This window comes from Lagenorhynchus albirostris, chromosome 11, assembly GCF_949774975.1.
Source record: "Lagenorhynchus albirostris chromosome 11, mLagAlb1.1, whole genome shotgun sequence".
NCBI classification, from domain to species: domain Eukaryota; kingdom Metazoa; phylum Chordata; class Mammalia; order Artiodactyla; family Delphinidae; genus Lagenorhynchus; species Lagenorhynchus albirostris.
In genome coordinates, this window is record NC_083105.1 from 94,147,074 (window position 1) to 94,218,826 (window position 71,753).

At 45.8% G+C, this 71,753-nt stretch overlaps 1 protein-coding gene across 2 annotated transcripts; it reads right to left on the minus strand.

Annotated features, from left to right (window-relative positions):
- Positions 1–23,955: 23,955 nt before the first annotated feature.
- EMP1 (epithelial membrane protein 1) lies at positions 23,956–44,118 on the minus strand. 2 transcript variants are annotated; one of them, XM_060166843.1, is made up of 6 exons: positions 43,974–44,103; positions 37,646–37,729; positions 29,208–29,320; positions 27,155–27,254; positions 26,900–27,040; positions 23,956–26,214 (listed from the first exon to the last, which is right to left on the minus strand). In XM_060166843.1, the coding sequence occupies exons 3-6, from the start codon at positions 29,283–29,285 to the stop codon at positions 26,048–26,050; spliced, it is 486 nt and encodes a 161-aa protein (XP_060022826.1). In that variant the 5' UTR covers positions 29,286–29,320; positions 37,646–37,729; positions 43,974–44,103; the 3' UTR covers positions 23,956–26,047. The 2 variants fall into 2 exon arrangements, with proteins under 2 accessions (XP_060022826.1, XP_060022825.1); XM_060166842.1 differs by lacking the exon at positions 37,646–37,729 and having other exon boundaries at positions 43,974–44,118.
- Positions 44,119–71,753: the final 27,635 nt, after the last annotated feature.

Genomic DNA, 71,753 nt, shown 5'->3' on the forward strand with positions numbered 1-71,753 from the left:
CTCTCTTTAAAGGTATCTGAATGTGTACTTGTGCCATGAATGAGATTCAAGAAGCTCATGAAACCCTTGAAAATGTTTATAAAATTATGAATGTAGGTACAAATATCTGGGGAAAGGGTCTACAGCTTTCATCACATCTTCAGAACTCAACCCCATCCAAAGAAAATAAATAAATAAGATTAAGAAGCTTTAACCAGCAAAAGATCATTGGGATATAAAAGGACAGACCAGAACTACAGCTCTATGACCCAGGTAACTTGACATACATGGTTCAATGACTTTCCATAAATTATAACTGTGAAAATTGATTCCTAGATTCCTATAGCTTCATTCTTCTTTGTCAAATTGTGTCTCTTCTCAAGTATTTGGCCAAGTGAACACGGTTCTTTTCTCCTGCCATGGCAACATCAGGATCAAGGACTGAGCGTTAGAAGACTTGGGCTCAACCTGGTCTTGGCTCTGAGATTCACCCGCCCTGTGGTTTTGACAACTCCTTCCACCGCCTTGAGCTTTGTTATGTTGCAAGTGTTGGGTTGGATGATCTCTCTGAGGTCCCGCCTGACTCTCATGGTGTTGTCACCAGCGACTCTGAGTTACTGTCGTCTGTTTGTTGCTGACACTGCTTCAGGCTGCTCTTCAAGTCTCTGGCCAGGTGACATCTTAGGCCTTCCTTCTACCTGCTCCTCTAATAAAGCTAGACAGCCATGCAGATTAGCAAAAGCCAAGCAAATTATTTTGACTGGGAGAGAAATGCTACTCTGCAAAAGGAAGAATTTTAACTTCATAACTTCAGAGTTATGAACCACAGAACTTACCCCAGGATTCCTGAGGCTATAGATACGCACTGCTGTTGAGGAGGCATCAGTGAGTGATGAAGACTGAGACAGACCAGTGCCAATTTTGCTGGTAGTTTGAAAGTGTTCTGATTATTATTTTTATCTCCTATGACGCATTAAGTCTGTTCAAAAGAGTCCTCCACAAGAGGTGAACTGCAATCATTTTTATTAGCTATTCCACATCTCTTACATTAGCTATATTTCACAATCAGGAAATCAGTTGCTACAATGAAAGCGATAGTTTGATACAATGAAAAAATAGTATATTAGGAGTTCTGAGACCTGAATCATGACCCCCAGTTCATCCATTAGCTAGCTACATACACAACTCCAGGTATGATTGCCAGTGTGAATTCACTATCTTTCTCTCCTACTTAATTGGCAATTCCTCAGGGTCAGAGGCCTTATCTTATCTACACTCATCTCTTTATCCTGGCTTCTGGCGCAATATCTGTTACGTTGTAGGCATTTAATAAATATGCTGGCTGAATGGACAGAGAGACGGACGGATGAGGGAATAAAGTTATATTCTCCTTAGGACTCAATTTTCTTATCTGTATAATAAGATCTGTCACATAAGGTAGTCTGGACAAACCAATGAAACACTATATGTAAAGCTTCCTCCTGCTCTAGTATCAGAAGAGACAAGATAACCTGAGAAAACCAATCCTTGCTAATGGACTCATGGTTGATAACCAACCACGTGTTGAGGCGTTAATCCTCCCAGAGGATGTTGGAATCTTTGAACTTTGATCCAAAAGAGTCGTGAAGCTTGGATTTTCACACTCTCAGATTGAAGGAGATATCTGGGGACACAGGTCTCCCACCCCACAGATGACTCTGCAGTGCCCACCACCCTCGACCATCTTATTACTTCCGGATCCTGCATTGTACTTTTATTCAAGTTGATTCTGATTAAGATGACCATCAAAGGTAAAAATTAAGTAAAAGGGAGGCAGTGGCATAAGAGGGTGGGTCAGTGTACAAGGGGACTTTTGCTGGCAGAAGGACATCCTGACCAATCTGACTTGGACAGAAAAGAAGCCGAGGTTTTCTGTAACGCAGGCTCCCTGGCTGCCTCTCACTGCCCCACCCAGTGTCCGAATCCCCGAGCCCTCCTAGCAGGGCTGGATGAGGTCTCTGCAGAGCCCGGGATGCTCACTGAGTTTGCCCTTCCCCGGCTGGTCCTGCTAAGGGACCACAGAACAGTTCGGATCATTGTGTCAGAATGTGCACTAACGTCATCCCCACTAGAGCTGCCCACTCTTCACTGACTGATGGACTTCTTGTGAGCTTCGAGGGAGCCTGAAACTGGCCACCACAGTTGGCCCCATCTCCCCAAGAGTGGCTCCAGGCTGTGAGAAAAGGGATGAGGGCAATGTCCCTCTTTTAAATATGGGAAGACACAGTGGGTACTGAAGGTCTAGCATGTGATGATGATCTCAGAGGATGTGAATCCACAGTCCCTTCCTGTCTCGGGGGGCTTCTACAGAAAATGATCCTGGCCTGCTGGAGAACATATATACGTTACAGAAGTGACCTCCTCTGGGGTACGTTCTTTGCAACTGCAACCTAAGCAATTCAGCCCTGCTTTAGAAGTCCCTGAATGCCCCTCCCCCTCTCTCCCCAAGGGTGTCTTTGAATATAGATGAAAGTGTTCTACATCATTCTCATTTTTATTGGTGCATAGTTTGTTCACATTTTAAACTATTGATTCATTCTTTCGGCGTTTTCATTCCTTTCAAAGCAACTGTGTGACAGTGCATCATTTTTATGTATTTTGGAGAACGACGAGCGGTATATTTTAGACCAAAGGATTTAGCTGGAAGGAGAAGGGAAGGGCAGGGTGGGGGGACGCGTCATTTCACTGACTTTGTAGAGTGGCCAGCTTAGCACATGCAAGTGGCAGTGCAAAGTCGATTTTGAAAGAAACTGCTTCTCATAGGTCTCCTCTGAATTCTTGCAGTGGGCATTTTGGTTGCCTCTCAACAGTATCCATTCCAACCCCTCCCCCCATTCCTACTGTGAAACGCTCAGGGGTTTTGGTTGAATGCACCCAACTCCTGGCTATAAGGGTGGGCCTTGATTGGAGTCATTCGCAGTGAATGACTCAGTGCCGGACGATGAATTCAGGCATTAAGTCAATCAGCACATGTCAATCCCTTGGTCATGTCAATTCCAGCACATATGACCGTGGGCAGAAGATCCAAGGTAGTTTAAAAAATAATAATAATAAAATTAACAAAAAGAGGTTGCAGGAGCCTCCTTCTCTCCATCCCTGGAGGAAGCTTTGGTCCCTGTTGCTGCTAGGAGTCATCCTTTCATTCATTCTTCCCTTAGGTCTTGTTTTATTGGTGGTCTGTGTCCCAAGCACAGCTCAGTTCTAAGTGTTGGGGATACCGGATCTTCAACCTCACAATCCAGTGAAAAAGGTGGAAAACAAAGAAACATATAAATACATTGTATATTGTCAAGTGAGAAGGGCTAGGAAGAAAGAAACAAAGCAAGATAAGAAAACAGAAAGTCATGGGGTGTGATACTTAAGTAACTTGAGAGAGATGCAAACAAAGAAACAGAGCTGCTTGGCCGTGGTGGTGGGGGGGGGATTACCCTGAGTGGAGGAACCCAGGACGGCTGTCTCAGGAGAGGACATTTGGAAAAGTCAGAGAAAATAGGGAAAAGAGACTGAGTATGCAAGACATTTTGAAAATAAATGTTACTTTGACTGATTAGATTTGGGAGTTTAAAAAGGAAGATCAGGGGGCTTCCCTAGTGGCGCAGTGCTTGAGAGTCCGCCTGCCGATGCAGGGGACACAGGTTCGTGCCCCGGTCCGGGAGGATCCCGCATGCCGCGGAGCGGCTGGGCCCGTGAGCCATGGCCGCTGAGCCTGCGCGTCCGGAGCCTGTGCTCCGCGACGGGAGAGGCCACAACAGTGAGAGGCCCGCGTACCGCAAAAAAAACCTAAGGTAGAGTGTGACCCCAGCAGGACAGTGCAGGCTGAGGACTAAGAAGAAAAACAACCCGTCAGAGTCTGTGGATCCAGAGAGTGGCTAATGAGGAACCTAGAGATCATCATACTAGTGAAGTAAGCCAGAAAGAGAAAGACAAATACCGTATGACTTCACTTACATGTGGAATCTAAAATATGACACAGATGAACTTATCTATGAAACAGAAGCAGACACACAGGCATAGAGAACAGACTCGTGGCTGCCAAGGGCTGTGGGGAAGGATGGAGTCAGAGTTTGGGTTTAACAGGTGCAAACTATTCTATATAGAACAGATAAACAGCAAGGTCCTACTCTGTAACACAGGGAACTGTATTCAGTATCCTGTAATAAACCATAATGGAAAAGAATATGAAAAAGAATATACATATGTATGACTGAATCACTTTGCCGTACAGCAGAAATTAACACAACACTGTAAGTCAACTATATTTCAATAAGATTTTTTAAAAGAGAGAGAGAGAGTGGCCAATAGATTCTAGCAGCAGTGGTATCTCATACAGTTTCACACTGTTCTTCCCAAAGCTGTAATTTTCCTATAACCTAAAGTCTTCAGTAAAGTTTCTTCATGGTTACAACCTGTCACTAATAATAACGAACATTTATTGAGGCCTTACAGTGTGTCAGCTGCTCTTCTAAGGGTTCCACAAATTATCAACTCATCCTCAAGGCAACTCTGGAAGGAACTATTATTATCGCCCTCATTTCACAGAGAAAGAAACCGAGGTACAGAAAGGTTATGTCACTAGTTTAAGACCATGCAACCAGCAAGGGTCAGAGCCGGAATTTGAACGCACGAAGTCTGACTGCAGAGCTCATCATCTTAACCATTGTTACTCCCTACATCGTCATTTAGGTTCATGTTAGCCTGGGAAATAAATAAAGGGAGGATCTGCGATGACATTTTGGGGAGGAGCGGACCAGAAATGTTGGCACACCACAGAAAGGTGGAAATGAGCCCAGCGGGAGAAATCTGGGAGAATCCCAAAGCAAAAGCTAGGCAATGACGTCAGGAGGATATAAGCAATTTCCGGGAACCTCAGAAGCCTTCGGGAAGGACCCGGCGTTCCTGCAGTACCGTGGAACAGGGACTCTCCCTGGAGAAATTTGCACATGGAAAGGATGAGTTCCACCCCTGTGAACTGTGATGACACAGGCATCGTGCTTTTCACAAGGCTCCCACGCTCAGTAATTGGTTGCTTTGTATTGTTAAGTCTTCCTGCCATTTTCTGATCCTTTTTCTAACATCCCTTGAAGGACAATCCAGCTTTTCACTCAGTTACCACGATTCAGTGCCTATTCATTGTCGATCATTTGCAGGTCAGCAAGATGACTCTGTAATGTATGTATTTATTTATTTGTTTGTTTGTTTGTTTATTTATGGCTGCGTTGGGTCTCCTTTGCTGCGTGCGGGCTTTCTCTAGTTGCGGTGAGCAGGGGCTACTCTTCATTGCGGTGCACAGCCTTCTCATTGCAGTGGCTTCTCTTGTTGTGGAGCACGGGCTCTAGGCACATGGGCTTCAGTAGTTGCGGCACGTGGGCTCAGTAGTTGTGGCACATGGGCTTAGTTGCTCCGCGGCATGTGGGATCTTCCTGGACGCGGGCTCGAACCCATGTCCCCTGCACTGGCAGGAGGATTCTTAACCACTGCGCCACCAGGGAAGTCCCACGATGGCTCCTTTTCTATCAGTGTCACTTCTCAGGCATCTTCTCAGCCTCCTACAATGCTTTACATACTGGAAAAGGGTTCTATTTCTCCACAGATAAATCGACTAGGATAAACCAATTTTTTCCCATTAAGAAAAAAGATTCAAGTGAAATATGATTTTTTTAACTTTTTATTTTCTATTGGAGTATAGCTGACTAACAATATTGTGTTCGTTTCAGGAGTACAGCAAAATGATTCAGTTATACATATATGTGTATCTAAGATTCATGTGAAAATGATTTTTCATCAAGGTAACTGAAAGCAGATAGAGGAATAGGAAGTTTGTAGGAGCAGTGAGTGGTCAGTTCAGCAGAGGTGAAAGTGTAGTAGACCCAAACAAATCTGAGGTGGAACAATATGTGGTCGCTTTGTGTCTTTGGAGGAAAAATGCCAAGGAGAAACGTAGGTGTGGAAAGTGAAGATAACTGCCTTCCCCCCAACCCAAAAGGAAAATAAGCTGCTGATCAGGCAGGGTGAGTCTACGGTGTGTGGTCAGCTTTATTAGCATATCTTAATTGGGAAGTAGACTGTCATCGCAGGACACATTATAAGTTAAAAACTTGGGAGACAGCATAATTCATTTAAATTCCAAATGCACATCTCCTTTCCTACCTATTTGTTGAACTGTTTCCCTTTTGCTTTTCCTTTTTCTTCCCCTGTTATTTGTCTTTCTCCTTCCATCTACAGCTATACTCTCAATGTCCCTGTTCGCTGTCTTAATCCCTTCTTTTCCACAATTGTATTTGTGATATATTTCCGCAATTACCAGAATCCACTGCTTCATTTCTCTCCCTTCTCTGTTTTAGATTGCTTTTCGTTTATCTCTACCTCCCGTTACCCGTCCTCATTCATCTTTCTCATTCTCTTCCCCTCTTTCATCATTCTCTCTCCCTCTTTTCCTCTCTACCTGTCTATCACTCATTCACACAACCTCAAGCTGACATAGAACTTAACTTATAATTAAAAAAATTCTCCACTGCTGACAAATTCTACTCACGGAGCTTACGCCTGGGGATTGAGGATTGCATAAGACTGGATGCATCCCACAGCCTGTTGCTCTAAGCTTCAAATGCCTTCTTGACCCTCTCCCACTTCACACAACTGGTGGAGTAGCATCATCCGTTATCTCCTTAGAGCAGGACTGAGAGGAACGGACCACTGAATATATTTGGCCGAGATGGCATCTCTCTAAGGAAGACAGTGCTCGTCCCCAGAACAGAGGACACGGGCTCCAGATTTGCAGCCTCATCTGTAACTGTGTTTGCATGACTCTGCAGTTGGTTAGCTCATAGCAGCAAGGGCCTGGTGGGCCTCCCTGCCCCCTGAACACGGGGGAGAGTCATGAAAGCTATTGAACATGGCTCATATCCAGCCTAGGAGTGGGTATCACCAGTCACTCCAGGACTCAGTAGTACCGCTGGGTGGCGTGTTTGAAAGAGACTTTCAAATAAAGCAGTATAACCACACACCTTGCAACGGGCTGTTTATCTCACAGACCCGATCTGGCTATGAGAAGAATGTAATGAGACGTGAAACGTTTGCCAGGAGACACAGAAATGCTGTTGACGGGGGCTTTGGCTTGGTCCTCGTGGGTGGTGGTCTCAATTCCAGAGCCGTGCTCGGGAGCTTGGGTTTGCAGGGAACATGATCTTAATTGTACACTTGTCTTCTGTGTCATGGATGGAACTGTTGGGATAACTCTTCTATAAGTTTGCACAAGCATGAAAGATCTGACCCAGGGTGGGTCTCCAGGAGCACTTTCTCCTTGTGGTGGGTCTGAGAATGCCAACTTCCTGCTAATGCCCTTAAGGAACCTCTGAACCTTGGCCCAAGGATGACTTTCAGGGTCTCCAACAGATCGGTGCTAAATGAAACATTCTGAACAGTCAAGGAGAATCTCCACTTAACTGGCCTTCAAAGTACATAAGATCCAAGGTTGGCCTAGGATTATTTTTTTTAAAAAACAGAAACAGGGAGTGTGGAAACCTGCTCCAAACCCACCACACTCCAATTACTCTAAAAAGTACACTTGAGTATTTAGTTGACATGGTTATAAGTCACATAGCTAACTGTTTACAGCATGTCTTGCTTATTAGACCACATGGGGCAAGTGGTGTATAGTATGGTTGGTCCCTTTTCTCATTGGTAGGACATGCCCGTGAGAAAGTGTATTTCTCCACCTAGAAATAGAGACAGAACCCCAAATACTGGCTCAGTGGATCCCAGCAGTCTCTCCAGCTGGTTTGGGTCTCCCATTGAGGTTATGTTGTGTGGACCTGGCCTGATGTCATCTCCGTACAGAACCTGACAGTGGGTTTTCCACACCTAGCCCCTTGCTACTCCCTTCTGAACAAGAAGGGGATCTTGTGTGTAGAAATTATGTATCTCATCAATCAAAGAATGTAGGAAGGCTGTTCTCTGTCCTCTCCAAGACCCAAGAAAAGCAATAGAAGACAATGCACTAGGGGCTTCCCTGGTGGTGCAGTGGTTAAGAATCCGCCTGCCAATGCAGGGGACACGAGTTTGATTCCTGGCCCGGGAAGATCCCACATGCCGTGAAGCAACTAAGCCTGTGCGCCACAACTACTGAGCCTGCGCTCTAGAGCCCGTGAGCCACAATTACCGAAGCCCATGCGCCTAGAGCCCGGGTTCTGCAACAAGAGAAGCCATGACGATGAGAAGCCCGTACACCGAAATGAAGAGTAGCCCCCACTCGCTACAACTAGAGAAAGCCAGCACACAGCAATGAAGACCCAACACAGCCAAAAATTAAAACTAATAAATTAATTAATTAAAAGAAAAAAAAGACAATGCACTATATGATGCTGGTCTCAGGGTGTAGGTATGTGATCTAGAAAAAAAGTTCCAAGTACGTAACTTCACATTTGATTTTTTTCTAAGATAATTGGCGCTTTTCTAGAAAATGTTCAGTTTCATTGGTGTGACTCAGTTGGTGTTCATTGGATGCCTAATTTGTTAGTAATGTTGGAAATCGTATATTTCCAAATTTCGCATGAGAAAACTAAGACAAAAGACCATTAAGAGACACACAAAGTGACTCAGGGAAAAGATAAACTTATGTATCTGGTTACTGACTCTCCAGGACTGTGTTGTGTTAATTAGATGTTCCTGAGTCCTTTGTCTCAAAATTAGTTGAGAGATTATACCATAACGTCAATCTTGTCCATCTCAACTTCTTGTAATATAAAGCTACCTTGGGATCCAAAGCAAAGAAATGTAAAACTCAGTTAAATTTTGGGAAAGATAGAATGTTGCAGGAATACAATTTCCCATACACGTGTGATCGATATTCTAATAATATCAACTTTTACATTTGCCTTTTATCTTGGCACATCAGATTCCAGAAGACATTATCCCCAGATCTTCACCTTCATCCTCTCAATAGAGAGAAGGAGATTCAGAAATGATTTTGTGTATCATCTCCCTAAGGAGGCTAGGGCTCACAGGAGCCTAGAGGGGACTGTACTTCCAGTGCTGGGAAGTACTCTAAATCCCAGATTGCCCAAGGCACTTCCGACTTCAAACATCCTGTCCCAATATCACCATATGTGCCCTCTTACTTCTTAGAGCAGCCTGGCTGGGCTCCAGATGACACGGATTCCAATCTGAGTGTTGTTATTCATCTACCCATTCGGCAAGTATGATTGACCCACCACGCACGTGACGCTGTGATACGCAAAGCAAACACCATCTCTGCACTAGAGGAACTTAGAAAAGTGGCAAAGACAAGTCTGTAAAAAAATCATACCAATTTTAAGACATAATATAATTGTGGTGGTGGAAATATGAGCAGTGGACTACGGGCACCGTGGATTTCAAGAGAGGGGAGTCAGCTCACGGGAGTCAGCATGTGAGCTGGCTTTGAGGAGTGTGGGATTAACCTGGCAGGTACACGTGAGGGGAGAGCGTTTCCAACAGAGATAACAGCGTGGCAGTTAATGAAGTAGAGGCATGTTTGGGGGAAAGGTCAAGGTGCCGTACACATAAGCATGTAAAAGGGAGAAAGGGGATGAGTAGAAGAGACCGTCACTGGAAAGGAAGGTTGAACCCAGACCTCGAAGTGTCTGGGAAATCAGGCTAAGGAGATGGGACTCTGTTCTTCATGCATTAGAGAGTCATTGAGTATCTTTTGAGCAGAGTAATGGCGGGTGACAATCTGAACTTCAAGAAAATAACTGTCTTCTTGAAGGAGGACAATGTGGAAGGGAAATCAATGAGGGTGATTTCTGAAATGGCCACCAGGGGGCACACTTACACTGACAACTTTCCTGGTCCAGAAAAGAAGCAGGCCCAGGAGGGGTGTAAACGCCAAAAACTGGAGCAGAACACAGGTGGGAAGGGGTGAAGGCGAGTAGGGTAATCTGGGGGAAACTCAGAACTAGAGGCATGGAATGCTTATCATGTTAGGAAACTTGAGATGAATTTGTAATATGGGCAAGAGATAATGGAAAATCACATTTACTGAGCTCCTAATACATACCAGGGACTGTTGCTAATGCTTTTCTGCTCTTTCTAATCTATACCTGACTGCTACATGATGACTATGCATAGTCTCATTTTATAGCCAACAAAACCGTCTGAAAATTTCATTCACTGAGATACTAATTGAGTGTCTACTCTATGCCAAGCACTCTTCAAAGCACTTGGGATTTACTGAGTGAACAAGACAACCCCTGCTCTCATGAAGCATATGGGACATGACAGGGAGGAGGTGTCAGAAAGCAAGTGAACAAACAAATGAATGAAGAGATTCAGATAGTGAGACGTGCTATCAAGATCATAGCCTGGTGGGATGATTGAGTATAACAGGAAGGACTTCTGTAAATGGGTTGATAAATGAAAGCCTCTCTGAGCAGTTGAGTTGAAATCTAAATGATGGGAATGAAACATTCAAGTGAAGACCTTCCAGGAAAAGAGGATTCCAGGCAGGGAGAAGAGCCAGGGCAAAAGTCCCCATGGAGGGAATAACCTTGACGTTCTCCTGGGACAGAAATGCCTGAGTAGGCTGGGTGCGATGAAGAAGGGTGGATTGGTAAGAGCTGAACTGGAGATGTGGGTGGTGGCCCAGTTCCAAAAGGCCCTGTAGCTATTACAAGGAATTTGAATTTTATTTAACCTTATAGGAAGGGTCCAGGCCGATACTTAACATTTGCAGGGCTTGGGACAAGAGTTTAAAGGGAAGCCCCAGGCTTCCCAAATTTCTCTTCCATTCTGCTCCATCCTGCACCACAAGTGCCTTCCCACACGTGTGTGTGGACACCCTACCCCTCACGTGTAAGCTCTGCCCTCCCTCCACCCCCAAACAGCCATCCCGTGCTCACCTCTCAAGCAAGGAGTCCAGGTGTCCACCCTTGGGAAGGTAAACCTGGTGGTGGGGCCCCAGAAGGATGCTGAGGTCTCTTTGGGCAGGAAATCCTAGGTCCCTCATATCCAAAGTGTGGTCTAGGAGGGGCCTGAGCTCTAGGCAAGAATGTCCCCTTGGTCCCTTGGACTCCCCCCAGAACAGAGCCCTCTAGACTTTCAGGACCCAGGACAGGGGCCCTGGTTGTCCAGGTCTAAAGGGATATTACCCAGGTCTGCGTGACTTCAATTACTGGCCTCTTTTCACTAAGCATGTTTGCTATGTTGGTGGGATCTCCTTGGGGACTCAGGTCCAGCAAATCTAACATGTCCAGTTGTCCCATAAGCACAGGCAGTTAAACGGTGGTAAGCTGGACATTCTGGGCCAACACCTAGGTCTTTACTAGCTTCAAACTCCAAGCTGGCAAAAAAAAAAAAAAAAGTCTATGTAGGAACATAGACAGTACTCACCCCAGAATTGTTGGCAGCTTTCAGTTTTATAGGGTTTTCAAACCTCCAGGCAATTCCTTTTTATACCCCACACTATGTACACATAGACATCCTTACTAATTAACAGTATCAGGAATCATCTCCCTAAAAGTGACTTAGTAGGGGTCTTGGTAGGGGTCTCCCTCAAACTATCACTTGCCTCCACCCTGACACAGATACTCACCACACCGTAAAGGCTTTTCCTCATCCGTATCCACTACTAGAGTACTAATACCTGCAAAGAGACACGTGAGAGCTCACATCCACTAACGCCTAGTGCGCAGCTGAATGCCAGTGAAGACTGGCTGACCACATGAAGAAGCCAAGACACTTCCACCTGTCAGGGTGCGTTGCTCTATCACAATGGTCCACAAGAGGCTGGTTCTCAGGGCAAACTTCCTCCACTAAACTTACATCGGGAGTAGAATGTTCTGTGAGAAGAGTCCCGTTGGACCTACTGGAGAAAGAATAGGTGAGGGAAAGTGTATTCGTTGCCTACGGCTGTGTAACAAACTATCCCAAAACTAGTGGCCTAAAACAGCAATAAATACTAATGATTTCATAGCTTCTGAGGGTCAGGAATCTGGAAGTGGCCTGGCTGGGTGGTGCTGCCTCAAGGTCTTTCATGAGGTTGTGATCCAGACCTTAGCCAGGGCTGCTATCAGGTGAGACTGGGGCTGGGAATCCACTTCTAGAACAGCTCACTCACACGGCTGGCAAGTTGACCCAGGCTGTTTGTGGGAGGACTCGTCACTCTGTGGAGTCTCCACTGGGCTCTTGGAGGGCCCTCGTGACCTGGCATCTGGCCATTAAACTACATAAAGCTCCATTTCTGAGTGGAAGAAAAAAAGCACAGCTGGTCCAATGGGACCTCAGGTTGAGTAGAAGAAAAGGTAAATGAAAGTCCTCCCTCCCCACCCCACCAGGACCGCAGCCCTACCTGCCAATACTTGGGCAAGTTACTTAACCTCTCTGCCTCCGTTGACTTATCTGAAACACGAAACTCATAGCGGTACCTACTTAGTAGGGTTGTTCTAATGTTGAAATGGATTGACATTGATGCCTGGCATATAGTATGTGCTATAGGAGTGTCTGTTATAAATAAATCAATAAATCAGTCAACACATCCGTCAATAAATCAGTAATACTGAGAGCCCTCCGTATTTTTAATCCTGTCTGAGTAATCCTCTAATCTGAGTTACACTGCGAAACTGCCCCTATTTTTTGTCCCCATCAATTTTTTATCTGAAAGTTCCAAGTGGACGGGGTTGTTGAGATTGCTATACAGGAATATCCAGCATCCAGCTAACAAATAAATGAATAGTGTGATAGTAATAATGCTATTTTTGATGATGATATAATGACTTCCAGAATCACCAAGAGGACTGACTCCTAGAACGTCGTTCTGAAGGCGGGGTTGCTACACCACATCTGGGTGGACCCTCCTCCAGCTGTGGGAGTGCTATTTTTAACCTTGGGCGGGTAGATGACTAGTTATTTCCAAATGGTGGTTGAGAACACGGTGGCCGTGACCCTTTGGAATTGGGAGGGGGGAGGGGAAACGTACATAGTGAGGAAAACCATGTCCCCTTTTCTGGCTTTATCCTTTATCACTGTCCTGCTTGACTCCAGTTTGCTCACACACATTGCCTTCTTTCAGGTCAAAAAAAACGGAAGAAAAAAAGAAAATAATTTTTTGAATGTGGCATCCATAGTAATGAAAAAGCACATTTTTTTTTTTTTTTACATCAGGAAGCCTTGCTAAGGGGCTGAGGGCCTTGGGAATCTTGCAATATAACTAGAGCAGGCCAAGATTTAGTTATTCTGCAGTAAAACCACATTTTTACTTAATGTCTTTTAAAACCAAATGCCAGTTTTACAAAATGAAAGGAACTACCACAGAGTATTGGAATGATCTTATGAGACTTTCATGTAATTTTTAATTGGTTTGACTGTTTCCTAACTCACGAATAAAAAGGATTATAGGAACATGACCCTGTTATATCTACTGCCTTTTTTTCCTAAGTAAAATTGAATATCTTTTATAATAAAGTTGAAAGATTAAATTGATGATTCTCTTCCCCCCCCCAAAAAAATCTATTTCTCTGAAATGACCTTGATCTAACCCTTTCTATAAACTAGATTCAGCTGTATCTAGAGTATGTCTAATAGAGCATTAGCAGGGTAGTGATGTTTTGACATAAGAACCCTGGTGTCCTCAGCGGCTCACAGTTGGAAGTTTTCACAGTTCGCCAGTTTTCAACACCTGGTTTCTCTCTGCAGGCAGCCTTCCCTTCACTGAAGCGGTGCGAGACCTGCAAATTACAATGTTAAGTCTTTCCCTGACACCTAGTGTCAAAGTGTGAAATAACAGACAGGGAACCAGCCACTCGTTAGGAGAAGGATATTCTCGTCATGCAGCATTCCTTAAGGGTTGGCTCGTGGTCCCAGGGTCCATCAGGAAGCAGCTGGCAACTTCATACCTCACAGCTCACAGGTAGCCCCAAGACGGAAGAAGCGAAGAAGGACCAAGAAAATGGAAATGCATTCTTTTCCTTACTGTAAAATGTTCCTGATTGACCCAAGACTGATACAGCATCCTTTGGGCTTATTTACCTTCTGGCCGAAAAATAAAATCAGAAATCATGGCTTCTATCTTTACAAACGGTCTTCTTATTCCAGGTCCTTTTATTCCACGTCTTCTCCAACTCCTTCTCTGCCTTCACATGACCTTTTTATTCTTGATTTCTCTGCTATATGGAATTTTTACAGAATGCACAATATAGGTCAACAGATGCTAATGCAAAACAAGATGGGTGGGAGTAGCTTCTGACTTCTGTTTCTTAACACTTGCTAGCTAGCACCAGTAATGATGCACTATATTTTTTAGCAGAGGAATCATTAGCCCCTTACGTTTTACTCCTTCAGCCGTCTTGGCCCATGACACCTCTGATGTAATTGAGAAGGTATCATCTTTGCTCTGAAAAAGACTGCCAAGACCATATTGTCAAAAATGCTGCAGGACCCATGGCTCCTGTACTGCAGTGATTATAAGGAAATTCGAATCATCTGGGAAATAGACACAGGGGAGCAGAGAAGAGGGAAAGCTTCCTGAGAATCAGAACCATCAACAGGAAGAGAAGGATGAGAGGCTCTGAGTAGCTACTCTGTGCCCTCCTCCAGGCAGTCCACTGAAATCATTCCAGTACTGTTGACGTGTGATCATGCATCCCCTTAGATTACGTGAAACTTAATAACCCATGACAGACTTCAACAATATTCCTTGCCAAGAAATTCCCTGCAAGTATATCCTACATCCCTGATGCTTCAATGAAAATCTATTCCTCCTCCATTTTAAGTTAAAATTCTTTCATTCCTCCCCTTATTTAATCTGTTCGATAAATGTTTATTCAGCGTCTACTACAGGAGCCAGGCAGTGTGGTGGGCTCCAGGCAAACAATGGAAGAAAAGTTATAGAACATACGCTCCACGTACGTACAGTCAAGGGAGGCATACTTGATGTTAATTAGATCATGTCTCAGTTTTTATGATCTGGCCCTGAGTCAGAGCCCCTCAAAACATCATTTCTCTGCCTCGCAGCCCTGAGGTCTGTCAGGTCCTCCTGGTTGCTTTTTAAAATCCTTTTCTCTCTTTCTCTTTCTAAATAATCATTATCAAGTGGCAGGAGGCTACCCACCCTTCTGGGCTCTGTCTTTAGATCAGTCAGGTGAGCCTGCAGTTCCTAGGCAGACAGGATAGGGGAGGCAAGAGGAACCAACCCCCCCTCTGTAGTTGCAGTGTCCCTGCATGACAGGAGCACAGGGCTGGGTATATTCTCTCCGCAGTCTTGACTCTGACTGTTCTAGGAGGTACGTGGTGGCTACTTCAGGTAAGCAGCAATGAAAGCATCACCATACACCTGTGTGACGGGTGGCGAGAAGTCTCCTCCAATGACGTCTCGTACATTTCTCCTGGTGACTGGCCTGATCAGGATCTATAAAACAGCAAATTTCCTAATAGCTGCCTTGTTAGCTCAAATTTCAAGAAGCTACTCCATTCTTTAAAAGGGGGGTGGGCGGTGCAAGGAATATAAATTAGGAAAATCAATAAACACTAAAGGACAACAACTGCCCAGAAAACAGCAAAAATATCTTTGAAGAATTTTTTTCTTTATTATTTTTCAGAGGTGAAACTTCAAGTTAGTATATGTATGTATCTGACTCAGACGAACATGGAGAATTTGTCTAAAATATGGTGAAAATTGTGCTGACCTCACTGGAAGAAATGGCTTTTTAAAAAATCCCTCTTATTTTTGTATTTCAAATTTAGTGACTGCAGAATGTATGGTTCTGAGCCAAATGGCACTAAGGAAGACGCCCTTAAACTCAGCATAGGAAATTCTTAAGGTTTTGTTTTTTTAAAAAGCACAATTAGTTCTTTTTATTTTAGTTTAATCCATTTTGTGATCCAAAGGCTTTCCTTCAACAAAATAAATGATGCTAGTCACCATTAGAAGAGCTAGAGAAAGTAGATGAGAGAGAAGAAAATTCAGATATTAACAAGTTGAATTACCTGCCACTTTTTTAATTGTCCTGATGTATAGCCCCATATGTTTAGGGTATATATGGCAAAGATAGAAACTCGGACCCGCAGGGAGAGAGGAAATGTGTAAACAACTAAAGTTCAAACAGTGTGATTTGAAAAACAACATCTGTCCCAATCATCCAGAGCTTCTCATAATTTACTACAGAGTAACAGCAAGTATTGATTTCTGCCCTTCAGCTTCCTGATCTGCCATTTATCACTGTTTACCTCCCAGAGACTCTATGTCGGAAAACCACTGTTCATCAGGGTTTTTTCATAACAACACATAAAGAGCGCAGAAAAAGCAGAGATTTCAATTAGCTTTATTAGCGCATCATGATGCCTTCCCCAGCCAATCAGCATTCAGGGTCAACCTAGAGCCAATTTTCTTCTCCTGGACATTTTTTTTTTTTTTTTTTTTTTTTTTTTTTTTTTTTTTTTTTTTTGCGGTACGCGGGCCTCTCACTGCTGTGGCCTCTCCCGTTGCGGAGCACAGGCTCCGGACGCGCAGGCTCAGAGGCCATGGCTCACGGGCCCAGCCGCTCCGCGGCATGTGGGATCTTCCCGGACCGGGGCATGAACCCATGTCGCCTGCATCGGCAGGCGGACTCTCAACCACTGCGCCACCAGGGAAGCCCTCCTGGACCATTTTTAAAGAGAAGGTCCTAGAGACGCTCTTCCCTTGTAACTGGCTCCATCTGTATATTTCTTTTTGCTCGAGCTTGTCAGCATTATGAGACTTTCTAGGCTGACTCTGAAGAGCTTTTTTTGAGAGGACAACTAAACTCTATATGCTAAAATAGTAGCAAACCCCACAATTCCTTAACTAAAAGTGTTCCAAAGATGTCCCAGTTTGCTGAAAGGGCCATGATCCATTCTTATCTATAAATGAAGTCCAATCCTCATGAAATTCATTTAACCAAAAGACTTGGCAGAATCATGGTTCTGGAAAGAGCTTGGAGAAATCATTGGGTAAAACCTCAAGCCTTCAGAAAGTTAAATGTCTAAACTTAGAGTTGCAAATGTGTTTCTTCTTAAGTAAAAATTCCAAAGGACTGATAGAGGCTCCCTGGAATTCCAAATGAAAGACTTTTGAGGACTGGCCCAATCTCTGTAGAAAAGGGTGTTGTGATTAATTGGTAATGTCTACCAAGAGTACAGGACAGGGCAAAATGTTGACTCTGGCCTAAATTAAACAGGATAGAGCATTTTTTTCTTCTCTTAAGTTTGCTCCCAACCTTCCTCCATCATACATTCTAGTTCTATCTTTCCATGAACCTATCCCTTATAAAGACCTTTCAGAATCAGATCCCGCCTCAGTCTTCTCGTCCAGAGACATCAAAAAACCTTTTCATCTTTCATCCTGGGACCTATTTTCCAACACTTTAATCATTTTTGTTGCACGTTCCTACAGTCACCCCAAGCTCTTCACATCCCTTTGAACAGTGGTGACAAGTGCTTTAATTCAGACTATAATTCAAGTCCCCAATTCAGACTATAATCCAACTATTTCAGAATATAAAGAAACTATTGCCCTCATCTGCATATTTCTTCATACTTCCTAGTATCACATGGGCTTGTTCATAACATCATCTGACTCATGTCCTTGCCAGGTCCCTGTTACCTGTGTCCAGGCATCATTCTCTCATTGGTGAGATCGATGTTCAGAGGCTTAGCATCAAAATAGTTTGCCCCAAAGAAGTCTCCATTTTAAGGGTAACAGAGTTTGGACCAAAATAAAAGATGTCTTAAAAAGGAAAAAAGACAAACATTTTTAAAACAAAAGGAGATGTTAAACATGTTCCAAAGGGAAAGTTTGTAAAAGGCAAAATTTTTGAAAAGCAAATTTAAGCAAATAAGATATTTTTAACAAGAATTTTCGTGGGGGGACTTCCCTGGTGGTCCAGTGGTTAAAACTTTGCCTTTCAATGCAGGGGGTGCAGGTTCGATCCCTAGTCAGGGAGCTAAGATCCCACATGCCTCACGGCCAAAAAACCAAAACAGAAACAATATTGTAACAAATTCAATAAAGACTCTAAAAATCGTCCACATCAAAAAAAAAATCTTAAAAAAAAAAAAAAGAATTTTCGTGGGATACCAAATTAAAACTCCAAGTGTGCCCTGGATCTATGCCCTGTCCTCTTGTCAGCCCTCCATGGCCACCCCTCCAATTGCCTTGTTCTCCATGGGGCTACAAGATCCTGGTTGGAATTAACATAAACAGAAAATATGATGCTAATTTGAGGAAGCTAAATTTGGCCATAAAAACCATTTAAAAGTAAAATTTAAAACAAGTGACAGCTGAATTAAAACAGATATAAGAAGGGTCGGTCCCAAGAGAGTCGACCCAGAATGATGGATGTGCCCAGAAAAACTTAACTATCTAGAGTTTAAACATGGGAAATATGCAGCCTCCTCGGGATTTAGATTCTGGGGTGCTTCAGAGACCTCCAGGACCACTCTAGAATGGAACCCTTTAGACTTGAAGGGGAGAGCTTCCTCAATGTCCAGCTGGTTCCTCATACTTTGCGAGTCCAGATCTGAGCTTATCATCTTCCCCCTCATATTAATTCTTCCTCCTCACATTAATTCTTCCTCCAGCTTTCCTGTTTCATTAACAGCATGGCCAGTTTCCCAACGTCCAGTCTCGTAACACCAAAATAATCTTTATCGGCTTCTCCTTGAATTCCTGGTAAGTCATGGGGCATCTAAGTCATGTCTCTTGCCTTAATCTCTTCCATCCCCATCCACTTTGTCCAGTTTCTTCAATTATACTTCTTTCCTCAACCACTGCGTCAGCTTCCCACATTCTCCAATCTTCTTTCTCTTCCCTTAGAACCCACTCAATAATCTACCAAAGTCATCCTCTCAGAGCATGCTCCAATTATGTCATGCCCCCCCAAGAAAACCATTGAAGGACTTCCCATGATCCCACCAAATCAGTTTAAAATTCCTAACTCTGGGGCTTCCCTGGTGGCGCAGTGGTTGAGAGTCCGCCTGCCGATGCAGGGGACACGGGTTCGTGCCCCGGTCCGGGAAGATCCCACATGCCGTGGAGCGGCTGGGCCCGTGAGCCGTGGCCGCTGAGCCTGCGCGTCCGGAGCCTGTGCTCCGCAGCGGGAGAGGCCACAACAGTGAGAGAGAGGCCCGCGTACCGCAAAAAAAAAAAAAAAAAAATTCCTAACTCTGAGAGTCAGCACCTTCTGCAGCAGAGAACCTACTCTACATTTCCAAAGAGCTCGCTCGCTCCAGCTAGCTTTCCCCGCTCCATGCTTTATCCGCCCATCCTTCTGAACTACCTTCCCTCTTCCTCCTATGGGTACAGCTTCCAAACTTTTACCCACCCTTGAAGTTCATCTCAGATGCTCCTCAAAGGCATGAGCCCACGGAGCACAGCTGGCTGAGGGCCAGAGCAGATTCCTCTAAGACAGGGGTCACTCTAATCCAGGTCCAAGGGATGCGTTACTTAGGAAATCCATGGATGGCTCCAGGGCAATTTGTGAGTGTCCAAAATTTTATGGGGAAAAAACATATGTATGTTTTTGCAGAGATAGCTTTTATCAAATTTAAGGACCCCAAAAAGGTCTTTAAACACCCACCTAAGGGCATCTTTCCCCTCTTCCTTCTCAGCATCAGTCATGCTTGTACCTGCATTGGAACCACCTGTCCAGTTCTCCTTAAACCACCATGGCAGACAGGGTCTGTCACTCATCATGCTATCTCCCAGCACCTTCCCTGACACCACACAATTATATTAAACATCTGCTAATTGCCAGGCAGCATGCTAAATGCGGACGTAATAAATGAACAATGGGTTCCCTGCCCTCACGGTGCTCTAGTGAGGAAGCCATGCAGTTAAACCCACAATTAAAATAGTTTGTAAAGAACATTCTGATGACTATGCACAAGGTGTTATGTAAACCCTGACAAAGCGCATCCCAGTAGGGCCTGGGGTGGTCTGGCCACCCTTCCAAAGATGAGAAATGGCTGAGTCTTGAGGTATCAGAAAGGGAGAGCCAAATACCAAAGAAAGGAGGGGAAAAGGAATAGCATGGGGGAACGCTTCCCAAAGCACGGAATAAGTAGTACATTTTAGCTCGAGGATAGAATGGTATGGGGAGGAAAGGTGGAGATGGACAGGTTTAGCACTCTGAATTTTATCATGAACAACATGAAGGCGCCAATGAAGGATTAACAGCAGAGGAAGAAAAAAAAAGGCAGAGGAAGGACATGATAGTATTTGCATTTTAAGCCATCATCTTTGCAACAGAGTGGAGAATGAGCTATAGCTGTGAATTCTTAAGAGACTTTTCAGCTACTTTAAATAAATGCTATTAAAGATCTAAACTAATATCATAGCAAAGGAGTTAGAAAGAAAGGGAAAGGGTCTAGAAATATTTAGGATTTAAAATCAAGAAGATACAGTTACTAATTAGATATAAAGAATTAAGGAGAAGGTGGAATTGTGAATGACACTTGGGTTTCTAGCGTCTAACTGCATCTAAGTGATGGGTGGTTATTTCCTGAGACCAGGGATACAAAAGGGGGAGGAAAGTACTGGGTTCTGTGGAATTTGTGGTTCTTATGAGACTGGATCCAGAAAATTGGTCTGAGCCAAGATGCAGATTTTGGAATCATTATAAGATCGGTGGTGATTAATTGTATGAATTTTAATGAAGTCTCTCAGGCAGAATACAGAGATAAAATGAACAGAGGGGTCAAGGAAAACCAACCAACCAACCAAACAAACAAACAAACAAAAAAGAATATTCACTGGACTAGGGAATCTGAAGTGACCGTTGACCCTTAGGAAAGCGATCGTTTTGGAATGGTGAGGGCAGAAGCAAATCTGCTTGAGAAAACCAGTAAGGAGTCAGGCTGTAAAACCGTGCCCTGGGCTTCCCTGGTGGTGCAGTGGTTGAGAGTCTGCCTGCCGAGGCAGGGGACACGGGTTCGTGCCCCGGTCCGGGAAGATCCCACAGGCCACAGAGCAGCTGGGCCCGTGAGCCATGGCCGCTGAGCCTGCACGTCCAGAGCCCGTGCTCTGCAACGGGAGAGGCCACAGCAGTGAGAGGCCCGCGTACCGCAAAAAAAGAAAAATTGCCCTAAGACCAGGTGAGAGGGCCTTTCCCAGGCCTGCGCTTTATGGCTCTGCTCTGTTTGTCCTCCAGCCACACCCCTACACGGACAAGAAGTCCTTGGGCTTGGAGCCAAAGGAGCATACCCACTGGAGCCCACATGCTCCTTCCAGATTATATTCTGATTATCCAGGACCCCAAATTCCCTGCCCAAACACCCCCAAGCTCCTTTCTAGGCCTCCTTCCCCTGGGCTTTCTCTCAAGTCTAGTCCATACAGAGGTCAGACCATGTCATAGGTGTGCACACTCTTGGACCAAGAAATGGCTGAGGGGTGGCCATTTGCAGGATGCGGAAGGGGTGAGGATTGGTTTTGCATGTGTGGGGCTGGGATCTCCACAGTCGTGCACTCAAGGTCCCTGAGGATGGAGCCTGGAGTGAAGGGTGAGGGAAGCAGGCTGTGAGCCAGAAACCTGGTACCAACCCTCCCCTGCAAAACCATGTTCTACCCCAGAACCCCAAGGACTCTGAGAATTCTAAATTTGATCCTGGCCTTCTAGGTCTATTTATCAAGGTAGAACAGTAGAACACACTTTATTTAGCAGCTCATTAACTTGATATGTAAGTTTTAAATATTCAGACGCAGTGTGCAGACCTCCATTTGTGCTCTTACTTGGGGCCCACAGGTGTCAAGGTGAGGCCTGGTGGAGACATAGATAACAAGACACACCTTCAATAAACATGAGAGTGAAGAGACAGCAAGAGGTAAAGTATTAGGGTAGAAGGGAGTGTTTTGTTTTGTTTTGCTTAAGACGGGATAAACTTAAACATAAGTTACCCACAAGAGAACACTTCCGGTAGAGGGAGAGAGAGGTTGGAGATACAGGGAAAAGGGGTGTACCAAAAAGTATCCTTAAGGAACTAACAGCATGGAATTCAAAAAATGTGGGTGGGAATGGGAACGTCCAAGGAAAGGCCATGGGAATGAGTGGCTGAAATGAAGTTAAACTGAACAATTAAGAGTTGTCTGCATCGATCTTCTACCTGTCCTTCCAGGAGCTCTGACAAGCATTAAACACAATGAGAGGTAAAGAATTTGAATTACTCTGGAGCAAGAAATTAGTAGAGTCAGTTCAATTATGCCATGTTGAAGTGAGTGTGGTAACTTGGTTTATGGAAACAAATCTGGGTTTAAATATTACGGCCAGGATGATTTTAACGTCTTTAAAATAAGGTGACCAAGTGTCAGATTCATGAGTGTAATCTATGTCACTCATAAATCCAGTACTATAATGCTCAAAACCTGATTCTGCAATGCCTAGTTACCTCAAGAGCTATGGCAAAATTGTACCCAAATACTCAAAACAGCTTTACTTTTTTTTTCTATTTCAATCAACTTGTATCATGTCAGGCATCAGAATCACCAATTGAAAAGTATACCTTTTTAATACCATTTTTTAAAAATGCAATTTATTTAAGCTAAAGAAAAAAACCCAAAGAGTTCACTCATTTCTCCCAGCCCCCAGCCCCACCCCTGTCGACCACTTGATTCACCTTAAAAATTATAGATATATGCGCCCTTTGTCATTATTTTACAAGAGGGAGGAAAAGTTGTGAAATCAAACCAAAATAGTAAGGTTTCATCATTTTCAAAAGCTTGTCAATTATTATACTAAGGAGTTAGAATCATTCTAAAGTTCCTAGGTAAACTGGGTTTAAGCTATTGATATGCTAATAAAAGTGGGAAAATTAAGATTGATTCTAAACCATGAGATCAGAGAATGGAACAAGCAGTCCTAGCTTAAGAACACCCAGTTTACAAAATTATATATGTATATTTATAGCCAGAGTCATGCTAAAGGCCATGTTCTCCTATATTCAATGGCAAACTCTGACATGACCGGGGAAGAGTGATTCCCAGGCAGCCATATGTCCATCTCCCCCTGCATCAGATATACTCCTCTTACCATGAAGGGTCTGGAGGGGCAACAGAGGGCTCCAGGCTCCAGAATTTAACTAACTCATTTCCCATTGAAAACAACAACAATAATCAAATCATTATGAAACTTCTTTTCCAGGCTAGACTTACAAAAGTCTTTTTAGCCCATATGATCAGTAAGATCGTTGTAAATTGTCTCTATGGAAAATATGCTCTGAGTCCCAAACAATCAGCTTAAGAAGATAACTTTTGGAAGTGACTCATATAGGTCTCTAAGAGGCTATCAATAACCGATGCCATTTGAGATTAATTTAATTTAAAATATGTTGAAGTCTTATTTTCGGGTTCCATTGTGTCTTTTTTTTGTACATTACTCTGTGTGCAGTTATTTCATCCAAGACCACAGGGGAGTGAAAGATGGCCTACTCCACATTAAAACCACTCTTATCGTATTGGCGTTGACATGATGCTGGGGTCCACAGCACCAACCCTACTTTCCACGCTTCATTCTGGTCCTTACTGCACCCAGAAAGGCGCAAATCTTTCCTTCTCTCATAGAGTCCGTACAGATTACGCCCCAGGTAATGCAATGCATGGGTTCCTGCAAATGTAGGTGACGCATAACGTTGTGAATTGCTTTATATGTTGAAGACACGTTACAGGAGTTCGCTACTTCAAAGAAAATCTACAAGCATCTCATTTGTGAATGTCATAACCCATTCTGATTCAAGATAATAACCTCTCTCTAATGTATTAGCTTATAAGTTTCCATTTTTTGCTTAAGAGGTTTAATTAAAGCAAGATAAAACTATACTTTCAGTTCCTGAAAGTAGCTTAACGTCTCTGATAACTGCCAACTTGTCCAAATCAAACTGATTGACAACTTAATTAGGAATAAATGTCATTATCATCCATATTTTTCCTACATTTTTTGAAAGAAAACATTCACACGGTAAAGGGAATCAGAATCTGTTTTTATATGCCTAGAGTTATAAACATTTGTATCAAAATATTTACAATTATAGTATATGAAATACCAATCTATTAAAGAAGAAGCCAAATACAGTACTAGAACAACCCACCAACGTAATGCAAATTACATGAGACATAAATGGCACAGAAACAAAGTAAAAGACAAGGGAATACATGGTTCACTCCAGTCACAGTTTGACTTTTTAACACAATGCTAGTATCTCTTTTGGCTGTATCTGATATGTAAATCTGCTTCTGCACTCAAGACAGCCTTCTAAAATCATGTGATCATTATATCATAATTTAAAAGTTCACTATCCCACAGTTTTTGCTTGCCAACCAATTTACCCAACAGACCAGATAATTTGGTGGCCAGCTCTCAACATTCCCCTAACCAGAATGAACACAGAGAAATATGCTTAGTAATAGTCCTTTTACATAAATACCAGCAACTGTGGCATAATAGCTCCCCAAAAGGAAACGCATATAAGAAACTGGATGAAGAGGGAGCTAGAAGATGAAAAGTAGGCAAGATGTCTCAGATTCTCCCTAGGGTAGATATTCTCAGATTGGTAAAGGAAATGTCTTCCACCAAAAAAATACCCTTTAGCCAGAATCTGAGATGGCTTAAAATAGCTGCGCCAGGCCAGAGCGATGCCTGCTTAACCAGGAACACCACACTAATACCATACTTCTAAGTCCTATATAGAAACACTCTTGTGGCAGCAGACAAGCTCAATTACCACCGGACTGGGTACCACAAGAGTTTTTAGGGTTTTTTTTTCCTTAAAGAAAATATCTGCCCATCACCTATATTTTTATTTCTCTCACGGAAATTTTCTTATTTTCCTGGAAGCACAGACACTCTGTTCTTATTGTGACTGAAATCTAGTATGCTTAATACTTGACAATAATATAGCACCTTTCATCCAAGGATTTGTTGTTTGGTTTTGGTTTGTGTGTATTTTAAGAAGCTTCCAGAATTGCCTTGCCTCACCTGTGTTGTGGGATAGGCAGGACCTCTGAAAGGCAACCCCACCAGCTCATGTCAAAGCTAGAGCTGTCTCTGAGCCTAGGAGCCCTGATCCCCAATGTGGCTAATTAGATAAAACTTCCTCAAAAGTGTATAATTTAGAGGGAGAGTAACAGATTGTGTTGCACGGGTCTTTGTCCTTCTCTCTCACGTTACGTACTTAAAACAGACATTGATTGCATGGAGAGAGGTTCCTAATAACATAACTCTAACATAACCCTGCTATAAGATTGTCCCTTTTTCCCCTAATTTGTGTGGTGCTTCCACCACTGAATTGGTCGTTAGTGGCTTTGCAGAAACTCCAGAGAGCTGCCTTGGCTTTAAAGGAGAGGCCAAGCAAAGTCTGTAGCAAGAGGTCTCCTCGAGGGAAAGCTGTGTGAGGTCTAGTCTGGGTTCTGACCACGCCCCAGGCCTTCCATTGTGAAAAGTTCTCTTTCTCAGTTTAGCTAACACACCAACTTAGCCTTAATCACTATCTCTCTTCCTCCCATTTTGTCACAAATACCACAGAGCTAAATCTCTGTTCCAACGAGGGATAATGGCTCACTGGCCAAAGTCCTCCCTCAGGGCCCTTCAGATGGTACTCTTTTGCTTTGGGTCAGAAGGGCAGGATGGCTTCCAAGCCTGGCGTATTCCGCACAAGAACAGTATCTGCCCTTGCCGGAACTTGTACCGCTATATTAACTAGGTGCAGTAGGTCTGAAGACTGAGTTCACCCTCGGAAGTAGAGTCAGCAATGTGGCAGTTGCTGGGGCCCCAGGCAGTGTATGTAACTGATAACAGCTGGAGGCTGGAGGGAGGCCCTCTGGCCTTCATCCAGGGAGCATGCATCCCAGCCCACGGCTTTCTCCCAGGGCAGGGGCTGGACAGTACGGGACCCTCTCAGTCATGTTTGGGTTTCAGCCCCTCCCCCCCGCCTTCCCCTCCCCCCAATTCCCTCTCTTGGTTTTTCCTGCTTAGCAACGTCCACTCCTCTCCCAGATTCAAGGACTCCCTCCTCCCCACCCCCACCCCCCAGATCCCCAATAACGTGTTCAGCCTTATTTCTTTCTCAGGACCAGATAGAGAATACCGATGATGAAGCTGAAGCAGAAGCAGATCCAGGTCAGGATGAAGGAGTAGCCGTGGTGACTCTCCGGGTACCAGTCTTTCGAGTTATTGGCATAGTGATGCGTGTAGGTGGAGGCCCCCACCAAGATGCACAGCCCTGCAGGCAAAAAACAACGATTAGCTGTTGGTTTGATTTCTTAACATGAAAACCAAGAAAAAGATTTTATAATTTTAGGAAGAGCCTATTTCCCTCATGGGCGATAGGAAAATGAAATCTGAAATTGGACCCCCAACGGTAGTTCTGTCAATTTGCCCCAAACCAAGCTTGATGGCTGTGTTGGCAAATCAGATGTGCTCAAGTTCTCACATCCGCACTGGTTTGTGTGGATGAAACACAGCATCTCGGGTCCACCCCTCAGCCTTCCCATCTGGACCCCAGCACACAAGGGCAGGCTGCCTGAGGCATGCAGAAGAACACGCCTTCCACCAAACTGCGTGTGTGGGGGAAGAACGACAGGAGAGTGGGAATGACGATCATTGCAGGCATTCTGGCAGCGGCTCCATCTCTCTAAGGAATCCCACGTCCCTGCCCCCTTCAAGGGTCCTGTATACAAGTGCTACTGATGGACGGACTCCAGCCACTTAGTAGCTGCCCGGGAGCCCAGGTTTAAACAGTGAAGCCTACGAGGGTTCTTATTCCAAGCAGCTATCAGGGGTTCTCCCAGAAAGCACAAATCGTACAAGGCGGTTTCACTGCCCCACGTACTCAGCTGTTCAAGCTGCCGGGAGCACCCATGGTAAGATCTACGGGAAAAGCTTTTTCTGGGTAAGCTGATACTCACAGCACACCAGCATGGTGGCCCCTGAGAGGAAGAAGCGGTTGCCTTTCTCCATGGTGAACAGCTGGAACACGAAGACCACGAGGGAGATGACGGAGAAGATGATGGACAGAATCATGAAGGCCTGCACTGCCTTGAGGGCATCTGTGGACACAGGGTGGGGGGAGTGAGGGTGTTAGGCTACCCAGTCCCCGAGGGACTGGCCATTTCCCTGAGCGCACCAACTGTCAGCACTGAGTACAATATCTTTGTACGCACCTTCACTGCCGTATAACAGGTTGCGGCTGCAGTCATTAGCGGAAGTACAGTTTTTCCAAAGACCTACTGATATTTTTCCAACATCTGAAACCATCCAGGCCTGAAATCAAAAAGAAATAAAGGAACTCTCCTCAGTACTCTGTAATGACCTATACGGAAAAGGAATCTAAAAAAGAGTGGATATGTGTATATGTATAACTGATTCACTTTGCTGTACACCTGAAACTAACACAACATTGTAAATCAACTATACTCCAGTAAAATTTTTTTGAAATAAATTTTAAAAAGAAATAAAAAGTTGTTTAAAAACTAACCCCCTGCTTTGAAAGAAAAGGAAACAACAGATCACCTTGTGTCAGGACCAAATCTTAACCAAGACTCCATATTTAGCCAAAAACATGGTTTATTTCCATCTCTTGGTGGCAATAAGGTCTCACTAAAACTGAAGTCACAAAGGTCCCAAGAAAAAAGAGAGAGAAGAACGTGTGACCAAGGAAAAGTCACCTCATTCTCTGGGCCTCACATCCCTCATCACTTAAAAAAAGAAAAGAAAAGAAGTAATTCAACCATCGCGATTTAAAATTCTAAGGCTCTAAGAAATGGAAACCCTGTGTGAGGAAATTGGTTTTAAGGAGGCACACTTCATACACCAAGATCGTTTCATGGAAGGGCCTGGCTAGAGGGGAAAAAAAGTTCAGGAAAAATGTTCAACTGGAAAAAAGTAAGAAACATAAAGGGCAACGGAGAAAATAGCTGAGTGATCAATAAGCCACGTTCATCTAAACAGAAAGATAAACCTTGATCGTCACAACATGCAAAGTAATTCCATAATAACATAGTCTAGCCACAGCCTTCCTGTGGCGGCAGCTGAAAGTAGAAGAATGACCAAAATGTGTTCCCCGAGGCTCACCACGTTGCCAGCAAAACACTTATCCTTCTGGGATGGAAAACAAACACCCAGCCCTGTCTACACAGAGCGCCTGTTAAAATGAGAGTTATTGGAAAAGCAGGGCCAGGATGCCAAATCGCCTGCCTGCTCTTGATTTAATAAACAACTCTGTGTCCAGCCCCGTATCAGAAGCTGATAATTCAGATATTCAGCACTCAGCATCCACTAATACAGTTTGAAGTTGTTTATCGGACCTGTTATCCTGAGAGACTTGAAGGGCAGCATACAGAACGGCTAAATTAGAGTCTGGGGGAGGCCACGTGGGTGAGCGTTCTAGCTTATCACAGTGGTGCTTCAATTAGCCTTGCCTCTAATTATACCCACCGATGTTGGCAAAACTCTGAACTTGAAAACCCATTTATCCTTCAGCTGTAGCAGGGACCTGAACAGGTTCTGGAACCCTTTTTGTCTGTCTAGTGATGGATGGCCTTGGTTTTGGGGTCCGAGGAGCTGTCTTGTTTTTTTCTGAGAAAAGCACAATGGACCCTGCAAACTACCACTAGAGGTCAGAGTAGCCCAAGGTTCAGAGAGAAGAGCCTGTTGCTACCTCCATATTTTTAGGTTGTTTTGTTTGAGTTAGTTCAGGGGAATCGGGTTAATCTTGCAAAATTCCACTCTCACATGCTACTCTCTGCCCAGATCTTGAATCTGGCGGTCGGGCCACCGAAGTGTCTTATGATCTCACTCCCTTCTAATCAAGGTCCCCAGAAGGAAGGGAAGTTCTGCCCTGCCACGCAGGTGTCCTCATTATGCCCTGAACAAAGCCTGTCCCTCCCTGCTGGGCTCCTTGACCCGCACACCTAGAAGGCGTCCCATGCTCCTTTCTCTCTGCATCTTTAGCAGAGAGAAACCCCATCCATTTACCCGTCCTCCAAGCTCCACCTGCACTGAGAAGCCTCGCTGTGTTCTCCAGACTGGCGGGATCACTCATGTAGACACTTGTTACTTAGCTGTCTGAAGTGCAAGTATGTGTTTATTTTTTTCCATGACTAAACTGTAAATTCACAAAGGGCAGGAATTATGGCTTAAACGTCCTTTGTAGCACTTTATGTAAATATGCAAATAACTTCCAAATGAATGAATGAACAGAAGAACACAACTCACATTGGCAATGGTGGAAACAAATAACATGATGACGGTGGCGATGTGGACCACAAAGATACTGGCCAGTAACACCAACATCTTGGCTTTTTGATGGCTTGGGAGTGAAGAGAGTTCTGAAAAGAAAGGAGAACAAGAAAGGGAAAGGGCAGGTTACTGTCAGATTCAACACAGTAATTCAGCTTTCCCACCTGGGTGGGCTAGCTGCTAAAATCAGGAAGAGCTGCAGTAAAAACCGTCAAGATTTCATCATAAATTCCTGCAAACAACTAGTTAGCCCAGTTCCCACAAGTACCTATTCGTCTATTTAAATAGACCTAAACAGAAACAGAATTCTGCCTCTCAGGTATTTATATACTCATCCTTCTGATACAGCCTGTTTCAAAACAAGAAAATTTTATGGTAACTGTTATCATTTTATTTTGTTTGTGTTTTAGAGGCCAAAAGTAGGACTTTGGTTTTTAAAAGGGTTTTCACAGCTGTAATTTCCAGGTCTCTGTGCAACAATGTCATATAAATTTCTATTTTCCACTAGGGAAGTGTCCACGCTTCTATCAAACTGCTCACCCAGCAATTTTAATCGAATTTTCCTCAGACCAGCAGCTATTACTCAATGCCCAGAGACTGAATGGGCTACTAACTTGATCCCAGATGAGATATAAAACGTGAGAGCCACATCTTCTATTATAATAATGTTGTTCAATATTCAATAATTACAACTACCTAATTGCAGTTTAATGGTCTGATCATCTACCAATGGAACATTTTAGACTGGTATTACTGCACCGGGGCGTTTGGGCTGTGTCATGGTAGGGACTCTGTTATTGACCTGGGGGCATAGGGTTCTATTTCCTATGATTCAATATGACGGTTCTGGGGGCTGGATGCAGCTTGAGAGACCAAATGTGCCTTTGACTTGTGCTTGACATTTACCCACATGCCAATCCTTCAGGACTCAGTAGAGCAGATGGGCAAAGGCATCCGTCACACGGTGGGTGGGGGCATGGGGAACTCATAGAGATTAAGAAAGTGCATGGGTAAACAAAAGCGTTCAGCCATAATCTCAGCAGAATAGAAGACAGGAGCCCATGGGTCATCAAACCTAGAAAATAAAGGAAGTGTGAAGGATGCCTGAGAGGGCAGCTGTTCTGATTAATGTCAGCTACAGGAGTGCTTTGTCACTCACGCCCGAGACAGTTCAGAGGCGGCGCCGCTCGGCTCGGGAACTTCAGAAGGAAAGGGCTCGGGTTATTCACACCCTAGGCGGGGTGGATGTGTGGCTGTCCCCCCTCAGGGAGGAGCTGGCGGTGCACATCCAGTAACTGTGCCCCGCTTCTCGCTCTCTCCCTCCACCTCATTTAATTGAAGCTTTGAGTGTGCTTGAGCCCCTTTCACATCGGACCGGGTATTTACTGGAAAGCACGGATACAATCATTCCAACACTTCTGATGTTTTTGATCTCCTCTCCCTTTCCTCGTCAGGCACTCAAAGTCTAGAATGACCTACGGAACCCCGGGGGCCTTGCTCTTGACAGGCTAGGAATGAGAGGCAGACACTGGCCCCCACTGCCCACCCGACCCATTCCAACCCCCACCCCGCGCCCTCCTTCCCCATCCGAGCACCTCCTGCCACCTAGATTCTTTTTGTAGAAACGTGTCCAGTGGAACTGTGAACGACCAAAATGATGACGTTTCTCCTGCGGCTTCAGGGGAGAGCTTGGAGCTTTCGTGCCTGCTATTAATAACCTCCCCACACGTTCAAATGCATTTTTGCTTTTCTCAGGTCCTTGCACACTTCCTCAACTCTCTGCTTGACTTTAATGCACAGTGAAAAGAGGTTTTTGAATTAGACCGAAGTTGAGTTAGAATCGTATAAAGTTGTTTGACCTTCCAGTCTCAGTTTCCTCCTATGTAAAGTGAGGGTTGCAATGCTACTCATACAGGGAAATGTGAGGGGTACATTGGATCATATATGGAGAACTTCCAGCACAGCACCTGGCACGTGGCAGATACTAATGGGGTCGCTTTCGTTGTGATTATTAGTATTACTATTATTATTATTATATGAAACTGAGTAGCTGACACCAAACCAGCCCAGTCCATCCGTCACCAGGCTGCCCCATGTTAAGTGCCAGTAATAGGATATCTGCTCTCCAGTTCACAAGGCAGTGTGTATAAAATCATTTAGGTCCTCTTAGAAATTGTCCTTATGCCTAATCCTCGCCCCTTGCGTGGGAGGACCACTAGGAACACCCCCTTAGAGATGAGGAGGAGAATCCTCACTCTTCTCCGCCCTGTGCTACCCATCCTCCCGGCACCCCCAAGATTCACACCATCACTAGATCCTGAGCTCACCCCTCATGGAGAAAGGAACAGGCATGAATTAATTCTCTGAATGCAGGGAATTAAAATATTATATAACGTGGGCTTCCCTGGTGGCGCAGTGGTTAAGAATCCACCCGCCAGTGCAGGGGGTGCATGTTCGATCCCTGGTCCGGGAAGATCCCACACGCCGCGGAGCAACTAAGCCCGTGCGCCACAACCACCGAGCCTGCGCTCTAGAGGCCGTGGGCCACAACTACTGAGTCCGTGAGCCACAACTACTGAGCCCTTGTGCCACAAATACTGAAGCCCATGCACCCAGAGCCCATGCTCCGCAACAAGAGAAGCCACCTCAATGAGAAGCCCACACACCGCAACGAAGAGTAGCCCCAGCTCGCCGCAACTAGAGGAAGCCCGCGCGCAGCAACGAAGACCCAATGCAGCCAAAAATTAAAATAAATAAATTTATTTAAAAAAATATTATATAACAAGTCATGTTTAATCCTCCTTGGGCTCTACAAATGACTTTTTTATTCCTTTGCTTCTAATTTACAAACACCCTCCTCCTAATAGGGGTTGAGGGACCAAAGACAGAATATAACACACCAGGTGATGCCTCTTAAATGAGGTCGAGGAAAATGTTCTGAGTGTCCTCCCTTACATGCTGTTGGGGATCCAGCAGTGTTTTCCGTCTCCTTGGATTGGTCTGTAACCCTCCAAAGTTGAGTCTGATTCCTTTCTCCCCGGCTCACACTGTCCATTTTAATGACTTGAACATAATTGCCTTCCAATTACCCTGCACCTTCACCGTGGCTGGTCCACTGCACCCCCTGGGCACGCGAGTTCCTGGCCAATGGCTCTCACTTCTGATCTAACCCACAGTCCCCCCTGACCATTATTCCCCTGCAGGGTGCAGGCAGGAGTGAGTGGCGGAATCGAGCAAGGAAGCGACTCTCTTTCAGGGTATTTAGATTTCTGTAATCATGCCACATCTTTTCACCAAAGAAAGGAGCAAAGTGTCTTGGATTAGCAAGTGTTTGTAGTGCGCGGAACACACAATTCTCTCCACTGTTGGCTGCTGTGTCCAGCCGGAAGTAGGAGCTGCTGCATAACACATATGGTAACCTCTCCGTTTTTCATTGCCCCAAATTTGTCAGGTTTTTATTAGTATCATCCATTGTCAGCTTAGAGGGGCTTCCTTTAATTTCAATGGCTCTCCCCAACACATTTGGAAACAGAATGAACTGTCTTCTTAAATGCCTGGCCTGCGTCATCCCTAGGTACTCAGTCCCTATACTAGAGGCCCCCCAGCAGATGAGTGGGAACCTATCAAGTAGTAGAGCAGTTTGGGTAGAAACCAAAGAAGACCCCATGCTCCCACGGGGTCCACCCACCCTTCACAGGCAGGGAAGATTTCTGAGAGCCTCATTCCCTGGCCTCGTGTATATCTTGCTTCAGATAAAAGCGCTGAAAAGAGACCATTTCTGAGCATTTATATCTTTGGAAGTATTGGCTGCTACAACTTTCTTCTGTGGCAGTATGTTTCACTAAAACAATAACTGAGCTCTCTCTCCCACCTCTCCATAATGCTACGGATAGCACGCACCAACGGAAAGCAGACCCCTAGTCATAGCCGGGCAGCCCAAACCAGGCAGTAGAGGATAACGGCATGGCGGTTCTAAAGAGCTGGGCGCCACACCTTCCTCCCAACGGAGCATCGGTGCTCGGGAACGGCCCAAAGTTTGTCCCGTGGTGGCTGGGACTTCCCTAACAACGTGATCTGTGGTTCTTGGAGTTGGACCCAGGCCACCAGAGCTAGTGAAGCCACTGCATTCTCAAGGGATAGGATGTCCACTGACTGTTCTATGTGGGGTGCCAGGAACACATTTCTCTTCCCACCACTGGAAGCAGAGTAGGATCGCCCCCTTTACCCTCATTTACCCATCAAGCTTGGGGACGGGGGTGGTCAGGGCTCCGTGGGGCTGGGTGGGAAACTGAGAAAAGTAGGGGAGGCATGAATGCTGACTCTAGAGAGAAGTGATCATTAAGAGAAATGGAGGTTAGTGACTTAGAGCCACACACAGGCTCTCTTTATTCCTTTCCTGTTCTTTCTGCCCTAACGGACAGGCCCGCCGGTTCCTTTTCCACCACCGCCATCTTTGTTTCTGACCATGCTTCCCCTGTTCTCCCCGCATCGCCCAGACCACACTAGGGCGGTGGTCTCTTTACACTCCTGTCCCCGATAGAAGCCTCACAACCACTGACCATTCTAGATCTGGATGAAGTTCTTTGCTAATAGGACATTTATTACAGTTAGTGAAAATAAGCCTGAAGATTACGGTTGCTGGTGATTGGAGCTGTAAACCACTAACTCACATTAGGGAGAAAGATAACCGCCCTCTCTAGTTGGCTCCGTCCACTTAAATCTTTATTGGTGTCTTGCCTCCCTCTCATACCCAACCCCCCCCCCAAAAAAAGAAAGAATCAAAGGAACATATCCCTGAGACTGCCTTTCTCTTTGTCTTTTTCAGGTAGCCTGACACTTTTAGGGCGTTCTGACCAGGAGAAATGAATCAGGCCTCTGTGGACACCTTTCCTTTTCTGATGGGTAACTCATACTGTAGAGACTTTGAGAATCATTGACTTCTAAACAGACAATTGAGATGTTAGTAATTTGGCCCCGTGATTGCTAAGCTAGGGGGCAGATCACTTTCTTTCTGCCCCGGAGTCTGTGAGTTTATTGAGCAGCGACCAGAGTCTAGGGGAAGCAACGCTTGAGGGTGGTCTAAGGAACAATAATTGGGATCAATACAACAGAATAGAGCCCCCCAAACCCACTTCTCCAGCAAAGGAAGTGATGGAAATCCTCGGCTTGAGTCACTGAAGAACTCGCCAGAGACTGGAGGTGTCACATAATCAGAAACAGGGATCTGGGGGTTGTGTGAGCAATGGGGGGGGGGTCCCACAGAGCTCAAATGTCTGTGATTCACTTGGAGTGTGTGAGAGTCTCACAGACAAAGGCCAAGTGGAGGCATCCTCTCCCAGATGGCACAGGACAGCTTTCTGAGAAGCCTGTGGATCGGGCTGACCAGCCAAAGACAGTTTAGTCATTTCCCTGGCAGCTGAAGACAGCCCAGGCTTTTCCGGGGAGACAGGAGCAATAATGACCAGATGCCAAAGTCCCTCCCCATCACTCCTTCCTCTCATCCCAGTTTGTTTGTTTTTTAACATCTTTATTGGAGTATAATTGCCTTACAATGGTGTGTTAGTTTCTGCTTTATAACAAAATGAATCAGTTATACATATACATATATCCCTGTATCTCCTCCCTCTTGCGTCTCCCTCCCACCCTCCCTATCCCACCCCTCTAGGTGGTCACAAAGCACCGAGCTGGTCTCCCTGTGCTATGCGGCTGCTTCCCACTAGCTCTCTATTTTACATTTGGTACTGTATACATGTCCATGCCACTCTCTCACTTTGTCCCAGCTTCCCCTTCCCCTCCCGTGTCCTCATCATCCCAGTTTCATTGCTGAAAATAACAGAGTCAGGTCATGCATTTTTCCTCCAGTATTTATCTCCCGTGCATCCGTACTTTCCACTCCCACTGTCATTGTCTAGCTCAGGACCATCAGCCTCTCCCACGATCCTCTCTCTGAACTCCTCCCTCTTAAGTATATGCTCTGTGTCACTGGGTTATCCGACCAAGTCACTCATCTTCTCAAATCTTCCAAACACACCACCACCCCACCACCAATCAGGAAAGAGGATCCAAACACCTCACGCTGGCCCTGGGAACCCGAGGAATTTTAAACCCAAACAGAAGTAGTCATTTTCCTCCTGTTATTAAAATCACTGGTGGCAACCCGCCTAGTAACAGAATTATTTGTGGAAATGTTTCCCTCCCCCACCCCTAAGATTCTAAGTTCCTGAAAGGAGAAGCTTGTCTATGACAGGTACAAAGTATCTGTTCAGCGAGAAAATAAATGAATCAAGGAAGGCAATATTTTCTTTTCTGTGGAAAAAAAATAAATGTCAAAGTAACTGAAGTCTTCATAAAAAAACAACAGAATTCTCCAGAGAAAATGTTTCCCCCTTTTTTATATAGGTGAACTTTAGTCCTGTATTAGTTTTAGAAATTATTTATATATTACTGTAACTATGTATTGAACATCTCACTACAGGCAAACTCTGTGAATATTTCCTGAGTATTTTTTTTTTAATTCTTATTTATTTTTTGGCTGCATTGGGTCTTTGTTGCTGTGTGCAGGCTTTCTCTAGTTGTGGCGAGCAGGGGCTACTCTTCGTTGTGGTGCGCGGGCTTCTCATTGCAGTGGCTTCTCTTGTTGCGGAGCACAGGCTCTAGGCGCTCGGGCTTCAGTAGTTGTGGCATGCGGACTCAGTAGTTGTAGCTCGCGGGCTCTAGAGCGCAGGCTCAGTAGTTGTGGCACACGGCTTTAGTTGCTCCACGGCATGTGGGATCTTCCCGGACCAGGGCTCAAACCTGTGTCCCCTGCATTGGCAGGTGGATTATTAACCACTGCGCCCCCAGGGAAGTCCTCCGAGTAGCTTTGACATTTGAATATTCAAGGTTATATGTGTGTTTGTTCCCTTTTATTCAAGAAGAAACAAGTAAATGCAAAGAAAATATCTTAAACTTCTAAATACTATTTTGTGTATTTAACTTCCTTATCTACCTCTTTAAATTACAGAATCTCTGACTGAAAGGAGGCTTTAAAATTCCTCCCCAATGCATGAAACTCATCTATAAATCTACACCAAGGAACTACCTAAATCATGCTTAAACTCCTCCAGTCACGGGGAGCTCACTACTTACCAAGACCCCCTTCCATTAGAAAGGTCCTGACAACACATCAGAGGCTGCTCTTGACAATGACTACCTTGATCTTACTTCTGCCCTTTGTCTAAGGCTTCCTTGTTAGCATTTTTCTAAAGTGGTCACTTTTCCAGCAGAACTACCAGGTTATCAGAGAATTAGCCAGAGGACGTCACCTGAAATCCCCAAATGTCACTAAGTCGTAACACTGTCCTGAGATGACCCAACTGCTGGACACACTCCGTCTTTTCATTGATTGATGCCGTCAGTGAAATCCCCATCTCTTTCTGGGTACCTGCAGACTTTGAAGAACGCTTTCTCAGACCAAGACACAGTGCTTTCTCCAGATGAAAGGCAAAGCCACTCCTGGTCGTACGATCTCCATGAGTCAGCCCACATCTGCCCATCTTCCTTCGTGGCATACCCCAAACTGGCTGTGCTTCTCCTGGGGACACTGTACAGGGCGGTAGCACGAATGCCTTTCTGTCCTCTACACATCAGGATCATTTTGCTTTTGTCGGTTTATTTTGATATGTTTCTTTCCCACTGAGGATCATTTGGGTTGGCAAAATGAATGTCCAGCAGAAAAGGAAATACTCTCTTTGGGGAGCAGCCATAGAGGATGTATCCGGAGGAGGAAAAGGCTGGGATTAAAGGCAGGGCTGAGTGGATGAGACCTTGGATGAGCTTTTCTGACCATTGTTCTTGTTGTTTTATGTCAAGTGTACTTTTCCATTCTAAATATTGTTTTTATGTAGGGGTGGGAGAGGGAGGCATTCATTTCTCCGTGGGAAACATGTGGAGAAGAAGAATCCTGAAGGGCTATTTCCTCCTGCTTCTGCATGTCTGATGTTTGGTGTGGAAGGAAAGAATTTCAAGCTGTACCTCTCTATATACACACCATTCCAGGGTCTGATGTTTTCAAGTACACGGGGCAGTTTTTATGACCAGGAGAAGCATGAGCGATCAAGTAGCAGGAATCTACGTGCGCCAAAGAAAACAACTATTTTTTCATGGTCCTGGGGGTAAGGGGACTGCACCTCCCAAATGTGGGCTCTCACGACGGGGGTTATTATAGAAAAGGTGATGTTTTTCCGGCGCTGCTGTCGACTAGCGTGATTCTCCCGTAGTTAGGGATGAGGAACTGGGGGTGGGGGTGGGGGTAGGAGGATGCTATTGAAGGGGAACCAAAAAAGAAAGAAAGAAAAAAGAGCACCTATTTGAAAACCAGATTCTCATAAAAATTCTGCCTCTGACTAACTGCTAACTTCGGGAAAATAACATACCCTCTCTGGACAGTAGCTCCTAGAGAGACACAGTATTGCGCAGCAAAAAGAGCACAGATTCCAGGTTCAACTCCTGATGCACCACTTTAAAAAAAAAAAAAATTCAGTGTTAATGAGGTATAGTTGACATATAAAATTGGAAGCTATTTCAAGCACGTTGAAACTCCAGCCCGTTTTAACTGTGATCTGCAGACCTCGTAGCCTTAGTGTGAGGACTGAAGGGCTCCTGCCTGACACAGAGCAAAGGCTGTACAGTTGTTGGTTATTCTTTGTGTTCCTTTATGGAAAATGAGAAGCTCGGCCCAGCGAAATGGGCTTGAAGCTTCTCGGGCAGAAATTGAGGGCCAGCGACTCTGCTAGAAGCAAACAAGCAACATGAAGCTTGTCTTTCCAAACGTCCCCAAAGAGAATAACCTCTCTCTCTGGTTTCCTCTGGTCCTCTTTTGTGTCGGGGAGTGGCTAGATCTGGGGGACATCTGCCAAGGCTCAGGCCAGACCTGGGCAGCGAGGCCGGGCCCAGCCCGTGTCCCCGGCCCCGGCCCGAAGCTGGTCAGGCCATTGGGCAACGTCCCCTGGGCGAGGAAGGAAGCTTCGTTGTCTTCTGCTCCTAACAAAAGAGGAGTGTTCTGGTGGCCAGAATGTCTCCGAGGGAGAGGTTGCCAAGATAATAACTAGGGTTTGGGAAGAAAATCAGGGTGTGGCCCGGCCCCGGGGGCCCTTGGCAGAGGGGCGGTCCGACAGTAGGTGGCAGTAACAGGCTTGCACCAGCAGGGCCACAGCCTGGGAGGTGGCAGGGCCAGGCGGATGCAGGTGCAGCAGGGCCGCCGCAGTGCCTGGGGTGGGCTGCGGGCTTTGTTGCTCTTTCTAAGGGCAACTGGCTGTTTAGTGGCTTAGCAGGGCTGAGGTTATTCAGTCCAGTTCCTCGACATACGAGGAAAAGCTGGTCTCCAGAGTGAAGGCAGCGTCAGGATGAAGCCCACACCCTGGCATCTTCCAGGTCAGCCTTCTCCACCGCAGCACGAGCTTTTCTCTCCTACGTCGGGGCAGAAGTTCTAGAACTTCTACCGGATCTCCCCTTCCCTCTGTTCCTCCCACCGCCTCCTAGTTAATCAGAGGGTCAGCAAAGCCCCTCGAAAGAGCGCCATTGGAAGAAACGAAGGGCCTTTGGAAGGACGCTGCTTCTTCCCATTAGGTTGCTGAGAGGGGCCACCAGCTGAGCCTGCCCCGGCCAAACCCGACTCCGCCCCTCCTTGCCCCTCTGCCACTGCCTTACCTCAGACGAGCTTCAAACCTTCCATCCTGGCTCCCACCTACAGCACAAGCCCCCCTCCCCAGCGAAGCATGGCAGGCAAAGGGAAGCAGCACGAGGTCTCCGCTTCACAACCCTTTCTCTGAAACAAGTGTGGACCCACCTGGCTGGTCCGACCCCTGGTTTCAGGAGTGGAAACCTCTCCCCAGCTCCCCGCACCTAGCCTCCTAGGCAGAGTCTTTGATTATTTCAAAGAAGACATCAAAGTACCCAGGACTTCGATCTGCTGTCAGCCCTGATATGACCCTTCTGAAAAGGGAAGAAACGTCCCCGGGGAAGATCCCCGCCCTGTTGGCACAGATATTCGATGGAAACTCAAATGTTGCGTCCATGAGCAACAGAAGATTATTCACGGCGGGGGAGACAAAGAAGGAATACTTGGCCCTAAGGACTGTCTCGAGGCATTGAGGGAGGGAGTCAAGAGTGCAGCATCTTCACACTTCTGCCTTGTTCCTTCTCCCTGGCTTCCTCTTTCCACTTTCTCCCTCTTCTAGGCCTTTCCATCTGCCCCCCCCTCCCCCGACACACAGGCCTAAGGAAACCCACGCGGTCCCCTTGCTCCCCGCCCCCTTCCTCCTGGCACCGCCCCTTTCCTCGTCAACGTCCGCTCTCCATCAGCTCTCATGCACACCTTTGCGGCCGCACCCTCCCTGACAAGAAGGTGGGGCTCCTTTCCCAACAAGACCAGCTCGTCACATTTCCCCGAGCCTGGTCTGGCTCCTGGCAGATCCCTTGCTGTTGTCAATATCCCCACAAGGCTTGGCTAGCCTGGCCCTGCTTATCTGAGCGGGTGCTCCTCGGGTTTCACAAATCAAACCTCTTACCTTTCTTCCCAGACCCGGCTGAATGCTCACTGCTACCCGACGGTGAAGCCCGCGGACCCGGTCCCTAAGGGATCTCTGAGCGTATGAAGCGAGGGAGACCGCCTGGGTCCTCCGTCCTCCGTGAGATGCCTGTTCCCATGCAACACGTGGCTTCATTTCACTTTCCTACCAGTGTTTACGGATTAAGCTTGCTGTTAGCGTGAGCCGAGGGACTCCTCACGACAAGAATGGTAGGATCTTAGAACAACAGGGTCTCAGAGCCACAAGGGGCCGTGGAGACCACCAAGCTCAGTTCCCTCCATCGAGAAGACAAGTGTCCTGCCCACGTCACACAGCAGAGTCGGGACAAGACGACGGCCCCTCGGACCTCCTATTCAGCCATCCTGCACCTACCTCAGGATTCATGCCACCGATTTCAACCCAAGCCCAGCGGGTTCTCACTTTTAATTACCCCACTGGAAAAGAGAATTCATGAACCAGGCTCGGGAAATGTGAAAGCTGCCAGATCTGCGTAAGGCCAACGGCCCCGAGAATAGAGGAGTCCATTTTAGCTCCGGAGAAATGCCATTTCCACAGCAGGGAAGGAAAGGTTGACCCAAATGTTTTGTTAAAAAGGGAGAGAGACACAGCAGTCCCAAGGGCTTCTACTTTTATCCTTGTGCTTCAGTATCAGCGGATCCCAATTAAATTGAGAGAAATGACTTGTAACTGAAGTGTTACAAACAGTGGTCTGGAGACATGCATGGTTGGGGAGTGGGGTTTTGGGAATTCAAGCAAACTCCTAACGGGAAGCGTATTTGGGCTCCCTTGATTACTGAATAGAAATCCAGGGTCATCTGGGCAGAACTGGAAAAAGTATTGGAAAAGGGACATTTACGGTCAGACAACTCCAGTTCTACGTTAGTTAAGGATTAGGAGCTCTTTTCAAGGGACTGACGTCCAGACTGCCCACCAGCAATTAGATCGAGGTGATGTTGATTGGCAGCCTGCTCCTGTGCTTACTAGGACAGGAGGTTCACAGTGGAAAGGCGTGGGCTGCGTGAACTATGGACCAAGTTAAGGGACCAGCCCCAGAAGGCCAAGTCAGAAGCCTGTGTTTCTGGCACTGGATTGATTTAACCATGACCTGGTGGTAGTAACTGGGTGTGTCCCTCTGAGTATGTATATCTGAGAGTCCCAAATGGCTCTGAGCTTTTGTGCTAGGCAGCTGTGTGTATACATGTGGTCGATTCAAGAAGGAACCGTATACATGTGTTTAGAAAATAAAGGACCTCAGAATCACATCACTTGCGCATGGATGACTACGCTCACGGTTTCAAAGCTTCGAAAATGCTCCCTGCTCTTTCTGAATCTTAGGTCGTAATAATAATAATACAGATGCATCAGGTTTTATCCATTAAATATTGAATAAGGGTCAAGTGTTTAGAGGATAAGGAGCACTGGATGGATCAACAACAATGAAAATAGAATGGGTATTTTCAGCACCGGAGAGCTAGGAACAAAGTATAGGAGTTATAGAGAAGCCAGTTTTGCTGGATCTAAGAAACTCTAGTAATTAGAGCTCTCCAGCAAAGGTGGGAGAGCACGGCAGTACCTTCTGAGCTACCAAGCCTCTTCTCTGGCAATTTTAGGGAAATGTAAGATTCCCATCCATCCAAGGTGGTGTGAAAATAAGATTTCTGCATATGGTAGAGAATGAATGGGTTGACCTCCAAGATCCCTTCCAAACTCAGGGCACAAAATCAAGGATGAAATGTAACTATATTTGCCTTGTGACCTTTTCTGAGGCCATTTTTCGGGTCTATTCCCTGTCAGGCTCTGAGAAGTCTACAGAAAAGCCATTTTGCTTCACCTCTAAGCCTTCTAGGTCTCTGACTGCTTTCTCTCCGCTGGTCCCAGGGGGTCTGGTACCAGCTGAAACCCCCAGAGCCACCGAGTCCAAGCCAAAAGGGTCTGCATGCCCCAGGTGGCCTCTGTGGAGCTCCTTCTCTAGGTCCCCCAGAGTCTGGATGTCCCTGGGAACTGGATGGGCCAAGTCTGGCCGAGGAGAGAAGCAGGAAGAGTAGAGAAGGCCACAGTCTTTTCTGCGGTCTGTGGAGGGGACGTCTTTCCTCTCCTAGAGGCTGTCCTGTACTCCTGGGAGGGGGCCAGCATCTGGTCTGGGATGTGATCTGCCCTGGGTTGGTCCTCGATGGCCTTCTGCCAACTCCCAGGACAGTGTCCTACCCTCAAACAATGTAAACTCCAGAGGGTCCTTGGACCAGGACGCCAGACCGGACATCTTGCGGCCCTCCAGACAGCGCTCCACGCCCGCCCCAGTCCTCAGAGTCTGGGGTGGAATTTGATCCACCTCTGAGGGCAGGAGGAAAAACAACCCTCCCCGTTCAGTCTTGTCAAAGATTTACAGCTGAACTCCACAAAAATTCCCTCAACCACGGAACTCTCTCGCTACTTCTTGGAGGAAGAGGGGAAGGTGGGAATCGGAACCGCATTCTTTAAATTGACGTCAAACCCCAGGCAATAACGCGCAGCGCACTTGCTCATTTATAAAACTCCAGCGTAAAGTGAGATGCCGCACAAATAATGAATTTCACGATGACGGTTTACGCCCCCAGAATTGTCAGTGTTGTCTATTTGCTGACCAGTTAAATCTAGCTTATTAGTTTTAACCTGCACAGACTAAAAGATTTGAACTAGCTTCCTAGGATACCACTACCGTCAACTTAATAATGGCTTCCCTAAGCCACGTCCATATAAACTGGGAAATAATCAACATTTCAAGCAAAGGCAGGAGTTCCCTGCATCTTGAAAAGTTGCCCTTGCACTAACTTAATCATCCCCTTGAGGGCAATCTTACCAAGCGCCTTGCCTGTACCAGGTACATAGGCTGATTACTTTTGAATCTTCTCTTCGTATGAACTACATTTCCAAAGAAAAAGCCTAATTTCCTCAGACAAGCTGAATCCTGTCATTCTCCTCACCTTGTTTACCTGGGGGAAAAAATACACCAGTATCTATATTGAAATGGGCCACACCTCCACCAAAATGCTAACCTTAAAAAAAAAAAAAAAAAAGCAAATAGAAATCACTCGTCTTCCTTTTCCAGATCCCTTTCATGATTAGCACGAGTGTTTGCATTTGTACAGCCGTGTTTTGGAAAGAGTGAGAAGATAAATGTTCCAAAACAATCAGTGCTTTCCCCGCAGAAAAAAAATCCCACATCCACCTAAAATAAAAAATGATTTTAACATTTCTGATATGCCATATTTTCAACTCAGCACGAAAATTTGGTGGTTTCTGAAGTGAAAGCACAAAGCGATTTTTTTACAGGGACAGATGAAGTTCCCCTGCCCTGCCCTCCCCTCCCCTCCAAACCCAGTTTCCCTCCTGCTTCTCCCCATCCTCCATGTCTGGCCAGAGAGAGAGCTCTGGAATCCACATTAGACTCCCAACTTCACCAAAGGCACCCGTCCTGCGTTGTATTTCAAACTCCACTTGAAAGAAAGCGTTTCCTCTCTCTCGCTCTCTCTCCCTCTAACGGTTTTCTTTAAACAAACCAACCCCCTCCTCCTATCCCATGGAAAGAAAAAATATTTACACTTAAATAAAAGTGAATGAACATACCGAAGGACAGCAGGAAAAGTAGCCACAAAAATAAACTGAAATGCAGATCTCTATCCACCATCACCTCAAAAGACCGGCACACAGAGAAACAGTTCAAGTCCTGAAGCGCTTCGCATCAAAACAGGAATTGACAACGTAGGGCAAGCACACTCTGTCATTTCAAAGGTACGTCGTGGTTCCTCCATAAAGAAAACCCATAAAGGATACGCTAGTGGTATCCTAGGAAGCTACTACCAATCTTTGGAATACCCTGTTCCAAAGTCCCTGCTCCCATCACGCTTTCAGAACAAGAACCCAGTTCCTGCAAGACCTAATTACAGCCCAGCACCCCCCACCGATGGCCCCGACCCCCCGGAGCCCCCGTCAAACTAGATTTTACTGAACCTTAAGGAAAAAGTTGTCTCGGTGGCCCACTTTTAGCCAAAAATTCGTAGGGTTCATTTCAAAGGGTCATGGAAAAATAGCAAAGGAAAAAAGAAAAAGCAGAGCTCCGGTGAGGTCAGAAGGAGGAGAGCAATGGGAAGGAAGGAAAGTTCGCAGGGCTTCCCCACAGTGTCGGGAGCTGTCCTACCTGAGGGTCCAGCGACCGAGGTGCCCAGAGTGACAGGAGCTGGTGGCAGGCGTCCGCTCTTCTCGAGGTTTGTGACCACAGTGAGGGGAGGGCTGGCCTCCCGAGGTTATAAGTTGCCTGCGCTGGTGTGCTGGGGTGTGTGATGGGCGGTTTCTTTTTACTGTGCTTTAAAGGAGTTTCTATGAATCAGTCTGGCTTAAAAAAAAAAAAAAATGTGTTGGTAAGCTACGCCCTGCTAAGCTGGCAGTCCGTCAAGAGAGGCTGGGAGGGAGCCGTCAATTCAGAGGAGCCAGTTTAGGCTCCCTGTGACTCAGACACACAGACCACAGTGGAAAAAGGAGTGACATTGCTTCAAATGAGTAACAGGAGTCACACAAATAGATCTGTTTACCGAAGCCCATTCCTCCTCTTCAAAAAGGAGACTTGGTTACCATGGATACAAGCAAAACACAGGTTATCTGCCCACACTTTCATGGGGGGGGGGCAGGGAGGGGGACAGTGCCCTGCCCACTGACATCCTAGCTAATCATCCCACGAGACTCCCATTCTTCCTCCCCCACCAAATGCATCCGAAGCTGCTCACGGTCGGGAATGATCAGATTTACTTCTGATTTACTTCCCTGCCTGGCGCTGGGCACCATCCTGGGGGTGGCTGGGGATGAAGAAGGGAACACACCAGGAGCCCTCGGAACCCGACCTCTCAGTGGTGGAGAGCTGGATGGATGGCCCTTTAATTATGCTCCGTGAACGCCCAGCCAGACTCCTCAGGTTCACAGTTGGGAGGAAGTCATCTCGTTAAGAACTTTGCTCTCTGACCTGCAGGTGATAACCCCCTGGACCTTGCTCCAGAGTTGAGCTCCTCGGGCATGATCATCCCAGCCACCTCTCTGCCTCACTCCTCTCTCACTCAGCAGTGGAGTCGGGAGTGGCCCTAGAAGTCATGTCATCCCAAGGCCAGGCATCCGCTGGAGTCCAGAGCCCAGCTGCTCGCCACTTAGCTGTGTGACTGCGTGCCTCCATTCGCTCGGGCACAAGTAGGGTAGACAGTACATTATGGTGAGAAATACACGTAGGGAGCGTATAGCAACACTTGGTGCAGAGTAAGCACTTGATAAATATTAACTAGAATGAGTATTTTACCGAAGAAGGAACCCAGGCCCAGAGAGGTGAAGTAACTGGCCCAAGGAGAACAGCAAATTAGCAGGAGCAGCTGCGTTCCAAGTCGGCCACATCCAAGCAACTCTATTTCTGCTGTTCGCTGCTGTATCATGACAACTTATTTCAAGTCATATTTTTCTCCTAGAGTTATTTATTGATCCATCCAACCAATGCATTTGCACGTAGCCGTGCACTAGGCACTGCTCAGAGCATGGGGTCACGGATGTGAGCAAGATCCCTGTCCTCCTGGAATTTATAGTCCATAAAAGACTAGAGGGCTTCCCTGGTGGCGCAGTGGTTGAGAGTCCGCCTGCCGATGCAGGGGACATGGGTTCGTGCCCCGGTCCGGGAAGATCCCACATGCCGCGGAGCGGCTAGGCCCGTGAGTCATGGCCGCTGAGCCTGCGCGTCCAGAGCCTGTGCTCCGCAACGGGAGAGGCCACAACAGTGAAAGTTCCACGTACTGCAAAAAAAAAAAAAAAAAGAATAGAGAAGGAACGGATGACTATTCAACAAAATGTTTATAAAACTAGGTGGTAAAATTACAGGTGAATTTTTGTTTCTTCTGGGTCACATTTCTATATTTTCCAAATCTTCTGCCATGAACCTACATTACTTTGATTTTTAGGAAAAAGCATTTTTTAATGGATAGGAGGGAATATTATCTGAAATGAATAATGGGAAAACACACACACACACACACAAACACACACACACGCGCGCGCGGCGCGCGTACTCCATCACTCATTTGATAATAAAAATGTCTGTTTGAGAAAAGCCCCTCCCAGCAGTGGGTTAAGAGTCCCGTGATCTCTGAGCAGCCTAAGCGTCGAGAGTCAGGGTGTCTGGTGGAGAGACCTGGGAACCCTCACGGCTGTAAGGGCAGAAGGAAGGCACAGCCTACCTGAGCTGCATGCAGTCTGCCAGCCCATCCCACCCCCAGGCCTTCCCCCATCCTTTGTTGGCTTGCCTTTCACTTCCAAGGCCTTCTGCGAGTTTCAAACTCTCCCTTCCCCCAGCAGCATGTGCAGGGGGGCTGGGTCCAGGGCCAGAGTCCAGGGATGCTGAAGAGTATGTGGTCTGGTTGCATTGTTTTAAAGAGAAACCTGGGGCTTCCCCTTGAGGGGACGCAATCTTTCTCCTGCTTCCCTCTCAAGATGAACAGAGGAAAAAAGCAGAAACTTCCCTGGTGGTACTTGAGCAGAGGAGTCATTTGGTCCTCCTGGATTCTTGGATTCCCACACTGGGTCTGAAAGGGAGAGGCAGTGGATTGAGAAAGGGGTTCTGAAGACAGAACTCAGAGAACGGTTCTACTTTTCCTCTCCCACCACCTGGCAAGGGGGCCAGTGAGTAATCTGCCCTCCTGCAGTTCAAACTTAAAGTGAGTCCATGTCATAGCCTTCCAGGTGGGCCTAGTGAATCTCACATTCCTTTAAACTTCTGGAGATGTTTAGGGTTTGGAGAGAAAATGTTAAATGCTTTGATCTCTTCACACACACACACACACACACACACACACACACAGCAGTTGTGTAAATACAATCGTCCTTTGGTATCCACTTGGGGGAGTGGTTCCAGGACACCAAGGATAACAAAATCTATGGATGCCCAAGTCCCTTGTATAAAATGCATAGTATTTGCATGTAAATGCACATCTTTTCATATACTTTAAATCATCTTTAGATTACTTGTAATACCTACTGCAACGTAAATGCTGTCAACAACTGTAAATACAAGTAAGTGCTACATAGATAGATGCCAGTGCACAGCAAATTCAAGTTTTGCTTTTTGGAACTTTCTGGAATTTTTAATTTTTCTGAATATTTTGTCTGCGGTTGGTCAACTCCATGGATGCAGAGCCTTCGGATACAGAGGACCTACTGTATTTTTAAAAGATAAATGCCAGTCCAGGATTTCTAAAGGCTCGCAATTAACCCTTGAAATGCCACTGAGCTCTCTTTATAAAGTTATCAGGTCTGGGCAGGAAATTGGATCTGTTCTAGCTGAAGCTCCAGCTTACTCTGCCTCTGGATGTGATTAAAATATTAAGCCTGATTCTTTTCCTGGCCGTGAGCCCGACAGTTTTGAGACTGGAGATGGTAAAGTGTTCAGGGATCTAAAACCACGTGGGACTGGAGAATGTCACACACAGTCTTTTCAAACCATTCAGGGTAATCTACCTTTCTCCTCTCCTCTCCCATTTCCCCTACTTGGATTAGACACACTCATTTTCCACATGGGTAAAGAACTGGGCAAAATTTCATTTGACCTCATTGAGGCCCTAGAAAGGAATGTCCCCTCTTGCCCAGTGCCACAGCATTGCATCCACACACAGGAATAAGCCCCCTCCTTCTGAAGCAATAGGCATCCACGTGTGGCACAATGCCATTTGGGGCAGATTTTTGAGTCTGAAGTGGCGTAAACACTTTAGATGGATGTGTAAATCCAGGGCTCCTCAGGACAAGATACAAGGAGAGATCATCTAAGGTAGGTCTGGCCCCCTCTCGCCGCCAGAAAAGAAAACTAATAATAACCTGAACTTGATTTTGCTCAGTTAGCTAAAAAGAATGTCAAGCATGTTCCCCAAAGCTAGTATATGTGCAGGGGATGTCAATGGTAAATTTAGAAAACACTGCTTGAAAGGTAAATAGATTGAAATGAAAGTTACATAGTATCTTCCAAAGTCAAATGAAAAATAGTTTGAAATTTGAGGATTTACCAAAAATGTCACCTTCCTCCCTCTTTCCTTCTTTCTGCTGTGCTCCTGTCTACTTCTCCCACAGGCTGTTTCTTTCCTGCTTTTATTGTTTACTTTCTTAAATTCCTCTCAGTGAGATACTTTCATATAATTCCATAAAATGAGAAGTCTCTAAGTCCCCCCTGCATCTTCCTCTTTCTTGTCTCTCAGTGAGCTTGCCCTGAAACTGCTTTTGAAAGAAAAAACTGATGAAACTCCAAGAGCTTCCAAGGATACGGGCTGTTGGCTATTTCCCATCTGAGTGGAAAGTCTCACTAGCAAAGCAGTATGATGCATGTATTACAGAAGAGGGAGGGCTGCATTGACAATGACATCTGAACTTGGAGGGGGAAGCGAGCCAACCCTGCCACCTTGGACAGTTACCAGACTGCTACTAATAGCTGTGATCAATTCTTCAGGCGGTTGTATGTGTAAGGATGGTCAGAATGGCTAAAAGAACAGACCTCCAGATCCATGTCCGCTTGGTTACAGATTCATAACCAGAGAAGAATAACAAAGAAACAAATAAGCAGTTGTGACCAAAATAAAAAAGTGAAAAGATACTGCCTTCTTCCAACTAATTTCAGCTGTAGTCCGTTCTGGAAGGTAGATATTAAAGGTATGTCACCTTCTCCACTTGACCTCTCATGAATACATTATTCCTGCTACTTAATGGACCATTTCAGGTAAAGGGCTAAATATTTATAAGGAATTCAAGGCTGACTATCCCTCCCTTTGCCTAGAAGGCAGCAAGCCCAGTGGATGGATGCTAACTACGTACCCTGTGTTCCCCAAGTAAGGGAATCTCACATCCTCCTTCAAGATTTTCGCCTTGAACTCAGGGGCTGCTCAGAGCACCTGCTCACTAAGCCCCCACAGCTGTGAGAAAAGTATTTAAGACATATCTTTAAATTTACCTGAGGAACATTGTCAGGGAAGGGGGCACAAAGCTGGACAGTCAGCCCGGGGTGGGGGGAGGTCTTAGAATGTGTTTCCTACTGGGGCCGTGCAGTCAGCAGAGCCCACAAGACATAGGGACCCTCTCGAAGTGAGCTTTGAGAGCAAGTTATAACACTTTCAGAGACACACTGTTTCTTGGTGAAAACCAACAAACACTAAGTAGAGTGACTCAAGCATTCAGCCTCATTGGAAATTCTTTCTGGTTAAATTTTAGGATAATTGGTTGACTATTTTTAACCATTAAGTCTTGCAGGACTGAACACACCTCTTTCAAATCCTCACGACTCTCGCACAGGCACACATACACACAGGTGGTTTGCCGCCTCCAACACACGGACGCCAGATCCACCTGACTCTTTGTGGGTGGTATGCAGAGCGGTGTCTCAAGGCTCTGGAACCTGGCAGAGCTTGTGGCCATAGGGTTCACAGCCATTCTTCCCTAGCAGGACTGGGTTAAACGCTGACGAACACACAAAGCTCCTTTTCCAGACCCCATACTGATCATCCTCCTTTGGTTTCAGCTATACTTCAGGCAAACTCCAGGGCTATCCAGTGCAATTTATTCCATTTCATCTTTCTACTTATAAATTCACTTTAGGACTTCCCTGGTGGTGCAGTGGTTGAGAATCCCCCTGCCAATGCAGGGGACAGGGGTTCCAGCCCTGGTCCGGGAAGATCCCACGTGCCGCGGAGCAACTAAGCCCGTGTGCCGCAACTACTGAGTCTGCGCTCTAGATTCCACGAGCCACAACTACTGAGCCCACGTGCCACAACTACTGAAGCCCACGTGCCTAGAGCCCGTGGTCTGCAAAAAGAAAAGCCACCGCAATGAGAAGCCTGGGCACTGCAACGAAGACTAGCCCCCGCTTGTCGCAACTAGAGAAAGCCCGCATGCAGCAACAAAGACCCAACATAGCCAAGAATTAATTAATTAATTAAATAAGTTTTTAAAAATTGCACACCGTTAAATAAATAAATAAATTCACTTTAGCCATGCTTGCCTGTGACTACACCCCAGCATCTTAATTACAGCTGGGGGACACTACATCTCCTTTGCCACCCATTGGTGACTCTTTTTCGGGTGGTCACAACCACAGAGGCTCAAACCAACCATTCCATTCTTCCTAATTTTTACACTTAAATGGAGATTTATCTCAATGTTCTGGGAACATTTTAATCTACCCCCTGTAGTAACAACTTCCCTTTGAAGATCCAAGGCTTCAAGTCGTCCCTAATGTGCTTCTTTCTGGATTGTGTGCTGGGAAGCACTTGCTGATTTTTGAAGGGCAAGCAACTCTAAACCAGCTGGATGTGGGGAAATGCACTCCCAGCATCTTGCAGTCCTCTGAAACTGCACACGGGATCCAGACAGAAAGGAGGATGTCATTTACCGTTTGGTTTTCTGATTATAAAAAAACATGATTTTTGAACACAATTCCAACAGTGCGTGAAAATGTAAATAAGAAAGTTAAAAATCGTCCAAAACCTCCCCTCTGAGATATTAATGTAAACACTCCTTCATAGCTGTGTATACACGTACATATATAAAATGTTGCCCAGGATGAGGTACACGGTACACTGACACCTGCTATTGTCACACAATCCCTCTAGCTAAGCCCCACAGCTCCCCATGTCAATAAATGTCGATCCACATCATTATTTGTTTAATTGAACTATAGTTAATTTACAAGGCGACACATCATTATTTGTAACAGCTACAAAGTATCCCATCATGTGCATCTATCAAAGTATTTAAATGATTCCTTATTAATGGGTAATGGATATCTATGTTGCTTTGATTTTTTGTCACTATAAACAGTACTGTGGTGAAACTCTTTGTACATAGCATATCTCTACATGGAATGACATATTTGCCGTCTTATTAAATATTCTGTCCCCCATTCACTGGACTGGCATGTAGTACTGATTTCATCCCTCAAAGATGTGCAATCTTAGGGCTTCCCTGGTGGCGCAGTGGTTAAGAGTCCGCCTGCCAAAGCAGGGGACGCGGGTTCGTGCCCCGGTCTGGGAAGATCCCACATGCCGCGGAGCGGCTGGGCCCGTGAGCCATGACCGCTGAGCCTGCGCGTCCGGAGCCTGTGCTCCGCAACAGGAGAGGCCACAACAGTGAGAAGCTCGCGTACCGCAAAAAAAAAAAAAAAAAAAGATGTGCAATCTTAGAAAACTGCCTTAAGCCCTCTGGATCCTATTCCTCATGATCGGGAGGGTGCCTTCTAGGCTTACCATTTTATGGCCACTTTCCCAGCTCTAAAGCTCATGCAAAGCACGTACGAGTGGAAGCCAGCCAGCTCTCTCTGGCCTCTACCTTCTCTTGTTATCTCATACACAAGGTGGACAGTTCATATTGCTGTCCTTCTGATCTTTCATCTAAGAAAATGGAGCCAAATGAGACTGCCCAGCCCTAAAGATACAGTGCTGGGTGGTTGCCAGGAATTTGAGATTTAAAAGATTCTGTGGTTCTGGCTAAATCTCCGTGGACTACCCCATTCATGTTCTCAGCTGGAGGATACCCATTTCCCAGAATTCCAGGCTCATGGCATCATTTCGCCCATTTGGGGCCTCCGTCCCACATCTCAGGGTGTGATTCTTGTCAGTTGCACAGGCTAGAGTCCACACAGCACTCCAAGGGGCCGCAGGAGGTGAGCCAGTGGTCATCTATCTCTGATCGGCTTCTAGCTCCTTGTCTCCTGGTGCCATGGGGTGCTCTCAGCAAACTGGGGGCAGGGAGACAGACCAGTCTATGCTGCTAGAGCCCTTGCTAAGGAATTTCCAGCCTTAGCTCAGCAGGAATAAAATGCAAGACCCCTCAGCCCAGTGCTGGCAGACTGATGGGCAGGGCAGGGGGTGGCTCTCTGGGCACTGGCTGTTGGGCTGTCCTGGGCCTGCAGGAGGGAGAGCCCTGGTGCAACTCAAGTCCAGAATAGTGTGGACTCCGGAAGGAGGCCTGCTAAAAATAATAACAACAAAAGCAAAAACTTAATATTTGCAGAGCACCTTCCAGACACACCTTCCTTGCATTTAATATCTTTTTTTCCCCACATGATTGGAAGGGTAAAATTGAGGTTCAGAGAGACCTAATTGTTCAACTAAGCCCACAGAACTATTAAGGAATAGCATTTAGGTCTCTTAGGGGTGTGTCTATGTCGCTGACCCTTTTGTGGCTCGTGGAAGCTAGAAAGGGTCTGCTATAAATCCAGGATGATATAAGAAGGGTGGAGAGTTTCCAGATGGTTTTGAGCTACTCCAGTTGGGTGCTGTCCAAATCAGAGGTTTCTAGACACTCACAGAGCAGCCATGACTCCAAGAGATACCTGTATCCATGTTCTCTGAGTGAGGAACTCCCTCAGCGCAAATGACCCCTGCAAGGCTTATCTTGATGATCCCAGGCTTATCTTGCATGCCCTGTGATCTGGTGGGAACCAGCCTCCCCAGGGACCTTTGCTTGAGTATCCTGCTTTACCAAATTCACATCAAGGAACGAGCTCAAGCTTGGGTTCCAGGCACTCTTTGGACAATCTGCAGACTTTCCCCCAGAAAGGACTCTTCGCTGGGGGCAAAGAATGAAAGATTATAAGGACTTTATGACAGAAGGTACACGTGGTGGATTGATTAATGGGAGGATTTAAAGACACAGTTAAATTGTCTTCTCAAAAGAGCATAATTGTTTTCAGAGTAGGTACGGGAGTTGCCTTCTATGGGATTATAAAACAAAGTTATGGTCAGAGAAAAGGCAGTAACCGTGATATTTAGAACTTGGGCAAAGCACCTCAGGTTCTTTTGGGGACAGTGGCACTCCAATTGCCTGGGTAAGGAGCTGCCATGCTGTGCATAATCTGTAGTTGGGGAAGGGAGAGTCTTAGAGGATGGAGAGCACAGCCCCACTTGAGAGTGGGCTGCAGGGAACATTCTCCTGGCTGGGAGGAGCCCATCCATCTGTGCACATCCCCAGGGAGCAACAGAGAAATCAACAAGAGCTAAATCATTTAGGCTGCAGGGAAGTCAGTCTGCATAAGCACAGGAGTCCTTCTTTGTTCGGGGATGCATCCCAAGCACGTAAGACAGTTCCTGGAACACAGTAGGTGCCCAATAATTATGTGCTGAATGAATGAAGCGAAACCTCGCCTGTATTTGAAAAAGAATGTGGGGTGCTCTCAGGAAGGAGGAAGAGTGATGAACAGCACAGAGAATTTCCCCCTTAAATAATCCACCATGCAACAATAAGAATACCTAAAAGAAACCAGGTCATTCACCACAACAGCAAGGAGTAAGCTAAAAAAAAACAAGCCCAGGTTCCTTTTACAAATATTGCAATGCCTAAGATGAACAGCTAGGGGGAAAGGAACCAGGGAAGACACGGATAACAGCGGTCACACCAGCATCTGTGACACTTTCAGCCGTGTACCCACTTGCGCTGACCATTTTAATAAAGGGCAAAGGGAAAACATGAAGCAAGAAAGGAATGTGTTGTATGTCTGGACTTTTAACTGTCACAGAGCTAAAAACAATGGAGACGGGATCAGATCACAGATTAGGCTGAAGTTAAGGTTCAGCTCCACACATTGCAAATCAGTCTCCTGATCTCTCTCACACGTGCACGTCTCTGGGGCACCTACCCTCCAGCAGGCCTCCTCGATAAATTCCCAGCTCCTCTCACCGTGGTCCGGTGTCTTGTTTGTTGCTGTATCTCAGCTCCCAACACAATACCTTGCATCTAGCAGGTTCTCAATATATAATTGTTCCCAAATTAAATGAATTAATGGCTCCATCATCCTCCCAGTCAACCTGGACTCCTCCTTCCAGCTTCCACGTCCAAAGTCACCAGGTTCTATTTAACCCATTTTGAAGTATTTCCAGTCTGCCCCGTCCTCTTCACAGCCAGGGCCACAGCCTTTGCTCAGGCCTCTTCTTCTGTCTAGACTATCACCATGGCCTCTCGATACTGGTTTCCTTGTCTCTACACGATCTCTATTCCAAGCCACTGTCCACACCAGAGGTGGCAAACTAACAGCCCACATACATAATTTGTTTGGCCCTGAAAATGTTCTCAAAATCATCCTACCTTTCTTTTTTTTTTTTTTTTTTTTTTTGCGGTACGCGAGCTTCTCACTGTTGTGGCCTCTCTCGTTGCGGAGCACAGGCTCCGGACACGCAGGCTGAGCGGCCATGGCTCACGGGCCCAGCCGCTCCGCGGCATGTGGGATCTTCCCAGACCGGGGCACGAACCCGTGTTCCCTGCATTGGCAGGCGGACTCTCAACCACTGCGCCACCAGGGAAGCTCCATCCTACCTTTTAAAACCAGGAAATGTCTAATAAAATGCTGGTTTTCCAAAGTTTCTTTAAAAATCACAGGGACTGGCAACAAAAGGCCTAGGTGAGCTGGGAAGAGCTGAAAGTGTGAAGCCTGCCACCCTCAGTGGGGACATCCCCTCCTCCCCACTGGGCCTGATCCCTTGGTTTTAGGGGGCTGGTCCCCTGAAGGCATGGACGTTTATGGCCCCTGCTCTGTCCTGCCATCAGAGTTAGCTGTGTGGAACACACGTTGGATCAAATCAGATCACGTGACTGCAATCTAACTTTGCTGCAAGATAAGATCATGCGTGTGAGGCCCATCATACACTGGCCCTGCCCAACTTTCAAGCCTGGGCCCTCCTCGCACCTGCCCCCAACCCCCGAGGGTGCTGGGCACGTTCTCATCTCTGACGCTTTGCTCAAGCTCTGTTCTTCAACTTGAGTACCTGCCCTGCCCCTGTGTTGCAGTGATCGAGAGAATGTGCTAGCGTCAGACAGCTTAAGTGCAAACCCTCTCTAAGTCTTCACTTCCTCAAATGAGGATAATACCAGGTGACACTTCATGGAGTCACTGGGAGGAGCAAAGAAATAATACCTGTAAAGCTCTTAACCCAGGGCCTGGCGCATAGCAAGAGCTTAGCGAGTGATACCCATGGTGTTGTTGCTGCTGCTTTCCAGCCCTTCTCGCCCTGGAGAAATGCTGCTTCACCTCCATAGCCAGTCCAAACGTCAATTTCTCAGTGAAGCCTTCCCCATCCATCTATCCCACCCTAGGCAGTATGAGTAATCCCTGCCCATGAGCCAGGAGGCTCTGCACATGCCTCTAGGATGGCATGGGCCACGCCGTCTCACCTTTGGCTGTACTGTATCCATCTCCTCTGGGTACCACTCACTCCCTAAGGACAAGATGGGCATATTCAAGCACCCAGTGCCTGGACCTTGTAGGTGCTCAGTGTTTCCTGAATGAGTTGGGTTGACCAGAGGGTCAAACAATTTTTTCCCCAGAGTTCTGTATACCAAAAGATCGTCCCGTGATGCCACTCACCACCTAAATGCGGTCCATAAAAGACAATAAAAAGGAAAAAAGATATATTCAGAGCATTAACCGCAAGCTATGTCACTTCGTTGTATGACTTTTGCTTCTCCGAGCCTCGATTTTCTCATCTGTAAGATGGAGATAATGCCTTTCCCACCTCACTAGAGTGGATGAGGATCTAATAAGGGTAACATAGGGGAAAACATCTTGCAGATTACGAATCCTTCCATCCAGTGCCTGACACGACCTGTACCCTTATTCAATGACAAGAATTGGAGGGTACAAAAATGAATTTCTTAAAGGACCTGGATTATTAACCAACAGTCATAAAGTGTGGGTGTGGGTGGGAAAGGGAAGAATTAACTCCCAAAACAAATACCAAAAATCCACAATGGGACTTCACCAGGAACACTGGGCTTGTTTGAAGTCAGCTTTGTCACTCTGGAGGACCCTGAGCAAGTTCTTCATCTTCGTGAGCCTCAGTTTCTTCACTTCTAAAATGAAGCGAGGGCTTCCCTGGTGGCGCAGTGGTTGAGAGTCCGCCTGCCGATGCAGGTGACATGGGTTCGTGCCCCGGTCCGGGAAGATCCCACATGCCGCGGAGCGGCTGGGCCCGTGAGCCATGGCCGCTGAGCCTGCGCGTCCGGAGCCTGTGCTCCGCAACGGGAGAGGCCACAATAGTGAGAGGCCCACGTACCGCAAAAAAAAAAAAAAAAAAAAAAAAAGTGAATGGAAGATTGAAAATGTACTATGAATACGTTAATCTCCCTGCCCTCTCAAAAACAAAAAAAAAATCAGTCATCTTCTGTCCCTAGGAACTCACTTTTACAGACATAAAGAAGTCGAAACTTAAGTGATGGTGGATGGTAAGGCTGCAGAGCACTGTGTTCAAGCACACAGACGTTGGCGTCTGAGGCTGAGTTTAAATGTTGGCCCTACTACGTGTCAGGCCTACGCATACTGTGTCACCTCTCTAAAGCTCAGTTTCCTTCTCTGCAAAACAAATACAATAAGAGTACATGCTTCATAAAGTTTTTATGAGAATAAAACAAGATGGCGCGGCAAAGCACAGTGCCTAGCACACAATAAGTGCTCAGTAAATGTTAAAAGGAAATTAAGGGTTAAGCAATCCTAGTAATGGCCTTGTTGATCAATGAATGAGCAAGCAGTCGAATGCCTGTCTGATAGACCTGTTGGAAGCCAGGAGAGGCCTGGGGCACCATGATGACACAGAATCTAGATGGTGCATGGGCAGGACAGCGTACAAAGCCGCAGAAATGCCTGTCCCCCGTGCTGAAAGGGAGCCCGGGGCTCAGTGGTGAGCATGCTCTTTGGCAATGCAGCTCAAACACTCAGGAAGCCCAGTCTGGGACGTCTTCCTACCACCCGGAGAGCTAGCCTCTATCACACTCCATGGACTTGTCATTTGCTGTGAAACACTCAGCTCTCTCAGCCCCAAGCTTTATTTACCAAACTTCCCAGGGCCTTCTGCCCTTCTTCATTATTTTTTATTATTTTTTTATTTTTTATTTTTTTGGCCACACCGCGTGGCATGCGGGATCTTAGTTCCCTGACAAGGGATTGAACCCGTGTCCCCTGCAGTGGAAGCACCAAGTCTTAACCACTGGACTGCCAGGGAAGTCCCTCCACCCTTCTTGACTCACTCTCTGTCATTTCTCTCAGGCCTCTTCCAGGCCAGTTTTAAGCACCTGAAATTTGCAGAGTGTCCTAGTTGGGTTTATCAGGTTTTTATCATATGCCTTTTGAATGCTCACAGAGGTGAACTGTCAAGATCGGTAAGAGAGAGGGAATAATAGTGCCTGGCGAAATGCAGGGGACACGGGTTTGAGCCCTGGTCCGGGAAGATCCCACATGCCGCAGAGCAACTAAGCCCGTGCGCCATAACTACTGAGTCTGTGCTGTAGAGCCCGCGAGCCTCAACTACTGAGCCTGTGTGCCACAACTACTGAAGCCCGCGTGCCTAGAGTCCATGCTCTGCAACAAGAGAAGCCACCGCAATGAGAAGCCCACGCACCACAATGAAGAGCAGACCCCGCTCGCCGTAACTAGAGAAAGCCCGCGCGCAGCAATGAAGACCCTGTGCAGCCAAAAAGAAATAATAAATAAATAAATAAATTTAGTAAAAAAAAATAGTGCCTGGCGAGGCCAGAAATGCCAAGGCCAGCTCTCACCAGGTCTCATCCTGAGGGACCCTCCCAGGGAAGGACTGACAGGCAATCAGCATCTGCAATGCTGGTGAACCAGCACCTGCTGGTGGGAAGGCTTCCAGGAGCTCAAGCCCCTTGCCTGATGCCCCGTCTACCTTCTCCCTGCCTTTTCTTGACTCCCCTTTCCCAGCAACTGTGTCAAGGCCCTCAAAGTGCTCTCTGCCCTGAGGGCCCAGGTCAGAGTGTTCAGTCTGATCCAACCACACCCCCTGTGTCTAGTGACAACTGTGCTTAACCTCTCTTTGTCCCCCACTTAGTCACTCGCCCCATGCTGAGAGCTCAGCAGTGAACCATAGGGAGGCCATCGCTTTATTTCACATAGTTACGCAATTTCATGATAATGATAATAATGGGTATGCCTTCTTGTGTACTTTATGTATATCTATTATAACAGCCCTGGGTTCCTTTAGAAAAATGGTTAGTATTCCCAATTTAGAGATGAGGAAACAGGCTCAGAGAAGGAAGTATTGTGTCTGGAATAGGAAGTTGCCAAGAAAGACTTGAACCCATGTCCCTCTGGCTGAGGACAAAGCCCCTGCTCTTCTGCCCATGCCACCTCCCCAGCAAGGACCTGCTAGAGCAAGGGACACCCCTCACCCCCACTGCTTCCCAGTCCCACCATGACGGGCACCCCCCAAGGCATCCCTGGTAAATTTCTAGATCCTAAAGTAGCTACCCAAAGGGTATAATTAGGCAATATAATCGTTTTTCTTTAAAGTATGTAACATACGAGACACAGATAAGAGAAATCATTTATTGCAGTGCACGGAATTTCAGGATAATGATATCAATTTTGTCCTCTCCTTCCTCCTTCTGACAGATAAAGCTTGTTCGACTTTCAAAGGTTTAGATTTGAGGCTCACCCCCTGCATGAATTTCCTCTGACTACTCACTAATCTGCCCTTCTGCTAAAGTACTTCACCTGCCAGGAAGATGCGATTTCAGTACTTACATCTTTGATGTTTTTACTCAAATGTCATCTTCTCAGTAAGAAATTTTCTGGTCACTATTCTAAAATTTCAATTTCTCTTCAGCACTTCCTATCTTTCGTCACTGCTTTATTTTTCTCCTAAGCACTTACACTATCCAGCATGCTATATATCCTTACTTATTTCTCTTAGTTATTTCCTGCCTCCTTAGTAGAGCATAAGCCTCCTGAGGGCAGGCACTTATTATGATTTTTTTTCACAGCTACATTCTCCAGGGAATGCCACGGTTGAATGCTTCGCATGTTTTGTTTCCAGTTGACTTCAGCTGAGTTAGTTCTTTCTTTTCTTTTTTAAGATTTTTTCGATGTGGACCATTTTTAAACTCTTTATTGAATTTGTTACAATATTGCTTCTGTTTTTTGGCCTGAGGCATGTGTGATCTCAGCTCCCCGACCAGGGATCGAACCCTCACCTCCTGCATTGGAAGGCAAAGTCTTAACCACTGGACCGCCAGGGAAGTCCCAGTTCTTTCTCTTTAAATAACTATAAAGCCCCCAAAGAGAGCAAATAGGTCTTATAAATCTTCTAAATGCCCACAACACTATGGGAGATGCCGGGCACACAGAAGTTATTTTAAAACCCACTTGCCTGATAATTGAGTAGCAAATTAAATAAAAGTGGGGGCATAAGACGAGGATCTTTTCATCATTGTGAATTTACCTCTGTTGGGAAGAGTTTAATCCCCACGGCAGTGGGTAGAGGTGGGGTGTTTTATGGTAAAAAATGATTTCTCCTTTATTCCCCAAGATTAACTGCTAGCAACCCTTTGTTCCTTCTCAAACTAGTTTTCTCTCCTCCCATCCTTGGAAGACCATTGGGTCCCTTCTGTACCTGTCACTCTGACAGCTCCCTAATGTCAAGAGTAGAATTCAGCAAATTGTACAAATTCTTCTACCTGACAGGTCCGGGTAGGGTGCATTTTCCCCAGATAATAGCAGGAGGGACTGGCTCAGAGGGCAGAGAGGTTTTGCCCCAGCCTTGCCTTCACAAGCCAGGAGGTCTGCATGTGCACAGGCTGTGCCAGGGAGGGTGTGGATGTCCACGGCCATCTAGCCCGCTCTGTGTTTGTGTGCGCACATGCGTGGCAAGCCAGCTCTGCCTGATTCACTGCCCTCCCGAGATAGGCTGGCCCGTGGGAGAGCACCAGGGTGTTGCAATCCTGTGGGAGGGACCAGCCTTGACCCTATGAGAATTCCCAAGGTGCCGAGTCAGAAGACTAGCTCCATCCGCCACCACCCAAATCAGGTCACCGGTGGCTGTGTGCAGACAATGAAATCATCTCTTCTTCTAGTTTGGGTAGTTACTATTTTAAGCATGTTGAATGGCCAGGATGAACCTGAGGGGAAGGGAGCTGCAAAGACCAAGCCCAAGCATAAGTTTCCTATTCGCCAGAGGAGAAGTGTGTTTGGGTGTGTACGGAGGGCTGTTATTCCCTCATAGTTTTAAAGTTTTGCAATGCTTTAAAAGAAGAGAAAGAAGAAATCTTCAGCTCTGTCCAGGCTCAGCCCTCATAGCAATTATTTCTTCTGTTGCCGAGGGTAGGGAGGTTGATGAACAAGAGGGAGAAAAAGAAGGAGGGAGAGCAGAATGGGGAAGAAGTAAGCTTTAGTGGAACAGGATGTACTTAAAATTCTCCCTGTCTGTTATCCACCCGAAAACTGGCCTCTTCATGGGTGTGGGAGGCTCCTGCGACTTCATACATATTTATAGTGTTGGGCAGGTTTGCGGAACACCAGTCCAACAATGTATTTTAAATGAAGCTAGATGAAATGTATTCCTAGTCCGTGAGAAAGATCTTAATTTTTTTTTCTTTTTTGATATAATATGGTGTGGAGAGGTGATGCTGGCTTAAGTGTCACAGAGAATCACAGGACGTGAAGCTGATGTCAGTCTGAATAGGAACCGGGTGACCCCAACCAGACTGGGGCTCCCTGGAAAAGATCCAGTCACTCACTCTAGCCTGAGGTCCTCAGATCTTGGAGCCCCCAGGAGCAGGGTGTGGCCCCAGGATCCTCCCCTGCCCCCACCCGGTCCTCTGCCTACTACATTTCCCAATGGCTTTTTGATGACCTGAATCTCTCCATCCAGATTAGCCCAGTGCAAAGTATCTGTCCGTCCACCAAAGGTTTTCAAGGGTCAGAGCTTTCTAGAATCAGAAGGCAGAATTCATGAGTCCAAACCTAGTACTCTGTTTCCTCTAATCTCCCAATCATTTTGAAGAAGTTTCTGTATCTGAACCTTAAAATTATTTGTTATTTTCTAAATAAAATAAGGGCCTAGTTGAACTTCACTAGCCCACTTGAATTCTGTAGGTACAACTTCTTTACAGACCTGACTGGGCTTTGGTTTCCTCGTTTGTAAAATAAGAATATTGAACTAAGGGTGTTCTTCCAACACAAAAATTCAAAACATTCAAAAAAAGATTCAACCAAAACACACTCAATATCATTCCTTCAATCCCATAGCCTTTTTTTTTTTTTCTGAGTCCTGCTAACTGTCTGTTCCTCTGCCCTACTTCTTGTTTTGAGATCTTTTTCTCCATTCCAAAGGTATCAACACTGTTTCGTCTTTTAAGCTTCTCATTGCTAGACTATTAGAGCTGTCTTCTTAGGGATCTCCTTGGTTTCGATTTTTTTTATGTTAAGTGATACCACATGTTGCTGGTGAGAACAACTAGCTTCAAAAACCATTTCATACCTGACTCGGGACCTGTGTATGGTTCCTTACTCTTCTAGGCCCACCCCCTCCTTCAACCCCATCATCACCTGTTTCAGCACAATATGGCCCTATAGGTCCAGTCTGCTTTTTTCTTATCCAGCCCTTCATTCTTCTCAGAGATTCCCACCCCCTTGCCTTAACAGTAACATTTCCATATGGCTTCCACTTCTCTCAAAACCATCCTTTGTCCGTCCTTCCTCCAAACCTTGGCCTGGCTACACTGCCAGGAGGCCAACACCCATTCATTCCCTTTACTGCTCCTTTCATACCCTTTTCTTTGCCATTTTGATAACATACTCCGTGTCATTCTGTACCGGCTTCATGTTTATTTACTGACCTTCTCTCTAAAAAAAAATACAAGACCACACCTGCCATTTCTTCTGTACGAGTTAAATGTTGAAATGTCACAGACCCTACTTCCTCTCTGGTGTCCAATGCAGTATGTGGCATATAGGTGCTCAATATTGTTGTTGGATGACTGTTAATAATGAAAGAACCTAGCTGATCTTGAACTTGCAACTAATTCAACAGCAATCGGACTCGCTGCATCCCGCTAACTACACGTGCCCCGTCGCAGTGATGGTACTTATCCAGGGTTAGGAGTATGGACGAGGCTCACGGGCAGAGCCCAGGGCTTGGCTGCAAAGGCCAGGATGAAGAAGGTTGAGCTCTCGGCACGTTCTGCCGATGGCTTTTTCTTCAACTGTGACCTCTCTTGGTTTTTCTTCTTATCTCTGCAAATTAGAGTAAGATGACAAGGCCAAGAAATGCTATGATGAAAGACTCTCCACAGAGGTATCATTTTGTTTTTAAGTATGATACTCTCTGTAGAGTCAACCAGTAAAGCAGTTTATATGTGATGATAAGGATTCCGAGATGGTTGTTCCTGTTTCCTGAGCAAACTTCACTTATAAACTGAAGAACAAGAGACTTCAGTCTCTCTCTCCTAATACCACCCCCATTACTGGCAAAAATGCCCAAAATGGGGATCCTGGAAGCTTATGGCCTTCTCTCCTTTATTTGCAGTTAATAAAGGATGAAAAGGCACTTTCCGAAAAGCTGGGTTTGAAGGCTGAGAAATTCAACCCTTTCCTCCGCAGTCTCTTTGGATTCAACAGTCTCCTTGATGCCATAAAAAGAGCTTCCCGTGCATCCTCCGGAAATAACCACTTCTCGCGATAAGACTGCAGAGTTAGACTGTGACTTTCAGCTTTGGGGCTTCCATCGGAGGACTGTGTGACCCCCTCAGGACTGACTGCAGAGCTCCAGGAGCAAGCAAACTGTCAACTGTCACCATTGGAAAAAATGGCACTGTCAGGTCACAGTATTGTTTGCACTGCCTCGAGTGCTCTGTGAAAACAGGCAGAAGAAGGGTGTAAATCCACGCTTCTCTAGACTTACACAGGCTTGTCCTCCGAGGCCGAGAGAGGTCGTTGTCAAAGGTGTCAGCGGGTATGCACAAGAAAATAACCTTGAGGGGAAGCGGCTTGTATTGTCTTGTCATAGAAGAAGCACCATCTTGCTACAAGTTCTGGGAAGAGTATCTGCACTTTCGATTGTTTGACAAAATGAGCTTCCGGCCCTGGATCCTGGGCATCTCACTTTGAAACTTCCAGCTCTTTTTTCCATCACTTAGGGCCTGCCAGCTCAAGATTCTGCACCTCCAAGAGCAGGGTCATGAACCTGGAAGGAATCTCCTCCATCAGGTTCAGCTACAGACTTAAATCCATCCACCGAATGAAAGGGCAGTGGCGGGTTCACACACTTACAGCCAAAGTCATTCTGGTGGAACAACTAATTTGTAACCTGAAGTCTTTTTTTCCAGCGTAGAGGAGGTAATTTCCAACTTTTCAGTCTATATCACTCTTCTCCTTCCTTTCACTTTATTGCTATGAGACCTATAGGCATTATTATTTTTATTAATAAAATGAATTTGAGAATTTCTTGAAATCACAGAAGGCCTCATGGGGTAACCTGGAACAGAACTTCTAGAGGTTCTGGAGTCAGATGGACCAGGTTTTATCTGATTTCCAGCTTCAGGGTCTTGGGCAAGGCATTCAGCCTCTCTGAGCCTCAGTTTCCTCATGTGTAAAATGGGGATAACACCACCTAGCTGGTTGGGTTGTTAGTAACAATAAATGTGATAAATAGAAGTCAGTTGCTTGGCACATAGACACACAATAAATGATAGATTTAATCCAATGTAATAGGGAAGAACAACTCTGACTCCAAGTAGGATCTGTTTCTTTTACTCTAACCTTCGTATTCCATGGCTTTTGCTTAGAGTTAAGAATGTTGCCTTAGCCTGAAATGTACAGGATAGCCCATTCTCAAGGCTCTGACCTTTAAGGGGATAACACTTTTCCATAGAGATTCAAAGTTGCAGAACAGAGAATAACATTTGTTTTGTTGGAGGTTTACAGGAACATCACGACCGGACCTACATGGACAGCTGTAAGAACAAAGGATTCTGACACCAAGAAGTTTGTAACAACCAAGCACGCCCCTCCCTCACCTGGCCTTTAATAATGCTTTGCTGAAACCCTTCAGGGAGTTCAGGGTTTTGGGGGGCATGAGCCACTGGTCTTCTTGCACGGTCCTGCAGTAAACTTTCTCTGCTCCAAACTCCGACGTTTCAGTTTGTTAGGCCTCACTGTACATCAGGCACATGAACTTGCGCTGGGTAACACCAGTGCATCAGTATTAGAGGAATAGATGCATAGCATGGGAGGGAGAAAACTCACAGATTGCGTTGGGTAACACCAGTGCATCAATATTAGAGGAATAGATGCCATAGCATGGGAGGGAGAAAACTCATAGATGGAAAACAGTTTATTCCTGAGGCATTTTCTCAGCTTAGGTCACCAAGGGATTAGAATTAACACGTGCATGAGGGTAGAATTAAGCATAACAGACAGATGAAAAGAAAGGCAGCGATCAAGTCAACAGAAAGGTACATTCCCAATGAAATTACACAGGTGGAATCCAAGGACAAGGGCTGGGCTTTTGAGCCTTTGTCACTGCTGAGGAGTCCTAGGCTGGGATCCTCTCTCCAGCAGGGACGGGAGTTCTGATAGAAGAAAGGGCATTTCCCTTCTTTCTGGACAGAGCTGCTAAAACCAGAGAGGCGAGTGAACCAAAATGCCATCGCTCCTGAGCAGGTGTATGACTCTTGGAAAAGCCTAGAAATAGAAGGTGGAGAACCTTTATAATCCAGAAGCTTGTGCAGAATGCAATGATTAAAGGCCTAGCATTGGGGAGCAAGGTAGGCTACTGGTAACACCAGGCTCTCTGGAATCTTTTAAAAATAACAGTGAATACAACCAATTACAAGAACAAAATAACCTTTGCCACCAAAAATGCCAAATAAAAACCTATCCAATTGTGAAGCATGAAATACACCAAGTTTGTAGCTAAAAGCCAGAACAAAGTCTAGACATTTTCTGAACCACATACTGAACTTAGACTAACTTACTCATTTTCCTAAGCCTGAAGCCAATTCTAAGTGGGTTTAAGTATAAAAAATTTAAAGATCTACATTCCAGTGAGCCAGGACAGAGTCAATTTTATAAAACTGAATCAGATACTAATTGGAATATCAAAATATGCTTAGACTCAAACGTAAAACAAACAATAGCTTGAGAATTCAACTCCAATTAGATTAAAACAAAGGAAATAAAGAATTCACAATTAGCTGGTAGTGATCATGATGGTGATCATGATAATGATATTGTTACCAAACCAAACTTGGGTCCACCTGCACACGCACAGTAAAGCCAATCTACTGACCCTGGGTTGTGGTGAAAGAAAGTGTAGCATTTATTGCAGGCACCAAGCAAGGAGTCCAGACAGCTAGTGCTTAAAAGAGCCAAACTCCCCAAAGGCTCTCAGAGAAAGGTTTATAAAGGCAGGGTGAGGGAGGGGGTTTGTGCAGTGTGTGATCAGTCTGTGGACATTCTTCTGATCGGTTGGTGGTGGCATAAATGGGGCTTAGAATCATCAGTCTTCTGGTTCCAACCCATCTGGGGTCTACATGCAGCATACAGTTAAATTCTTCCACCTGATAGGGGTTTCAGTATCTGCAAAACAGCTCAAAGGACATGGCTCAGAATGTTATCTATACTCCTTGAGGAAGAACTAAAGGTTCTCGATGTTGTTTAATGGCTAAACTATTATTATTTTGTCTTGCTTGACTGTTTTCTTTTCTTTCTGCATTTTCTCACTCCTCTGATTAAATTTATTCTTTGACTAAAGTTTTTCTACAGACAAAAGGCAGGCAGATGGCAGTCATTGGTGGGAGCCTATTCTCAGATATAGTACTATACTTCCTGGTACTTGATTCCCAGAGTAATGACATATCTCTGTTCCCAGGGTGCACTGATCCTGACTTCACTCTTCAATGATCTCAGTACCTTCTAATTGCATAATCTACCCCCTGACTGGTGTGGGCTTTGAAAAATGTGTTAGACTTCAGATCACAGGGGAAGATTAGGTCCCTCATGGGGAAATAGAAGATGGCTAATTAACTTTTTCTTTTTATCTCTTTGAATATTTATTTTATTATTTTTTAACATAATTTTTATTTTATATTGGAGTATGGTTGATATACAATGTTGTGTTAGTTTCAGGTGTACAGCAAAGGGATTCAGTTATACATATACATGTATCCATTCTTTTTCAGATTCTTTTCCCATATAGGTCATTATAGTAATATTGAGTAGAGTTCCCTGTGCTATACAGTAGGTCCTTGTTGATTATCTCAATATTTTACATATAGTAGTGTGTATATGTTAATTAACGTTTTCAAATGGGTATTGTGTTATTAGCATATTGGCCAGAGACTGTGCTTCTGTGTGTGTGTGTGATCAGTATGTAGGCATTGTTACATGTGCACATGGGGTTTTTTTTGTTTTGTTTTTTAACATCTTTATTGGAGTATAATTGCTTTACAATGGTGTGTTAGTTTCTGCTTTATAACAAAGTGAATCAGTTATACATATACATACGTTCCCATATCTCTTCCCTCTTGCGACACATGTTTTAATAATATAAATTAACAGGGAATTCTCTGGTGGTGCAGGGGTTAGGACTCTGCACTTTCACTGTGAAGGGCCCAAGCTACACAGAGAGGCCAAATCATCATCATAATAAACAACTTAAATGTACTCATTTTGTTGGAATGTGTTCTTCAGATTCTGTGAACACTTAGAGAGAAATAAAAATATGGACTTCACCAGTGGGGCCAGAGCAGAGTGAGTTATTTGTTTTGCTAAAAATTACTGGACAGGTAAAAGGGAATGCAAATCACATGTCCAGAGTGACATAGACACAGGGGCTCGGGGACGGTCTTTACATGGAAGGAAAGGAAGGCTTGGGAAAGTGGGGAAGTGGAGAGACAGGTACACCAGGAGCAGGGATTTGGCAGGTCTTCCCAGAGACAGGGAAGATGTTGGCTGAGGCAAATAAAGGTGTTTTATTCCCTGCAGCCAGGAGTTGGACAATAGCTCTGACTTTCAGAGATGTGACAAACCACGATGACTTGGCCTCAAGGCCTCCGTTTTCCATGCAGATTTACTCACCTGAGAAACACGGGATTTCCCAGCCCTGGTGAAAGAACAAACCAGGTGAGGCCCGAGAGAATGAGCTGCTGATTCAGAAGCTGAAGGAAGGAAGGACTGGGCAGTTTCCGGCTCCTTCTTCCGCATTCCAGCCTCGGTTCCCTGCTGCCCTGAGTAAGACTCCAGGCGCCCCAGCCGCGCCTGGGAAACTCCTTGATGGGGCTGGATCAGATCTGTTCAGAGGCCTGCAGGCACAACCCCTTCTCAGTTTTCTCTTCAGCAGCACAGTCTGAGGTGTGGCTTCCCCGTGGACCACAGATTTTAAACGTCAGCCCGCCCGGGAATGAGCGCTTCGAGTTCATCTGGCCCCTGCACTGAAGAATTGAACTTGGGTTCTGTTCCTCCCATCTCATTCCTCTTCCGCTTGTCCTCCTTGCCCCCGTGGCTGCGAGCGGTTTTTCCATTTCATCTTGCAGACATGTGAGGCCTCTCACTCCCCCGCCCCACTCTCCCACACATCTGGAAGAGCCATGTTCACATCTGGAGGCCATCCTCATCTGGGAGGTTTCTTTCGACATTCTTTTCTTTGAAACTCAATCCATGTAACCTCTTGTTCAAAGGGCCTCTGAACTACTGGAATCATTTGCAGAGTCTCAGGAAGAAGTCTTCAGGTTCAGCCCTACGTGGCGGAATTTATGAGTCAAACCAAACCCAACATGGTGCTTCTGACTGCTCTTTTTCCTCCATAATTACTTCTCTGAGCTTTGTGTTGAAAAGGGCTGGAAATCTAGTCTAGGTCACATGCAGAAGGAAGGTGGGAATCACAAGGGTAAGTCCAGTTCGTAGCTCTGTGACCTTGAACAAGATAGTCATTTCCTCATAGATAAAATTGGGGGTCCTTGTTTCCCATGGGATTAATAACCCCGCTTTGTTAACTCCCAGGATTCTGTGAGGACGAGTTGGGATCATGAATCTGAGAGTGCGTCGCCATGGGAACCTGGGTGAGATCCTGGCGGATGGAGAAAGGGAGGGCTCCCATCAGGAGAGGTGGTCTGTGCATTTGCACACCCCCTTCTCCGTAATCCATGGAATACCCCAAGGCTACGGCTCTGTGATGCTCTGCTGAGCAGGAAAGGGTAGACTTCTCTGGAACTCGAGTCCCACTGTGAGCCATGTACCCTCATTCTAACCGAATTGACAGTAGAGTATCTGATCAGAGTCTCGAACTTAATGTGTATTCAAGTAACCCAGCCATTCGGACAAAATGCAGATTCTGGTTCCCACGTCTGGGGTTCGGCTGAGCTTTGCATCCCTAACACGCTCCCAGGTGCTGCCTATGCTGCCAGTCTCCAGATCGTATTCTGAGTGACGTGGTACTACGGAGGTGGATCCCTAACCCTCAGATTCAACCTCTGCTCACAAATGAATCTGTCACTTTTGCAGTGGCAGGCAGAGTCAGTGGCAGGTGAGGTCTGAAGGGAAATGAACTCCACATTCCTGAAATGCACAAAGACCTGTTCAGCTCGACTTGGATCCGCTCCGGCTCGGAAGGGAGGAGCCATGTGGCCTCTTGAATGTGAAGGGAAAACCAACTACTTTACCCCACTCCCTGCCTTCGAATACTTCCCCCGCTGAGTCAGGTTCACGTCCAGTGGAGAGAATGCCACAGCTACGGATGGCTGCCTTTGACCTTCAGCAAGTTGCCCAACTCCCAGCCAGGCTGCCACAAGGAGAAACACCAGAGCTCCTTCAGCTGGGCACTTCCAGCCAGACTCTATTGCCCCTGAGCTACGTTGCCTGGCAACGAGAGGGCAGGAGAAAAGCAGGGATGTAGGTTGATAAGAGGGCAGGGAGGGAATCACGGTACCTGGAGAGACAGGGCTGAAGCCATCTGAGGGCTTCTAGTCACATAGACACCCACACCCAGCACGTGGAATGTTAATTAGCCTCAGAGGGAGGGCACCCTGGGTGTGAACCTAGAAAGCAGGAGACCAGAAGTTTACAAACACTCATTCTTTCCATTTTATTATTTTAAAGATATTAATAATAAAAGAAAAAGGGGAAAAAAATCCTACTTCTTAGATGAGTTAGCAAGGCAGGAGGAAAAAACTGAAAAACTGCTTATAAAAACCAAGGAAACCATTAAAGGGTATGGGGGGTGTGGGGGGAAGCTGGTAGAAGTCCCATCCTAAAAACTAAACCACGGCTTAAAAAGGGGCCATAAAATAGTTTATAGGAAGGTCTAAAAAGCTGCGCTGAGATGCCGTCCAGGCGTAGGCTTGTAGCAGCTCCCAGGCGAGGAGGGGCTGCAATTCCACGAGGCCCACCCACTGCCCCCCAACGCGCCGCCCATCAGCGCATCGCTGGGCAGGGGCTACCAAGCCAGAGAGAGTGTGCTGGGTGGCAGACTGCAGTCCAGGGCGGCAGCTAGAGCAGCAGGAGGGTTTTTGATTCCAATCACAGGTACGGAGCTTCAGTTTCCTCCCAGGTTGAAAGCCTTACTTCAGACCCGTTACGTCATGGATGGTCATAACCATCCCTGCTCTGGTCCTCCGGCTTCCTGCCTTCCCACACTCAGAGCCCACTTCACATTGCAATAAGGATGAGCCCCCTAGAACACAGATGGAATCATGCTGCTTAAAACTTTTCAACATTCCGTTGCCAACAAAGGAAATTCCAATCTACTTAGCACGGGCATTCGATGCTTTCCACTGCCTTCCCCTGGTCTACTTTTCCAGAGTCATCTCCGTCTTCTCCTACCAGCCCCCAACGACCCTCCAGTCCAGTCACTTAAACCATATACCATTCTCCCCAAAGCCATGAACGTTTTGCTCTTCCACGCCTTTGCGTGTTGCCGTAATTCCTCATTTGGCTTATCGTCCAAAGAGGCCCTATTTACCCTTTTTAAAATACACAGAAATAAAATTTTAAATTTGCAAAGGAATACGGGCACACAATTTAATTTCTTCAGGTGCAGAAGACTTAAAATGTAAAGAAAAATCTCTTGCCCCCCTCTTCCCCCTGCCCATGACCTCTCCCTCAATTTAAACCGCTTTCACTCTTTTTAAAATTGTATCTCCTCATGGTACATTCATTTCTCTAGGAGCTCTTTCTGGATTTCTAGAAAGTTCTTTCTTTTTTTTCTTTTTTAAAAAATATTTATTTATTTATTTATGGCTGTGTTGCGTCTTCATTTCTGTGCAAGGTCTTTCTCTAGTTGCGGCGAGCGGCGGCCACTCTTCATAGCGGTGCACGGGCCTCTCACTATCGTGGCCTCTCTTGCTGCGGAGCACAGGCTCCAGACGTGCAGGCTCAGTAGTTATGGCTCACGGGCCTAGTTGCTCCGTGGCATGTGGGATCTTCCCAGACCAGGGCTCGAACCCGTGTCCCCTGCATTGGCAGGCAGATTCTCAACCACTGTGCCACCGGGGAAGCCCTAGAAAATTATTTCTTAATTTAGCAATTTTGCATAGCTTTTTTTTTTTTTTTTTGCATTCTGGCTCCAATAAATGCATGTTTAGCACACATGAAACATACTAAAATTTTTATTTTCCTGGTGGAAACCATAAATCACTTTAAGTTACAAGAAGAAACAATGTAAGATAAAAATTAAGAGTTCAGGCTCTGAAGTTAGTCTAACTGGGTCCAGATCACTAACTTCAGCTGACTTAACTTTCTGTGCTTATGATGTCTTTATAAATGGCAGAAGATACACATTCATGTTTCCTTCAGCTATAAAATCTGTACTGATCTCTCCTTAGACCTGCAGCAAAACTGTCATTATGCATTTCTCATCACTCCTGTCCAGGGTTGCACGTACTGCTTCCAGAATCCTATGTCTCCTCCTGGCTTGCTTTAGTCCCTCATTTTTTTGTGGGAGTGTGTCCTCAAAGGACTTCCTTCAAAAGATGTGTGGAATTAAGCTTTTTCAACACTTCACTGTCTGAAAATGTCTCTTCTTCTGCCTTCAAAATTCACAATTTTTTGCTGGACGTAGAAGTCCATTGAAAAGTAGTTTTCCTTCATAATTTGAAGTATTTCATTACAGTCTATCAGCTAGAGTTGCTTTTTCAAGCCTTTGGTGCCCATTTATTTGTGGGTTATCATTATTTTTTCTTCATTCCTCTCTCTCTCTCTGGAAAGATTTAAGATCTCTCTTTTAATATTAGTGTTCTGAATTTTTAAATGTTGCATTTGCTGTCTTTTATTCATTATGGTGGAGAGTAGGTGAACACTTCTTTCTTTTGTATCCTTACACTATGGGAAATTCTCTTGTAATATTTTTCTGTAATTCCTTCTCACTTTTTTTTTTTTTTTTTGCGGTACGCGGACCTCTCACTGCTGTGGCCTCTCCCGTTGTGGAGCACAGGCTCCGGACGCGCAGGCTCAGCGGCCATGGCTCACGGGCCCAGCCGCTCTGCAGCATGTGGGATCTTCCCGGACCGGGGCATGAACCCGTGTCCCCTGCATCGGCAGGCAGACTCTCAACCACTGCACCACCAGGGAAGCCCCACTTTTTTTTTTTTTTTTAAATCTCCTATCAGCTGGATGTTGAGCCCCTGGGTTATTCTAAATGTTTTTATTGTTGTTGTTGATCATTTTATACTCTTTGTCTTTTAATTTTCTCTATTTTATCTTCCAGCTTTTTAATTAGCCTTTTCATAGCCTCTTCTTCTTGTTTAATTGACATGGTGTCTTCATAAATGTCTCTGTGGATACAAATTAGTTTCTCTCAAGCTCCTTATTTACCCTGAATTTTCTATTGTATTCCTGTGAGATTATTTCTCTATTCCATGACGTTTCTTTTTCATGTATCACAATTCCCTCAAGTAAGTAGTCACTGGTGGGAATTATTAAAGCTGACCGTGAACTCAGTGTGCCACTGTTGACTACTGGGCTCCGTTTCAGGGTGAATAGAAATGGATCCCAGATGTGGCATTATTGCCCACACTAAAAACAGGTTGTTTGATTTCTTTAGACAAGAACGAAACTGTGTTGAACCCAAGTTCATGTGCCCTACTCACAGTAAGGCCAAACAAATGCAAACATCACAGTTTGGAGCAGAGAAAGGTTTATGCCAAAGGC

Excerpts from the sequence above, each read along its gene's own strand:
- EMP1 (XM_060166842.1), bottom strand. The coding sequence starts at position 29,285 with ATGTTGGTGTTACTGGCCAGTATCTTTGTGGTCCACATCGCCACCGTC. Across the intron at positions 27,255-29,207 it reads TTGTTTCCACCATTGCCAAT|GCCTGGATGGTTTCAGATGT; the intron begins GTGAGTTGTGTT and ends TTTTGATTTCAG. Across the intron at positions 27,041-27,154 it reads CCTGTTATACGGCAGTGAAG|ATGCCCTCAAGGCAGTGCAG; the intron begins GTGCGTACAAAG and ends CTGTGTCCACAG.